General features: G+C 42.7%; 1 protein-coding gene across 2 annotated transcripts; it reads right to left on the reverse strand.

Annotated features, from left to right (window-relative positions):
* Positions 1–13,238: 13,238 nt before the first annotated feature.
* MLF1 (myeloid leukemia factor 1) lies at positions 13,239–48,205 on the reverse strand. 2 transcript variants are annotated; one of them, XM_072142924.1, is made up of 8 exons: positions 48,034–48,205; positions 29,539–29,695; positions 28,156–28,200; positions 24,178–24,264; positions 20,019–20,147; positions 15,984–16,143; positions 15,033–15,174; positions 13,239–14,372 (listed from the first exon to the last, which is right to left on the reverse strand). In XM_072142924.1, the coding sequence occupies exons 1-8, from the start codon at positions 48,078–48,080 to the stop codon at positions 14,342–14,344; spliced, it is 798 nt and encodes a 265-aa protein (XP_071999025.1). In that variant the 5' UTR covers positions 48,081–48,205; the 3' UTR covers positions 13,239–14,341. The 2 variants fall into 2 exon arrangements, with proteins under 2 accessions (XP_071999025.1, XP_071999027.1); XM_072142926.1 differs by lacking the exon at positions 28,156–28,200 and having other exon boundaries at positions 48,034–48,201.
* Positions 48,206–72,089: the final 23,884 nt, after the last annotated feature.

Consider the following 72,089-nt stretch of genomic DNA (forward strand, 5'->3'; position numbering starts at 1 on the left):
GGGAAAATTTAGTAGGGGTTGGATTTCAATTAGGCACTAACTCAGTGTCATCTCATCTGGCATAGTAGTGTGCTTTGATACTTGGCTAGAAAATAGCCATAGGAGAATACAAAGAGCTTACTTACGCATACAGTAGCGTTCTATATATTTGATTTCTGGTTGATCTGCTGGTGGCTGTACTTTCTGCAGTGCATGTACTAGCCAATTCTGAGCAATTTGTAGTGAGACTTGCGACCGCTGTGTTCTGCGCTTAGTGACGCACATATCCATAGCAAAGACCGAAGTGGGAAAATTTAGTAGGGGTTGGATTTCAATTAGGCACTAACTCAGTGTCATCTCATCTGGCATAGTAGTGTGCTTTGATACTTGGCTAGAAAATAGCCATAGGAGAATACAAAGAGCTTACTTACGCATACAGTAGCGTTCTATATATTTGATTTCTGGTTGATCTGCTGGTGGCTGTACTTTCTGCAGTGCATGTACTAGCCAATTCTGAGCAATTTGTAGTGAGACTTGCGACCGCTGTGTTCTGCGCTTAGTGACGCACATATCCATAGCATAGACCGAAGTGGGAAAATTTAGTAGGGGTTGGATTTCAATTAGGCACTAACTCAGTGTCATCTCATCTGGCATAGTAGTGTGCTTTGATACTTGGCTAGAAAATAGCCATAGGAGAATACAAAGAGCTTACTTACGCCTACAGTAGCGTTCTATATATTTGATTTCTGGTTGATCTGCTGGTGGCTGTACTTTCTGCAGTGCATGTACTAGCCAATTCTGAGCAATTTGTAGTGAGACTTGCGACCGCTGTGTTCTGCGCTTAGTGACGCACATATCCATAGCAAAGACCGAAGTGGGAAAATTTAGTAGGGGTTGGATTTCAATTAGGCACTAACTCAGTGTCATCTCATCTGGCATAGTAGTGTGCTTTGATACTTGGCTAGAAAATAGCCATAGCAATAGGATAGCATTGTTTGGTTTTAAAAACTCAAAAAAAAACAAAAAACACAAAAAAAAACAAAAAACACAAAAAAAAACAAAAAAAAGTTAAAAAAAAAATAAAGTTATAACTCTCATTTTAAAAATGTTTAACCCGAGGGCTAGGGGTAGAGGACGAGGGCGGGGACGTGGGCGTCCAACTACTGCAGGGGTCAGAGGCCGTGGTCCTGGGCGGGGTGAGACACCACCTGCTGATGAGGGAGCAGGGGAACGCCGCAGAGCTACACTCCCTAGGTTCATGTCTGAAGTTACTGGGACTCGTGGTAGAGCACTGTTGAGGCCAGAACAGTGCGAACAGGTGATGTCGTGGATTGCTGACAATGCTTCGAGCAATTTGTCCACCACCAGTCAGTCTTCCACGCAGTCCACCCATGTCACCGAAATCGCCACTCCTCCAGCTCCTGCACCTCAGCCTCCTCCCCCCCAGTCTGCCCCCTCCCAGGAAAATTTGGCATTTGAACCGGCATACTCTGAGGAACTGTTTTCTGGACCCTTCCCACAGTCACAAACCACTTGTCCGGTTGCTGCTGAGCAATTTTCCGATGCCCAGGTTTTCCACCAGTCACAGTCTGTGGGTGATGATGACCTTCTTGACGTAGTGGAAGTGTGTAAAGAGGTGTCCGACGATGAGGAGACACGGTTGTCAGACAGTGGGGAAGTTGTTGTCAGGGCAGGAAGTCCGAGGGGGGAGCAGACTGAGGGATCGGAGGATGATGAGGTGACAGACCCAAGCTGGGTTGAGAGGCCGGGTGAACACAGTGCTTCTGAGACGGAGGAGAGTCCTCGACCTGAACAGGTTGGAAGAGGCAGTGGTGGGGCCAGACGGAGAGGCAGGGCCAGAGCTGGTGCATCAGCGCCAAATGTGTCAACTAGTGAAGCTCCCGTGGCGAGGGCTCTTGCGGCGAGGGCTAGATCTTCAGAAGTCTGGAGGTTCTTTAAGGAAACACCGGATGACCGACGGACTGTGGTGTGCAACATTTGCCAAACCAGGCTCAGCAGGGGTTCCACCACTACTAGCTTAACTACCACCAGTATGCGCAGGCATATGAATGCTAAACACCCCACTCAGTGGCAACAAGCCCGTTCACCTCCGGCCGTGCACACCACTGCTCCTTCCCCTGTGTCAGCTGCTAGTCAGCCCCCTGCCCAGGACCCTGCCACAAAAACCCCATCGTCGCCTCCACGATCCTCCACAGCATCCACCAGCGTTCAGCTCTCCATACCCCAGACGCTGGAGCGGAAACGCAAATATAGTGCAACCCACCCGCACGCCCAAGCCCTTAATGTGCACATCTCCAGATTGCTTAGCCTGGAGATGCTGCCCTATAGGCTAGTAGAGACCGAGGCCTTTCGCAACCTCATGGCGGCGGCCGCCCCTCGGTATTCGGTCCCCAGCCGCCACTACTTTTCCCGATGTGCCGTCCCAGCCCTGCACCAGCACGTGTCAGACAACATCATCCGTGCCCTGACCAACGCCGTTTCTGACAAGGTCCACCTGACCACGGACACGTGGACGAGTGCTGCCGGGCAGGGCCACTATATATCGCTGACGGCACATTGGGTTAACTTGGTGGAGGCTGGGACCGAGTCTGACCCTGGGGCTGCTCATATACTGCCGACGCCGAGGATTGCGGGGCCTACCTCGGTCCAGGTGTTTCAGGCCTACTATGCCTCCTCCTCCTCCCACCCCTCCTCCACCTCCTCCTCCGAACTACCATCCGTGGGCACGGCGCCATCAGTCGGTAGCTCTAGGCACAGCAGCAGTGCCGTCGCTAAGCGACAGCAGGCGGTGCTCAAACTGCTGAGCCTAGGCGACAAAAGGCACACCGCCCAAGAGCTATTACAGGGCATCACGGCGCAGACTGATCTGTGGCTGGCACCGCTGAACCTCAAGCCGGGAATGGTTGTGTGTGACAACGGCCGTAACATGGTGGCGGCTCTGCAACTCGGCAGACTGACACATGTGCCATGCCTGGCCCATGTGTTAAATCTGATAGTGCAGCGTTTCCTCAAGACATACCCCAATCTGTCTGATTTGCTCACGAAGGTGCGCCGCATCTCAGGAAGTCCAGCCCAGATGCTGCCACTCTCAGGGCAGCGCAGCGCCGCCTCCAACTGCCCGCTCACCGACTGTTGTGCGACGTGCCCACGAGGTGGAATTCAACACTGACCATGTTATCCAGAGTTTACCAGCAGCGCAGAGCGATTGTAGACTGCCAGATGTCAACTTCCACCAGAACTGGTAGTCAGGTCAGTCAGCTTCCTCAAGTCTACAATGAGGAGTGGACGTGGATGTCTGATATCTGTCAGGTGCTGAGTAACTTTGAGGAGTCAACACAGATGGTCAGTGGCGATGCCGCCATCATCAGCCTCACCATCCCGCTGCTTGGCCTGTTGAAAAACTCTCTGGTCAGCATGAAGTCGGAAGCTTTGCGCTCGTCACAAGAGACAGGGGAAGAATATTCCCTTGTTGATAGCCAAAGCACCCTCAGGTCTGTTTCTCAGCGCATATCGGAGGAGGTGGAGGTGGAGGAGGATGAGGAGGAAGAGGAGGAGAATGTTGGCGAGACACAAGAGGGGACCATTGTTGAGTCCTTTACTGTTCAGCGTGTATGGGCAGAAGAAGAGGAGTTGGAGGAGTTGGAGGAGGAGGAAATGGACAGTCAGGCCAGTGAGGGGAGTGAATTCTTACGCGTTGGTACTCTGGCGCATATGGCAGATTTCATGCTAGGCTGCCTATCCCGTGACCCTCGCGTTCAAAGAATTTATTCCAGCACCGATTACTGGGTGTTCACTCTCCTGGACCCACGGTACAAGCAAAATCTTTCCACTCTCATCCCTGCAGAGGAAAGGAGTGTGAGAATGCATGAATACCAGCAGGCCCTGTTGCACAAGCTGAAACAGTATTTCCCTTCTGACAGCGCTAGCGGCAGAGTGCGTAGTTCTGCGGGACAAGTAGCGAGGGAGAGTAGGCGAGCAGGCAGCTTGTCCAGCACTGGCAAGGGTACGCTTTACAAGGCTTTTGCCAGCTTTATGTCACCCCAGCAAGACACTGTCACCTGTCCCCAGTCTCGGCAGAGTAGGGCTGATCTTTACAGAAAGATGGTGAGGGAGTACGTAGCTGACCATACCATCGTCCTAAATGATCACACAGCTCCCTACAACTACTGGGTTTCAAAGCTGGACATGTGGCACGAACTGGCGCTGTACGCCTTGGAGGTTCTTGCCTGCCCTGCCGCTAGCGTCTTGTCCGAGCGGGTTTTCAGTGCAGCTGGTGGCATCATCACCGATAAGCGTACACGCCTGTCGACTGACAGCGCTGACAGGCTGACGCTTATTAAAATGAATAAAGGCTGGATTTCTCAGAATTTCCAATCTCCACCAGGTGAAGGAAGCTCAACCTGAATAATTGATCCACTCCTCCTCCTCCTCATTTTCCTCCTTCTCCTCCTCTTTGTACAGTAAAGCAGAGGAAAATGGCTATTTTTTGACAGGGCCCACTGGCTCTTGCTATAGTACTTCATGCATTTAATTTTTCTGGAGGGCCACCTACCCGGTCCTCTGTTTGAAACAATTTTTGTGAGTGCCACATACAGGCACTCAATCTATTCCATTTTACTGCAGGGCCACCTACCTGCTCCTCTGGTTTGAAACATTTTTGGGACTGCCACATACAGGCACTCAATCTATTCCATTTTACTGGAGGGCCACCTACCTGCTCCTCTGGTTTGAAAAATTTTTGGGACTGCCACATACAGGCACTCAATCTATTCCATTTTACTGCAGGGCCACCTACCTGCTCCTCTGGTTTGAAACATTTTTGGGACTGCCACATACAGGCACTCAATCTATTCCATTTTACTGGAGGGCCACCTACCTGCTCCTCTGGTTTGAAAAATTTTTGGGACTGCCACATACAGGCACTCAATCTATTCCATTTTACTGCAGGGCCACCTACCTGCTCCTCTGGTTTGAAACATTTTTGGGACTGCCACATACAGGCACTCAATCTATTCCATTTTACTGGAGGGCCACCTACCTGCTCCTCTGGTTTGAAAAATTTTTGGGACTGCCACATACAGGCACTCAATCTATTCCATTTTACTGCAGGGCCACCTACCTGCTCCTCTGGTTTGAAACATTTTTGGGACTGCCACATACAGGCACTCAATCTATTCCATTTTACTGGAGGGCCACCTACCTGCTCCTCTGGTTTGAAAATTTTTTGGGACTGCCACATACAGGCACTCAATCTATTCCATTTTACTGCAGGGCCACCTACCTGCTCCTCTGGTTTGAAACATTTTTGGGACTGCCACATACAGGCACTCAATCTATTCCATTTTACTGGAGGGCCACCTACCTGCTCCTCTGGTTTGAAAAATTTTTGGGACTGCCACATACAGGCACTCAATCTATTCCATTTTACTGCAGGGCCACCTACCTGCTCCTCTGGTTTGAAACATTTTTGGGACTGCCACATACAGGCACTCAATCTATTCCATTTTACTGGAGGGCCACCTACCTGCTCCTCTGGTTTGAAAAATTTTTGGGACTGCCACATACAGGCACTCAATCTATTCCATTTTACTGCAGGGCCACCTACCTGCTCCTCTGGTTTGAAACATTTTTGGGACTGCCACATACAGGCACTCAATCTATTCCATTTTACTGCAGGGCCACCTACCTGCTCCTCTGGTTTGAAAAATGTTTGGGACTGCCACATACAGGCACTATCCAAATTAAATTGTCTCCATAGCAGCCTCCACACGTTGTCTCCATTGCTACCTCCAAAAGTCGTCCATATAGCTGCCTCCATACATCGTCCCTTTATCAAACGAGGTGTGTCAGGCAGAAATTTGGGTTGTTTTCATGGATTCCACATCAAAGTTGTTAACTTTGTCGCCACCCTGCTGTGTTATCCACAAAATATACTGGCAAACTTTTACCATTTAGGGATATTATTTCAGCGCTTCTTGCGCATCTGTTTACATTCCCCTCACCCGGCATATCCTAAACTTATAAGAACGCTACTACACTTGATCTTATACAAAAGGTTCTTAGAAGTGCTGTTTGGGGAGTAGCCTAGAGACAGGGGCTTGAATTGGCGAAAGCTCGCCTGGCAGCGGAGCGCCAGCTCCATGCGCATCATGCGCTTCTTGCGCATCTGTTTACATTCCCCTCACCCGCCATATCCCAAACTTATAAGAACGCTACTACACTTAACTTGGTGCAGGCTGGGACCGAGTCTGACCCTGGGGCTGGTCATATACTGCCGACGCAGAGAATTGCGGGGCCTACCTCGGTCCAGGTCTCAAAGGCCTAGTATACCTCCTCCCACCCCTCCTCCACCTCCTCCTCCTCCGAATTACCATCCGTGGCCATGGCGCCATCAGTCGGTAGCTCTAGGCACAGCAGCAGTGCCGTCGCTAAGCGACAGCAGGCGGTGCTGAAACTGCTGAGCCTAGGCGATAAAAGGCACACCGCCCAAGAGCTATTACAGGGCATTCCACATCAAAGTTGTTAACTTTGTCGCCACCCTGCTGTGTAATCCACAAAATATACTTGCAAACTTTTACCATTTAGGGATATTATTTCAGCGCTTCTTGCGCATCTGTTTACATTCCCCTCACCCGCCATATCCTAAACTTATAAGAACGCTACTACACTTGATCTTATACAAAAGGTTCTTAGAAGTGCTGTTTGGGGAGTAGCCTAGAGACAGGGGCTTGGATTGGCAAAAGCTCGCCTGGCTGCAGAGCGCCAGCTCCATCCCAAGATCCAACTAACATAGTTGCAGCACCTTTAATCTACTACTAGTTCACTGCCTCCATAATAATAATAATAATAATCTTTATTTATATAGCGTCATCATATTCTGTAGCGCTTTACAAATCATAGGAAACAAATACAAATGTAATGTAACAGAGCACAACATTTGTATGGAACAACAGGAGTGAGGTCCCTGCTCGCCAGAGCTTACGGTTTATGAAGATGATGGGGTAACACGAGGTAAAAGAATATTTAATGGTCAAGCCATTCTTCTTAGGGAATAGAAAAAAATATAATAAATGGAATTGCTGTCGCTTGAACCACTCAGCCGTCATCTTATATACCAGGTCCAGGGTGAATGGGACTGCAGAGAAGTCTGGTGCCTGTTGGTTGCTGGATAACAGATGGGAGGACGACACAGGACGGGTTAGTAGAAGAGTTAAAACTTCATGCAGTTAATGAGTGTTATAGGCTTGCCTAAAGAAATGGGTTTTAAGAGCACGTTTGAAACTTTGGAGGTTAGGTATTAGTCTGATAGTCCGGGGCAGAGCATTCCATAGAATTGGTGCAGCTCTAGAGAAGTCTTGGAGACGCGAGTGGGAGGTCCGCACTAGGGTAGAGGTTAATCTAAGATCACTGGCGGATCTAAGAGCACGGGTTGGGCGATAGACTGAGATAAGAGAGGAGAGGTAGGGGGGTGCAGCATTATACAGAGCTTTATGGATGAGGGTTATTATTATTTTAAACTGTATTCGAAAGGAGACTGGCAGCCAGTGCAGCGACTGGCATGAACTGTAAGCATACATGGTCCCCTTATCAAACGAGCTGTGTCAGGCAGAATTTTGGGTTGTTTTCATGGCTTCCATGTTAACTTTGTCGCCACCCTGCTGTGTAATCCACAAAATATACTGGCAAACTTTTATCATGTACCGATATTATTTGAGCGCTTCTTGCTCACCTCCTTTGGTTCCTCTCTGACACCCATTGGTTTGAAGCCTGAGTCCAATTAGGGTATGTCGCCATGCCACTCTCTAGCCTGCTGCCGCTGCCTCTGCCTCTGCATGCCGTCCCCTATAGTGTCAGGGTCAATTATTGGATGTTTTAGATGCTATCTAGCTTCATTCTGTCACTCTGTCATGGCCATGCTGTTGCCCATAATTTTGGCATAATGGTGCGATTAAGCAGCCTCAGAGGCATCCATGCATGCTGCCCCTGCTGTTTCCTGTCCATTTCCGTGGTGTTTCCATCCTTTTCTGAGGTTCCCAGGTGTTTGGCCAAGCTTCCCTGTGCAGAGCCTTGGTCCCCTTGAAAAATGCTCGAGTCTCCCATTGACTTCAATGGGGTTCGTTATTCGAGACGAGCACTCGAGCATCGGGAAAAGTTCGTCTCGAATAACGAGTACCCGAGCATTTTAGTGTTCGCTCATCTCTAATTTTAAACCAACTTACATGCTGGTGTGTGCCCCCTCTTGCAGGACCCACTCTTCTTTTAGCTGCTTATGCCCTGGTTTAAAAAAAAAAAAAGCTTTTAAATTATGAAAATGAGCCTGAGGGGCTCTGGACTCCGTAGGTGTTAATGGAGCCTGGAGTCCCTCAGGCTTATTTGCATAATTTTTAAGACCTTTTCTCTTAAAACCAAGGGCATAGGAAGCCTTAAGAAGAGCAGATCCTGCCAGAGAGGGCGCACACCAGTATGTCAGTGTGCTTGGTTTACAATCCTTCGTCCTAGTGGTAGATTTCCTTTAAGTCCTATTGTACAGCTGAATTCTTACTTAACATATATGATCAACTTAAATATATCTTCAGAGGTACAGAGGATTGCTGTTCCATAGTGGAAAAAAACGTGTATAAAAATAAATTCGGAGGTAGATAAAAACTTAAAAACATAAAATTATGGACAAATCTTGCAACAAAAATATTTGTGTACAATCACTTTCATTACTTTTAAATAGATCAAGATGAATCCATGTTTCTAAAATACACCTTTGTAATGTCATTCTTAGTGCTTTTGCATGGTCTTGTAATTCTGTTCCCTGACATGTTTTAGTAAAATTTGTATTCTCATTAAAAAAAACTATTTTGACGCACTGGTTATTAGAAGGCTTTCTTGTGTCTTTCCTGTTTTGCTGCTAAAAATGTATTAAGAAATTCAGTGTTAAATGTCTTATGTTTTTATATTTTCCAATAAGCGACACCTAGTTGTCAAATTTTTCATATAATATGATAGGAATAACAGAGGAACTGCATATTGATATTTCATTGGGAATACCAGCAATTAGTAAGTATGCGTTTTGTCCAGTCAGCAGTTTTATGTAAAAAGCTGGGCAAAGCTGCATAGACCACCTATGCAAAGCCCATAGATGGCATATACCCTGATAAAAAAAATGTATACGTGTAGCGTTTTACAATCTGGAATCAGCATAGGTCTGGGGGCGTACGGAAGCCTTTGATATACAGACGGTCCCCTACTTACAGACGACCCCTAGTTACAAACTGACCTAATATAACTGTGTTATGTCTTAAAACCCTTAAAAAATGTTGCATGTCCAAGAGCACTCAAACTTACTCACTAGTCAAGTCCCAAGAAATAAATTGCAAGATGATTTCTAGGCTGTAATAAACTACATAAGATTTATTACTTGTGTACGGATGAATGCTGGCGGTGTAAGTAATTCACATAGCAATGACACATATCTGGTGGGAATGTCCCATCATCCAAGCATTCTGGAACTGTTTCGGCAGTTTAGCCTCAGACTTAAAGGGGTTTTCCCACGAACTAAAGTTAGACCCTATCCATGGCACGGCCGTTTACTCCATTAGTCTGACGGAGCGGCGAGGGGTCTGATGGACCTCTAGTTTTCGCAATCTGTTGGGGTATCAGCACTGAGACCTGCACTGAACAGCAAGTTAGGCCCTATCCCATGGGAAAACCCCTTGTGGAGGGCCATTTAATCGACAAGACCCAGCCATACTTCTTCTTTCCATGCTATCAACATCCATCCCGAATGCCAGGCGCTATTGGGATATATGCTGTCATACCTTAAGCTTTATTTTTTAATAAACCTGAAAAAAATTATTAATGGATGCCCGAATAGTGCACCAAAATGTACCATATTACTTTTTAGTTCTGATCCATTAATAATTGTCAAAATAAAATTAAAAAAAAAATCAATAAATCAGTAAAAGTATACAAGGAGGTTTATTGTGCTTTACAGTTATAAAGCCACATCATAGAAATAGGATTTACATATTGTCAGTTCAAGGTACTGCGAATGTCTACCGCAACGGAAATTACTTACAGCCTTGGTAATGCAAAAGCAGATTCTTTACTTGCCCACTGCCTTTATATATTACAATAAGACAAATATATTTAGAAAAAAGGCGAGGAAACATAACTTTGTAGTTATACAGATGATCACAAAGCATCGGCTTGGTGAAGCTGCTCTGTAGGATTCATCTAAGGGTGCGTTCACACGTAGCAGTTAAAACTGCATCGCAATCAGCTTTGAGGTGATTTTAGGTGCAGTTTTGTCAATTGAAAAGGTGAAAGACATGAACTGAATGGGTGAATTTGATTTTGAAGGAGAAACCTGCTCCACAGATGTCATTCACCCGTTCAGTTCAAGTCTTTTACCTGTTCAATTGACAAAACTGCACCTAAAACCACCTCAAAGCTGATTGCGATGCAGTTTTAACTGCAACGTGTGAACGCACCCTAAGGGTAGATATACAGGGATGATTTTACATAATTAAATCTCTATAGATGATGTTCACTTTTCGGTTACATTTCTGGAACCCTGTTGCGCTGAAACTTTGTAATTTACAGTATTTCTTATTTCAAGAATATATTTTCCAATTTTCACACAGGAGAAAACATTACATCCTTTACATTTACACAAGACATTGAAATGAGATTTCTTGATTCATGCGATTCTTCATTGTCTGTCCTGACATGTAGAGCACTAGAGAAGAAGCTACTGGAATATGAACATATGTAAAAATACAATTACAGGTTCCAAAATATTGTATATAACATTCACACTGTATTTCCTATGTCTGTTTGCAGGGTCGGCTCCAGGTTTCAGTAGGCCTCTGGGCGACAGAGCCTCAGTAGGCCCTTTGCAATGAATTCATTTGGTGGCATTAAAAAATCAGAAACTGAAACAGTCATCTGTTCTCTAAAATATTTCCTATTTTATACACAGCGCCCCTCATGAATTCCTTATTTACAGCCTTATGTGGGCCCCCCTAGCAGCTCTGGGCCCCGGCACTTGCCCAGGTATGCCCAGTGCTGACGCCGGCCCTGTCTATTTGCTCCATGTGTCATTCAAGGGGTATATCTCAAACACAAATATCTCTTTGTTCTCTCTTCACGGTCACAATACATATGAACACCTCTGTTGCAGGGCTTTAAAAGTTACAGTTTTATGAACAGAGAAGGTAGGTTACATTTGAGAGGCAATGTTCACATATTCAGTAATATCACCAATTTCGTTTAAAGGGATTTTCCAGGACTTTAACATTCTTTACTTATCCTTAATATACATAAATTGCAAATCACAGATGATCTGACTACTGGCCTTCCTATGGATCACCTGACTGCAGAGCCTGCCGCCCAACAATACCAGTTAGAGGTAAGATACCGTGTACTGTGTAGTGGATGTGCCTTGTTACTAAAACACTTTTACTTATGGTATCTACAGTAGAAAACTCTAGAAAACGCCTTCAAAATAAAGCTTAATTGTTTACCATGTATCCTATGGTTTATACATCTGCGTCTATATTTAAACACAGTACAAAATGTATTAATATTTAAAGGGGTATCCAAGAACATAAATATAGAGATGACTGAAAAAACATTAAATGCCATAAAATATAATATAAAGTAAAAATACTCAGTACTGAAAAATCTGTTGCTTCCTGACGGTCTTTATTCAATTCCCTGCATGATGTGAATGTGACTCCTGCTTCCAGTCATCCAGTGATTGGGGTAAATGTAGGTGATGTCTTTGCTGCAGGAAAAGTGAACACAGAAAACTAGAACCATGAAGCTGTAGCTCTGGAGCAGGTTGGATCCTAGTCACTCAGGTGATTACTGTTTTTTTATAAGATGGTTTTGGACAATTTTATTTAAAGGTACACTATTACCATTACACTACCTCAAAATAAAAATTGGGAACCGGGTACCTTTAAACATTAGATCACCCCTTTAATCGGTGTCTCCTTCTTACCTTACAGCACTTGGTCATTCTGCTGGGGTTTTATATGTTTCCATGGATTTCCTCCAACATTTCACTGTATACATAGATATAAATTAGCCTCTGACAAACTGGACTTTGCACTTATGCATTTGCGATACAGGGAATTAGAGATCCCCTTGGAAAACACAGACTGATCTGCCTGAATGCATTATGTGTACAGTGCTAAACCACATAACCAAATGGTAGCTATATTCTCTTTCATAAAAGGCAATAATGTAGCACACAATCAGGAACCAAATATATAATAATTAAGCAGTTTGATCAAATCCTAAATACATACAATTTATTTATCACTTCCTACAGCACAAAGACCCCATAGAAACCTCATTACCATCTATTAGCGCCAATCTATGCAATCATTAGTCTATGGAGTCCAACCATTCTGACAGTATACATCCCATAGGTAGGTCACATACACTGCTGTAACTAGGCATTCCTACATGTACATTGCTTTTCATCTTTTAGGTCTCTGCCTCTTTGAAGATCTCCAAATCCCAATTATTGGCTTGAAAGAAGCAGGTAAAACTAGTGAGCAGATATCTAGTGATATCTAGTGATGCTGAGAACATTATGAACCAATGGGGCAAACATGACTGGCTACTGCTCCATTCAAACATGGGGAATTAGAACAACAAATTATAGGATCCCAGTGATCTGTCCCTCATTGGTCTTAGACTTACTGCTTAGATTGTGTATAGGAGATTAATGTTGTTCATGGAAACCTCACTTAATTATATAAAGTAATAGTTGGAATATATTGAATTTTAAACTTAAAGAGGTATTCTGTCTGATAAAAAAAAACCCTTAATGCCATAAATAATTGAATACAACAAAACTCAATTTCATTAATCACAAAATGGAGCTTAAAACATTTTGCTTTTATGATTCACAAAATCGGCTTTCTAAAGTATGCAGAGTTATCTCAAAGATGGCCACCATCTACAACTATAATTCCCATGATCACTCAGTTCTCAGTGATGATGTAACAGACTGTCCTGCTCTCTTGCCATAGTAATAATGTGTGTAACTGCCATCACTGCACACTGCCTCAATGAGATGGTGTCTCACCACAACACTGGTCATCCCATGTAACCAACTGACTACAGCCAAACAGTGATGATCACATGAGGTGCAGGACATGCAATGTGGACCAGCGGCCATCTTATGTCCGGCGTCTCATCCACAGGGAAGAAAATCACAGAACTGATTAAAGAGCAAGTAGCATTTTAATTCTCCATTACAGTGTATGACCACAACATATTGCTGCTTAGATTTCAATGAACAAATCTGAATATGAATTATGCCTATTCCTGGAATACCCCTTTAACCTACAACATGATGCGAGAACAGACAACAAATTTCATGTCAAGACAAAGTTGTGATTCCACGGTTTCATGGTCACCCACCAAATTACTTTCTTACTTAGATGGGTTTTCTCCTTAGAACAGGTCATAGATTTCAGATTAGGCGAGGACTGACACCAGCACCACAAATGGTTAGGATCCAAAACATAAACAGTAGCTGGGTAATTGCTGCTTAGCTCTTGCTCTTATGGGAGCTGATGTACAGTAACGCGACTCAGCCACTACAAGGAGGACAGAGCTGTACTTGTAGCTCTGGTATCTCTGATAGTTCCCCGGCCTACTGGAAACAGCTGATCCATGAGGGTGTCAGGAGTCGGACCCCCTCCCACCTGATATTAATGACCGATACAAATGATAGCTCATCTATAACCATGCATCGGTAAAGGTTAGATAATCTCCACTGTGATATGCAATCCTATGATCACAATAGTCACTACAGGTACAGCCAGTCCTGTAAGAAGATTTGGAAATAAATCAATTTAATTTATATAATAACAATAGACATCATACAATATAAGGAGAGTAAGTGAACAATAGAAACATGGACCTTAGACAGTTCTGATGTGCAGTAACAATTACAGAATATATAACGCTACAATCTTAATAAAATAGAAAATATGATTTAGGAGAACAACAAAATATAGCTTGAGCTTTCTACATCTTTTACTGAACCTGGTAAAGTGCAATCTCAGTAAAAAGTATTAGAGTTGCCAAACACGAGCAGTGCTGAAACTGTCCTACGCGGAGAGGATTTCATGGGCACAACACTAAGCTGGCGCAGGAGGGCAGGCTCCATCTCTGCTCAATGACCTTGCAAAGAAGATGCAGAACCAATCAATGCGCACGTCTTATTTATTTAAGAGACCCTGTTACATCTTGCAAGAATTTCCTTGTTGACCTTGAAATGTTCTTGTAGTTTGTGAATTCACCTGCTTAGAAGTATCTTCTAGATGACCATTTTTGAGATGCATCGTTCCCTGATATAAAAGAGAAATATAACAGTGGTGTTATAACAGCAGACACAGCTACCAGCTACAACTGCACACAAGTCTCTTTCCGGACTTCATCATCGCAAAAGTTAGATATCCTTTAGGCAAACTGCAAATGAACACGTTAGGCCCTTGGAAATAGACTCTTGAGCTGGTCCGAATCCACAGTCTAAACACAATGCAGTGGATGGGAGTCCTTGCATCATAATGCTATATGATGCAAGGACTCCCTTTCTGCTGGCAGAACAGCAGCGCCAAGACTGAAACAACTGTAACTGCCAGGACTACTGCACTTCTGGCAGATAGAGAGTCCTTGCATCATATTTCTCTATGAGGCAAGGACTCCTGTCCACTGCACTTTGTTCGGTCTGTAGAATCGAACCAGCTCACGGGTCTGTTCCTATGGGCCAAACATATTTGTGTGCAGCTGCACTGTTTGATCTGTGGGATCGGACCAGCACACATTCATGTTTGCAGGTGGCCATACAGTATATGTGTATTCAGACCATATATCAAGTGATTGTCCAAATTTTATAAAAATATTAACTAAGTTTCCCAAAAAACGATCAGCTAATGTGTCCAGCACCGAAATCCTAACACAGTATTCTGATTTCTACCGACTAATTTTTTCTTATTCCTCAGACTCACCTTCTGGGCACATCTGGGGGTCCTATTTTGGTAGAATACTGAACTCTTTGATGTTTGGGAGCTTCTATGGCAAACTTTTTTTCAAATGGTTTAAATTTCGAAATCTCATGATCCCATTCAGTGTCAAATGATGGGGCGTCAGCTGCCATCCAAGAAGAAACACAACGTTGTTAATTGGTACAATATTCACTTTGTTCATGAATTTTTCACACAAATGACCCATTCTTACCACTAGGGCCTATGCAGTAGATGAATCCTGAAGCAGAAGGCCCTGTCCTGTGTATAGTATTGGTGCTGAGGGTACAGCTGTGCAGCTCCTATACACTTTAATGAAGCTGAGATACAGGAGGCAGCTGGAGCAGCTAGTCACTGTGAGGTCTGTGAGTTAGACCCCAGATGATAAAATACCGATAAACCATCATTAGCATGATAAACCCAGGGCCGGCGTTAGGGGGCAGTAAACTGGACATTTGCCCAGGGCCCCTTACATGTGGAATTTCGTGACCAGGGGATTATATTGCTCTTTTAATACCCATTGATTGAATGCCTGGGTGGAGATGCTTATTATCTATCTCCTGTCTATAGATCTATCATCTATCTATTTATCTATCTCCTATAATTTGTCTATTTCCCATCTACATATATGTCTATCTAGCTTTTTGTCTTTTTATCTATAAATCTTCTATCTATATAGTATCTATCCACCTATCAATCGATCTTCTATCTCTAGCTATCTACATATAATCTTCTTAATATTTCTGCATCTATAAATCAATCGTCTTTTATATTTAGCTTCTATCATCAATCTACTTATCATCTGTCTCCTGTACAATTCTCCTACAGTCCCATATTACAGATTGCCTTATCATACTACCATTTAAAACCTGGCTTAACCCCTCTGATTTAGAAATGTGAAAAGACGTGTACAATGCCCAGAAGAGACAGACTCACCTTCGTCCATATTTAAAAATTCCTGGTTGAGTTCTTGATCTCCAGTCTTGTTGTTCTTCATTTGCTTCACGATATGGGCACGATCCTTGATGTGATGTCCAACTGAGACTTTTTCGACTCCACTTTCTGAGTCCCGGATGGCTTTCTTTGTTTCTTTGATCTGTATGTAAAGAGATGTGGTTGCGGTTAAGTCAGATAAGTTTTAGGTACATCAAATCTATACTTAGTATTCACTTCATCTGTCACAGACAGCAAGAAGCCATGAGTGTAACCAGTAGGTTACAGAATTTACTAGAGATCCACTAATAAGTGATGTGTGATCAGAGATCACTGTACACATGGAAAGAAATAACAAATATATATATCACAGGAACACGCAGACCAGGATGAAGACTAAGGCTATATTCACACGAACGTATGGGGGACGTATATACGGCCGACGTATATACGGCCGATATACGTCCCCCATACACTCCTATGGGCGCACGGCACCCTACGGGAGCGGTACGGTGCAGCACACGTGCGGCACCGTACCGTTCCGTACCCGGGAAAAAGATAGGACTTGTCCTATCTTTTCCCGTAATACGGGGCCGTGCGCCATAGGTTGCTATGGAGAGGGGCGGGGGTGAGCTGCGCTCACCTCCTCCTCCTCTCCCCGTACACTGCCGTTGCCCGCTACGGTACGGTACGGGCGGGCAACGGCAGTGTGAATATAGCCTAAGGCTAAGTTCACACTATCGTTCAAACCTCTGTTCTTTATCTCTGTTTAAAAAAAAAAAAGGAAAGAATGGAGGTTTAAAAATCCCAGTTTGGCAGTTATTCGTTATCCATGCGGTTTTTTTTTCAAATGGAGAAAAAGTCCTGCAGCCATCATCATTTTTTTTCTATCCAAAAAACACATGGATAACAGATACCAACATAAAGGAAATGTGAACGGTAATGTGAACTTAGCCTAATACAATCATTGGTTGTATTGTACAAAAGACACTTTGTAAAGTAACCACTAGGTGGCATCACAGCACAGGGCCAAAGGCTCTGCACTTTCAAGTACAGGCAGTCCCTGGGTTACGTACAAGATAGGGTCCGGAGGTTTGTTCTTAAGTTGAATTTGTATGTAAGTCGAAACTGTATATTTTATAATTGTAGATCCAGACCAAAAAAAATTTGTCTCAAGTGACAATTGGAGTTTTTGCTGTAATGGGACCAAGGATCATTAATAAAGCTTCATTATAGACACTTTACAGCTGATTATTGCAATCTGGGACTATAGTAAAGCATCCAGAGAGCTTCACCAGAGGTCAGAGGGGTCTGTCTGTCACTATGGATTGTCTGTAAGTCGGGTGTCCTTAAGTAGGGGACCGCCTGTACTTGTACTATTGGTGGCCATACACTTAAAACATATTTTAGATTGATCAACAGCTGTTCCCGCTGACCCGCAATATACATTCATGTTTGATCCGGCCAAAACCTCATCCTTCTTTTCCCTACACAATATATTTCATGGAGGGGTCAGGAGTCCTATGAACATATATAAAAGAAGAAAATTAATTTAACATGGCAGGCCGTCATCTGCATCAAAATGCAAACTTTATCCCAAAGTAGTCATCCATTTCATAAAACCGCGGTGAACGTTTTATGAGCGGTTTTATGAAACGGATGACTTCTTTGGAATAAAGTTTGCATTTTGATGCAGACGACGGCCTGCCATGCTGGACTCATTTTCTTCTTCTATATTGGTATAATGCATTGGTCCGTGCGAGATCTGTGACCAGGAAAAGCCGTGCATCTAATCTCGGGAGTTGAATGTTCCTTTCTGCTATTGGGGTCCTATAAACATACCTGGTCAGACAGATCATAGGAAATCAGCAGGTACAACTGGAAATAAAAGTAGTTGCCCACAAAATGTATATTGATAGCTTCTACTATAATATAAATCCCAGGACAAAGTACTACGGTATATTTCCAGCCTTACCTGCTGAATTTTTACTGAAGAAAATGGGAGCCGCAACTGTAGTTACATTTTACAGCCACTATTCAGAGAATGGAGCAAACTGATTCTGGCCCCATGTATTTGTGCTGGCCTGAAGAGCTCACATCCGACCTAGCACTAATCAAATACACATGCCTGGACAATCCCTTTAAGGAAACATGCATGAAGAGACTGAGTGTGTGTGTGCATTTACAAATGTTGAAAAATGGCTTGAAGTAATAAGTACCATATATACTCGAGTATAAGTCAAGGTACCTAATTTTAACACCAAAAACTGAGAAAACCTATTGACTTGAGTATAAACCTAGGGCAGTGGTGTAACTAGGAGAGACAGGGCCCCCTAGCAGGCTACTGCATGGGGCCCCCCTTCCCACTTAAAAAATATACTTATTAGTATACTCACACATATAAATACAATCACGTGCGTATACACACACATTCAGTGCCATATGCAACATACTCACATACAGTGTATACAGACACCATATATACATCACAGTATATGTTATATACACATTATGCTGGACATGTGCAGTACAATAAAGATATAATGATGCACAGCCTCCATTCTTTGAGTCAGGTCGGATGACAGGGCCCCCTGACACTGCAGGCCCCATAGCGGCTGCTACCGCTGTAGTTATGCCCCTGGCCTAGGGTGGGAAATGCATTGGTCGCAGCCTCCCCAGTTATATAGCTAGCCATCCAGCCCATGTCCTCTAGTATATAGCCAGCATCCCTTGCCCACGATATATAGCCAGCCAGCCCATGCCTCATACTATATAGCCTGCCAGCCAATTTCCTCTATATAGACAGCAAGTTCCGTTGCCCCAGTATTTGTCCAGAACCCCCCTCTCCCCAGTATACATCCAGCCAGCTAGCCCCTGCCACCCGGTATTTATAGCCAGCTAGCCCCTGCCCCCCAGTATTTATAGCCAGCTAGCCCTGCCCCCCGGTATTTATAGCCAGTTTGCCCTTGCCCCACAGTATTTATAGCCTGCAGCCCCTGCCCCACAGTATTTATAGCCTGCCGCCCCTGCCCCCCGGGTATTTATAGCCTGCAGCCCCTGCCCCCCGGGTATTTATAGCCTGCAGCCCCTGCCCCTCATCTTTCTTGCGATGCTACGGCTCTAGCTCCATGTCCCTCTGCGGTACCGTCACACATGGCATGACGTCGGCCGCTTGCTGACATCATAGAGTGTGCTGATGGCGGAGCACCTACTATAATGTCAGCAAGCAGCAGACTTTTTTTTTACAGACTTGAGTATAAGCCAATTTTTTGTGCTGAAAAACTCAGCTTATACTTAGGTATATACAGTATTCTATTCTTATATTATCAATTGCATTTCCTGACCACAGATTTGCAAAACAATAGAGGGGAATTTGACTTCCATCATTCTGTAATAGAAACATATTGAAGGCGGCGACGGTAACACTTTTATACTGTCTTCTCTAGTGTCCTTTTCTTGTGTGCGCCATTGTCATGCTCTTATCTGAAGACGTTAGCGTTACAATGCATTTCGGGCCATATGATTTTTTGCGGTTGTTATTTTTAGTCAGTGATCTGCTGCTCTTGGCCTCACCTAAATATAACCCATGCGGCCTTCAGCACTCTCCTTGACACACAGACTAATAACCGAGTATTTTCTTCACAAACAACAACTAATTACTGCCCCATGCTGCTGACTGGCAGGAAGCGCCCGGGTAATATTATTAGAGACCTTTGTTGAAGCAAATACTTGTTTGACAGATTGCTATTTTTTACTTCCGTCTAGAAGAGGACATGTGCTCGGGTTTAGGGTTCAAATTCATTTTTCTTAGTGGCATTAGGTAGAGCAGCTGCTCAGGAGATACTGAAAGGCCAGGGTTAAATTAGTCACCAAAGCAGAAAATGACTCAGTGCTCTCCTGAGTGCCATATACTACACCATGCTATATCTCCTCAGCTTCAGTGTCCGCAGTCATCCTGCTGTGCGGATTCATAAACCCGAGAGTTTCTAGGAAGTAGTTAGTGTGACGTAAACAAGCATAAAGTAGTATAATACTCACCCCACCAGGAGCTTTACGGGTTTGACTTGTTGCATGGAAAATCTTAGGAGGTTCATCTCCAGTCTTGGAATATGTCATTACCGAGGATGACTTAAACGAGTGAATGTCTGGTCTGTCTGACAATCCTTCCTGCAGAAAGCGAGATAAGACATGTATATAATGAACAATGGCTGGTGGACACACCAAGAAGTGACAGATATAGGGGGATTAGGAGGTTTAGCATTGGACAATCTCATCTGTGCTTTACAGAGCAATGTAAAGGAGTCTATGGACAGCAAGACATTGACAATGAATGACTGTGAATTTTCATGTATCAATTATGTTCATGTGCCGTGGTATGTGTGACTGAATCCCCCCCCCAATTCATTTTGTATTGTCGTCAGCACTGTGTGTTATAATATTCCTTTTCTATAGAGATGATGTTGCTTTTCATTATGTACAGTTGCCTTTGTATTTATTTGCCTTCAACTATGATTCAAATTTCAAGTTTCTGTATGGACTTTATTTTGTCCATCTAATAAACCAAATTCCAGGAAAGTAGGCATTCCAGGAAGGAGTGGGGGGCATAATTTATCTAGTCAAAAAAGAATTAAGGACCAAGTTCCCCAAGTGATGTGCATGCACGTGTGTAGTCATGTGGCAATGTGCATGCATGTGAAAAGTGGTGCTGTCCATGCATGTGTGTTGTAAGGTGATAATGTGCATGCATTAGTGTAGGTGAGGTGGCAATGTGCATGCATGTGTCCAGTGATGTGGTAATGTGCATACATGTTTTTAGTGAGGTGGCAATGTGCATACATGTGTGTAGTGAGGTGGCAATGTGCATACATGTGTGTAGTGAGGTGGCAATTTGCATACATGTGTATGCATTTATGTAGTGACCATCACTCTCCACTATTCATTTCTATGGGGCTCACTTATTTCACAAAATGGGGTCCTTGAGATAAGATCTGCCCTTTGGATAGTTAGAATAAGTGTAATTTAAATGAGCAATAGTATAAGAGGGGGCTTGAATAGGGCCTTCCACTCTTTGCCTATAGTACCTATATGCTATGCCTCTCAGGTCATATTATAAGGAGGTCTCCCAATAGGATAACCACTTTAAAGATCCATGCACAGTGTCAGTAGAATAAGAACATTTTCTTATGCAAAGAGATAATGTTAATGATATGAAACACAAAATATGCTATGCTGAGCTTTGCATTATATGTCCACCAAGCTTCATTCACAAAAACCTTTTATTGAGAAAAACATAATACTACCAATTCTAATTATTAATATTAAAACATAAGCAAATCTGAGTGTACATAATGTTGTGACGTGCAATGCTTGTAGGAGGACACACAAGGATTGCAGCTAGAAGATGACTTTCACTGTCTTTTGGAGAAGGTACGGGCTGATATACAGAGCTCTGCTGTGACTGGGGTGCTACGTTTTTGGAAGAGCAAATGTGAGATTGAGAGCCGCTAGCATGATTATAGCACCATGATCCCAGGGCTAGAGTGTCTCGTGTGCGAGTGAAGATTAGAATATTTTTTTTTAACACTGGAGATGCAGCATTAGAGGGGAGATAATATTACTACATTAAAGTATGAATCACGCATATATAGACTTGGCTGATACACTGTACACATAAGCAAGTCTGTGCAGCCGTCCACTGTGACCAAACATGGTAGACATGGTTACAATAGACTCTATGCGAGGGAAAAGGTTATATATAGCCAGAACGATGATATATAAAATGCTGCATTAAATCAAGTGTAGGTATAAAGAAGCCATTTTCTTGGAAAGACTAAAGAGATCCGATGTGCCTGGCATACACATAGAATTCCTGAAGGCTTGAAAAGCTTCTATTAATCGCCAGCAGGAACAGTGAATGAAGATTTTGTCAGGGCACTGAGAACATCTTCTTGGCAGCCATTGTGCAGGGGTGGAAAGCGTATCATAACAGGATCACATATACCCCATATGACCTGGACTCACCATCATGTTGTAATAGAAACCCCAGACACCAATATGATACAAAGGTTGTTTCCTGTAGAACTGCCTCTGCTTTCTTTATTTTAAGTTCACCTCACAGCACCCCAACTGAGACCATACAGTAAATTCTGGTTTTACAGCCTACACATGTACACCCCCCCCATGACCTCCAATTACCATAATATGGGTTATCATGGAAAAAAATATGGCCAACACATTTCACTAATCTGCAGACTTTTATCAAGCTTCTGAAACGTGCACATATCTAGAACAGGGATCGGAAACCTTTTTGGCCGAGAGAGCCGTGAATGCCACATATTTCAAACTGTAAATTCGTGGGAGGCAAACAATTTACCCCCCAGCAGATAGGTAGCCACAGCACATGCCCCCAGTAGATAGGTAGCCACAGCACATGCCCCCAGTAGATAGGTAGTCACAGCAAAAAAAAAAAAAAAAAATGTAATACTAACCTACCTATGCTCCCTGAAAAGGCAAGGCATCTGGGTCATAGAGAGGAATGAACGCTGGCATTGGGTCTTCACTCCTGTCTATGACCCAGGCACTGTCGCCTAAGCAATGGTGCTGGCAGCAATGGCACCTGGATCACACGTCTAGTGATCATAGCTGTGTGTATCTTAGATGAACACCGCGCCGATCACAATTTATTAGATTTGTCTGTGAGCCACATGCAGCCATCTAAAGAGTCACATCTGGCTCCCAAGCCATAGGTAAAAACAAAAGAACTGGAAAGATAAAGGGGTAGAGCTTAACTTTACCCAACAGTATTGTAAAAATTACAGCCCAAGGAGTGGCATCACATGTTCAAACACCAAAAGGAGTGAGTTTGAAAGTTGGGGGAAAACAAGCAGAGATGTCTCCTGGGAGAGCCAGGGATGACTTATTATGGCTTTATTCATAGAATTACAATATGTTGCTATGCATCAAATATTTCATTATGATATAATCATAGATTGTAAGCTCTTGCTAGCAGGACCCTCACTCCTGTTGTTCCATATAACCATGTTATTGTTCTGTCATGTCTTATTTTATATGTATATGTACCTCATGATCTGTAAAACAGTGCAGAATATAAAGGAGCTATAGAAACTACGATTATTATTATATGATGTTATAATGGTATATGAGAGCTAATTTATAAATTTACTGATTCCTTTACATTTTGCAAACTGGATGTACATGACTGGATGATGACTGACAGCACCTAATATTTTGTTATGGATGGGAGGCTCCTCAAGGCGGATTAGCCTAGATATTAGCTCATAGAGTCATTCTCTTAGCAACAGACTAAACATTAGGACAACATACACATTCAGAACTGGGTACACTGCAATTGTCTGTTACCACGTCCCAAAACTTATGCTGGAATAGTAACCTCATTTTATGAATGACTATAGGGATAATGTATTTATAAGGTCAGTCAATGCCAGCCACTGGATCAGGCATTTTGAAGTAGATCACCAAGAAAATGTAATATAGTGTTCATTCTACCAGGCAACTCTCACCCAGGAAATGAGCTGCCCCTTATTCTTCCAAAGTACAGAAAATCATAAGCCTCTGGCTGAATCTCACATTGAGTTTGCTATGGACAAGGGGAGACTTGTGTACATATAATAGTGGACTAGTACCATAACCAGAGAATCATTCATATTCCTCAGAGATGGTAACACACAAGTGGAGGATCTCGGTGCTGCATCCGATGAGATGATGAATAGTTATTTATTAAATACACCACACATTTCAATCCTGATGAAAGCTCCAGTTGAGAGCCGAAACGCGTTGTGTATTTAATAAAAGACTTTTTAATACAAGAAAAAATTGTCACCTTGTCAGACAAGTACAAACAAACATCTTGTGTGTGTTACCAGATTCCTGCACGTCCGCCATTCTGGGATAGCGGACTTACACCTCATGGCTAGCAGCGTCGTCACCCACTACTACCAATAGCTATGTTTTAATATTACACTGGTCACAGCAGGGACAGCAGAGAGCTTCAAGAAGGGTCTAGATGCCTTTTTACACCTAAATAACAACCGTATAAACTATGAAACTTGAGTCCCTGCGCTTTGTTGTTCTCTCTTGCCTGTCTGCTTATATGGTTGCTAGATTATTTCCCAGTTTCCATACTCTTATACAAAGAGCATACTTGGAATAAACTTACAAACTGCTTGTGTATGTCGCTCATTCTGTTCCTCATGTTTGCCATCATATTATCGAAGGAGTGAAATCCATCCTTGAAATCAGGGACCTGTAAAAGTACATAACATACATGAATACAAAAATAACATGATGACAGAATAGATTCAAAGCTATCATGCATATCAGAAAGTCAAGTGCGGTGAGTAAAAATCTCATACAAGCACTGCAATATTAATGTTTGACTATCATGCATACATATTAATAAAAAGTACATGACCTTGCCAATACATAGGCTTATGCTAAGTATAAGAATCTTATAAGGAGTCTTATCCATCTAACAAATAGTTTCTCAATGCAACCAAAAATGTGTCAATAAAGATTTTATTGTGGTTGCTATACCAAAACTATATAAGTTAATATGTACAAAATGAACTCCAACCCCAACAATAACATTGACTATACACATTGCTGACTGTCTGTAAAGACTGAATTCAATTCAAACTAAGATTTTCATATACTATATTATTAAAGAATCTCTCCTTAAGACATGGTTTACAATAGTTGTGTATTTTTGGTATACATTTAGTAAGCATTCACACAACCTAGATCTTACACACACACACACACACACACACACATACATACATACATACATACATATATATATATATATATACACACACACACACTCAAAATATGTTTACATGCATTGACACAGCAAACAGAAGTGATTCTGTACATGGATAATCATAGATTTCTTCTAAATATATAGGTCTGGTATGTTACTTACAGAATGTTATGTTAATTACATGAATATACAGATTGGAGAATAATGGCTGGGTGCAAATATAACCAGAACAGACAGGTCTTAATGCTATTATATATATATATGGAGAGCTAAAGAGAGAAGATATGGCTGCTGGGATGTAAAATATATGAGCTATAACATTTTAATATGTTACATCCCTACCTTGATACATGCTGTCCCACAGATATTACACTGCCAGTGATAGGTCACTAATAAGTATGTTAAGTACTTTAATCTGAATTAAAGTCATATGTACAGTTGTGCTCAAACGTTTACATACCCCTGCAGAATTTTTACTTTCTTGGCCTATTTTCAGAGAATACGAATGATGACACAAAAACAGTTTTTCTTTAAATGAGAAAACACGGTAGTTTGACAATAAATGGCTTCACCCAACCACTAACTATGAGTGGGAAATCATTCATATTCTCAAAAAAAAGCCCATGAAAGGCAAAATTCTGCAGGGGATATGTAAACTTTTGAGCACAACTGTATATGCTTGTATATAATAAACCAGTGACCCTTGTGGGTCATATATTAAAAAAGGAATACCGTGTATTAAATATATCCTTGATGTCTGCCGGATCAGACATCTACTACTAAAGTATGGCCAGCAGTATTGGAGGGACACCTGATACCAACCAGAAAATAGGTTGGGGGAATTTTCCTGAATAATCACTGGGGGGAGGCTTCTAGGGTTGCATTACATATTTGCAGGTTTTAAATATCTAATTGGTTTAAAGATGGTCATTTATAGGCAAAAAGGTGATCATTAGGAGAACAAATTCTGCCATGTGCCACTATGAAGAGACGTGAAGAGTAAGACAACGGAGGGGCTACCGGCAATCTACAGAAATGGAGGACAATTTCTTTATACGGTCATTGATGCATCAATTCCTGTGTACAAGTACAGGCGGTCCCCTACTTAAGAACACTCGACTTACGTACGACCCCTAGTTACAAACGGACCACTGGATATTCGTAATTTATTGTACTTTAGTCCTAGGCGACAATGATCAGCTGTAACAGTTATCACAGGTGTCTGTAATGAAGCTTTAGTGTTAATCCTGGTTGTAATGACAACCCAACATTTTTACACCTTTTAAAGAGTGTAATCATCATGTCAGATGATTTTTGATAGTATATGGGAGGGGAGTGTTGTGAACATTTTTCTTATATACTTCATTAAGAAATTCTGCACAGTTTATAAAGAAATAGACTGCAAAGTGCCCCTAAGTTACACTGTTACTTCTAAATTGCTGTGGCAAAATTGTCTACAGGACTGAAGACTTGTCTCTCTCCTATCTTCTCCTGCTATGAGTATTAACCCTTCCTGTTCTCTCCCTGGCTATAGTATGCTATAAGCATTACTTTCATCTTGATGTTTGAAAATTAAGTAAGGGCCAGAGCTGTTTAAACACACACAGGGAGATCAGATGCGAGCTCATACAGCCTCCATAGAAACACACTGTATAGGCTGGAATATGCATCTCTATAGGAGGCAGTAGCTAGATTTTTTGCAGACTAAGCAGGATTTGTGAATGAAGTATATTAGAAAAATGTTCACCATATTCACCCCACCACTCTATAAAATTAGCTCATGTGACCTCTCTTATGCAGATGACATACAGATCTATAAATCTGGAATTCTGGCTAAAAGAGAGGAGATATCTGGACCTGAGTGTCTATCAGGCATATCCTCATTTTTCTATTCTCATTTTCTAATACTCAACACGGACAAAACAGAACTAATAATTTTTCCTCCAGCTAACACATCCCTCCCACCAGACCGAACCTTAATAATACACTTCGCTCCAGGGTCAATCTCCCACTTGCTCCGGATCTCTGTATTTTTTGTATTTGCATTTGTACTTGTCTTAATGTTATATATGTGACTCTTTTATCGATTGTACAGCACCATGGCATTATTGGTGCTCTATAAATAAATAATAACAATACAGGCGGTCCCCTACTTAAGAACTCTTGACTTACATACAACCCCTAGTTACAAACGGACCTCTGGATATTGGTAATTTATTGTACTTAAAGGACACCTGTCATCAGGTCTGTGTCACTAGTCTTGTCACTACTACCTGTTGGAGCAGATCACAAGGATCCCATCCCAGCCTTTATCTAGTTATTTCATACATTAATCATTGTAAAATCATCTATTCTTTATTATGTAAATGAGGCTGGTCACATGGTCAGAGGCAGTGATGTCACCCCTGTTACCCCTCCCCTCTCCTCCCCCTGCTCATGTCTGTGTGTAATGTATAGTAAAGCATGGCTAGTGTGTGCTGCATCCTCTAATATACAGGTGAGAGACACAGACATCAGCTACACATGAATCTGACATGTTCTGCTGTAACAGGGCTGCCTGGAGCTGCTGTATCTCTCCTATACACACACACATGCACACACAGGCTGCAGGGGGTGTGGCCACCAGCACCAGGAAGCACATCATTATACAGCCTCACATCATTATACAGGCTGTCAGTCATGCACTGGGGGTGTGGCTGTACCTCCCACTCATGAATAGAGTGGACAGCTTGAATATGCTAATGCTTCATTGGACATTTCACAGGTCATTTGCATACAGCTTTAGGACCTCATTGCTTAGGTTTACAGGCATGTAGAGGGACAATGAAGGGATAGAGGCAATGCTCTCTAATGGCAGTTTATGAAAATATATTTAGTTTAGGGGGGTTATTTTGCATGACGGGTTCTCTTTAAGTCCTAGGCTACAATGATCAGCTGTAACAGTTATCACAGGTGTCTATAATGAAGCTTTAGTGATAATCCTGGTTCTAATGACAACCCAACATTTTTAAAATCCAATTGTCTCAGAGACCAAAAAAGTGCTGGCTGGGGGTTACAATGATAAAATATACAGTTCCGACTTACATACAAATTCAACTTAAGAACAAACCTACAGACCCCATCTTGTATGTAACCCGGGGACTGCCTGTAATCTCAAATGATGGTTACACTTTTAATACTGTTTTACAATTCTTCAAAGTGATAAATCTTTATATTCATGTTGGCTGCAAAACGTGCACTATACAATTAATTGCAGAATTTATGGTGAGCTTACAACTACTACTAATAGTCAAATTAGTTCATATAGTACAAATCTAAGTAAAAAATTGCATGCCTCCAAACAAGACCACACATGAGAAGCAGACTACTAACCATACTAGAAAAGGGAGCACTAGGCATATGGCACAGACTTGAGGCCTAGAAGAAAAGTAGCAGTTGTGATGAGAACTTTACCTTTAACATAGATTTAAAGACTATTGATATGGTGTGGTTCTTGTTTGTGCCCCCTCATGCAGGATCTGCTCTTGTATTAGCTTCATAACCTTGCGTTTTAAAAATTAGGCAAATTGACCTGAGGGGCTGTATGCTCTATTCACATTTGCGTATTTTTTTAAAATTCTTTTCTTTGTTAAGGTAAGGGGTTAAGAAGATAAAGGAAGAACAGATGCTGACAGATGGGGGACACTCCTGAAATTCCGCCAACCCCCACCACCACCACCTCTGGCAGGCTGCGCTGGTGGTGCAGTTCTATAGCAGGTCCGTCCTGGTGTAGACTTGCCCCAAAGATTGTGATTAAATGGGTACAGGCTATACTGTAGCTTGTGGCACCGGCTGTGCCCCCTTCATGCTCCTCCATGCCTTCTTGGCATGGAGAAGGCGTAAGGGCAGAAATAGGCTAAATTCCTGAACTGCACCTATTTCAGGGCTTGTACACCAGTTTTCAGTCGTACAAGCCCTGAAATGTGCACCTTTGAGTTATTACATTTTTCCTTCTGACCTGCGAACGACAGCTTTCAAGTCCATCCATTTAGCTGCTGATGTACAACTTCAAATTACATTGTGTGACCCTGGCAGAAGTCCAGCAAGCCTGCGCTGTCTTTACACTTTGTGTTATAAAGTATGACCTTTGTGATGAACCTTTTAAGTTGCAGTACTTTTTCTCTGTTTGCCATATGACATATGTCCAGATGAAATAAATATACATTGATGTCATTTGGGTTTTTAATTGATACGTTAAACCTTTTTTTTAAAGGAGATAAGGAATTGAGGTTTTAAGGGTAGTGTGGTCTGTAAGGTCTTGTACACAGGACTTTGTATGACAGACATCCACGCAAGACGGAGGCTGATTTTAGAGAGCGGAGTTGCCATTCTATATATAGCTGATGGAAGAATGCCAAGCTTGCTTTTATCAGTCACACAGGGAGCGGTATAGGAACCGACATCTGTTGTAGGGGCTCAACAGAACTAAACTAGTACATCAGTGCCAGTAAGTGTAGTTATGGGCCTCTCTAGGTAGCCGAACCCGTTAATAGAACAGTATTAATGAGTGTTACACTATAATAGGAATAGTACTGCAGCAGAACAGCTGTAACAGATTATATCAGAGGGAAAGAGAAGTTCAAACCTGGGCAGTAAAGGGCTGGCATTACAGCGCCCGCACCCAGGCTAACAATCACTTCTTTGAAATTAATCTGACTATAAAATCTCAGCTGATGACAGCAGTGTGAACGGAGGAATAGCTTGGAAAGCGCTTACCCTGTGATCTTCTCTCAGAGCCACCTGGGAACCTTGCTGCCCTCTGCGGCCATGTGATCTGCCATCTGTGATACTGAAGAAGGGATCCCGGCCAAAGGGATCAGAGAAACTTCTCATCATCTGCCTCACATGTTCTTGATGTGCAGTGAATGGATCCCTATAAAACAGCATTGTTATTAACCTACATATAAACGTGTGTAGTCCATGTCTGTCATATTGGATAATAAATTAGTTTTATTTAGAAATCATTTCTACAGATAGATAGATAGATAGATAGATAGATAGATAGATAGATAGATAGATAGATAGCACAGGGAACTAAAACAATGGTAATATTGAGGAAAATAGTAATGATTCAAAAAGTTCAATCACTGTGTGAAAGCTAATGCAAGTGACTATGCTGTTCAGCAAACACATGGATCATTACCATCTACGTAGATTCATTTGGTTACATGATTTTCTGTTACCATAAACCAGTAGGACAGGGTTTGTAGATGAGATGACACTATTACTGGACATATATACAGGCGGTCCCCGACTTACAGATGACCCAACTTACAGACGACCCCTAGATGTTGGTAATTTACCTGGGCTATTTAGCCTTATTAGTAGAGAAAGAGTGACATACCCTGATAACGAGTGCAACTGACAAAAGATAGTTTTTTTGGAAATTTTACTGACCTTTTAAAAGACATCTACCGCCAAGATGAAGGATTGTAAACCAAGCACACTGACATACTGGTGAGTGCCCCCCTCTGGCAGGATCTGCTCTTACTTTAGCTTTTTATGCTCTTGATTTTAAAAAATAAAGGTTTTAAAAATGTAGCAAATGAGCTTGAAGGTCTCCAGACTCCATTGTCATCTATAGAACCTGGAGCCCCTCAGGTTTATTTGCATAATTTTTTAAAGCTTTTTTTGGGGTAAAAACAAGGTCATAAAAAGCTACAAGAAGAGCGGATCCTGTCAGAGGGTGCACACACCAGTATGTCAGTGTGCTTGGTTTACAATAATTCATCCTGGTGGTAGATGTCCTTCAAGGGCCAATTGGATAATAAACCAGTTAAAATGCATGTATCATTTTCAAAAGGAAACACATGCGAGCACAGGGAGAAAACAAACTCCATGTAGATGTTACTTTAAGTAGAATTCAGACCACTAAGCTGCCAAAAACTTGGAAATAGAGCATTGAAGCAGAAAAACCCAAAGACCAAATGGCTAAACTTGAATGCAATTGTTCCCTTTTTGCAGTGCTAGTGTGAAAGCTAGGCACTGGTTAAGAACCTGAGTGGCTCTCAGCTGGTTTATTTGCCTGCTATAAAACTTTTCTTGGTGCTCAGCTTCTCTGCCTGTGATAGGTAGGCAAGGACATGAGGGGACATTATTTCAGGGTTTGTTCTTACTTTCTCTCCACCTGACCTGATAGCAATTTAATGCTCCAAAAATAACTTTTTTTTTAGCATCAGTTGACAGGAAACCCTTTGCCAAGTAGCTTATTCATAATCTCAGACATCATACTAAATACCTATTTATATATTAAGACTCAAAATGTAGAGTCAGCCAGTTTAGAATTTATTCTCTGAGTTCTATTAAACCAAATCTATCTAGAGACACTGGACACATTACAACTATAATTAATATATACACACACACACCCCCTAGTGTATAAGCCAAATTTTAACCCCCACTTTGGCTTTCAAAAAAAATAAACTTACATACTCACCTTCTGGTGCTCCTGATTCTGGGTGCAGCTCTCCTCTTCTTCCTTCTCTCTGCTGTATTAGTCGGCAGTGGCGCGTCCATGAGCGCACGGACGTGCCTCTGCCGGCTGTTACAGCAGCGAGCATCAAGGACCACCGGAAGGTGAGTATCTCAATTTACTTTTTTATGTTCTGGGCAAACTGGGGCTGGCTATATACTACTGGGGGCTGGCTGGCTATATACTACTGGGGGCTGGCTGGCTATATACTACTGGGGGCTGGCTGGCTATATACTACTGGGGGCTGGCTGGCTATATACTACTGGGGGCTGACTGGCTATATACATACTACTGGGGGCTGACTGGCTATATACATACTACTGGGGGCTGACTGGCTATATACATACTACTGGGGACTGACTTCCTATATACTAATGGGGGCTGACTGGCTATATACTAATGGGGGCTGACTGGACCAAGTTCATGAAATATGACTTTCTGTTTAAGCCCAGTCTGGTGACAGCATAACTCCAAAGACAGAAACAGAACTTTTGCAAGGAGCCACCTAATGATAAATCACCCCATTGTGTTTATGTTCACAGCAGTACTTTCTAAGTATCCGTTCTAAACAGGGATGTTTTCGTAACATTTGTATGTGATTTCTAGTCACCCTATTTAGAACTGGGGGACAGCTTGTACTTCGGTTCTGCCACGTGTGAGCATATCCTATAACCCTTCTGTTCCTAATTTGTCAATGTGTTTCATTAAAACATGGAAAGCTTGAAGTGAAAAAAAAAGTCACAGATGAAAATACTGAATAAACATGCCACGGCTATAAATTAGATTACAGTGTTGCTTTTCTCAGACATGCGATAATTAAAGAATTGTAACAAATATATTTTTAGTAGGTGCAGACTCATAGTTCCAAGAACATGTGACAAACATGTCCAGACATCTGGTTTATTTTAAGGAGACTCTATTATAAATGCTGGCTCTTTAAACAACTTCATTTTATCATGAAATGTAACCTTGCTCATAGCTTATTACAAAAGTCCAAGAGGCATATTTCCCAAAGCAGTCTCATTACCTTTCGCAGTGCATTTAGCAATTTTTAAACTCCTTTGGAGAAATGGAAGCTGCTCTGTGATTGATAGATATGGGCATCATGGATGGTCCATGGTAGGACAGTTGTAGACGGGCATCATGAAAGTGGTGGCATCTACCATGAATATGTAGAGGAATGTACAATCACAAAATAACACAATCAACTAAACTATACCGAAAATATTCAGGAAGCTACCTGAATGTAAGAAAAATCTCCTAGACTACCAGAACAGTCAACTTCAGTGGCCCCTTTAAGTTTTACACCACGGTTTTTGAGTTTCATGTATGCGGTGGGAAGACTACCGATTCATAACGTAAATACATTAATAGACTTACAATCATCTAAAAGAGGCCAAAAGAGCAAAATGTATCCATTTCATTTACAGTGGTTGAATCGGCAGTCTTTTCTACCGCCATCGGCACATGCGCGGACCTCACGTATCAATGACACATGGACAAAATCGTTCGCAGGTAGGGTAAGAGTAAGTGTAGGGTAAATGTTCTTTTATTCACTCAAACTCATGTCTGCATTTAGCCACATTACTGCACTGTGAGAAGTGACTTCCCACAAACTGCAGTACTATTACATCCAGCATCTGTCAGCGGCTCAAAAGCGGAGCCGGTGTCAGCTGTATATTACAGCTAATGCCCTATAACACCCATGATTGGGGATAACTACGATTGTGGGTGTTAACCTTGTACACGCTAGAGCATCACTTGTTCAATTCCAAGTTTAAAAAATTAGAGAACATGAAAAATAAAGGTGAAAAATGTTTTTAAGAGAAATAAAAGTGCTTAAAACACCTCCCATTCATATACATACCTTTTAAAAGTATAAAAACATTAAAAAAAAAACACATATCACATATTTGGTATTGTTACATCCATAACAAACTCTACAATAAATGTAAAACAATATTAGAGCTGTATGGTGAACAACAAAAATGTTCTAAAAAAATGATCAGAAAACATTACATGCACCAAAATGAGACATTGAAGAGAACAACTTTTCTGACAGATATAAGCCCGCAACCAATTGTGTTAATCGAAAAATAAACAAGGTACAGTATGTCTCTGAAAAAATGGCGATCTTAAAATAGAGGCAATTTTCTCAATAATAATTTCTTAATGTCAAATTGTAAAAATAAAAACAAACTGGAACAGGAGTCTGGTCTTGAGAGCAAGCCTTACTCCACAAATGAGAAGAGCACAAAATATAGGAGTAGACCCTCGTGTGACACTGTAAAATAGGGGTATATATCAGGGAAGAGATGAAGTGGACTCTCACCTTGGAACAGAAGTGGAAGAGCATACAGGCAGTCCCCGGGTTATGTACAAGATAGGGTCCGGAGGTTTGTTCTTAAGTTGAATTTGTATGTAAGTCGAAACTGTATATTTTATAATTGTAGATCCAGACAAAAAATTTTTTGGCCCCAGTGACAATTGGAGTTTAAACATTTTTGCTGTAATGGGACCAAGGATTATCAATAAAGCTTCATTACAGACACCTTACAGCTGATTATTGCAATCTGGGACTATAGTAAAGCATTCAGAAAGCTTCACTAGAGGTCAGAGGAGTCTGTCTGTAACTATGGGTTGTCTGTAAGTCGGGTGTCCTTAAGTAGGGGACCGCCTGTATAGATGTCAGTGGCCCGGCTCCATAAAACAATTGGCTATACTTGTCCCGGACCTCAGGATAAGCCAAATAGAATAGTAGCGATCCTTTGACACGACAAGTAGGGCAAATCCAATACGGATCTGTTTATCAACAAACACATAAAAATGTTTTTATTAATAAACAGATGTGTTCTTTATTGGACATAAGTGCGGTTTCAGCACTCCGTTTTCCACATGGGATCATCACTATAATGTAAAATTGGGCACAAATAAAATGGGGTGTAGTTTCTATACTTAATTGTAATTTATGGCGTTTTCTGTTAATTAGGCCTCTCAAAGTCACTTGAAAGCTGAGCAGGCCCCTCAAAAGGTACAAATTGGGTGATTTTCCTGAAAATGTGAAAAAATTGCACCCAAAATTCTAAGCCTCATAACAAAATAGCAGTAATCAAAACAAAAGGCGGCTACTTTGAAGACCCTAGAATATAAAACATATTTCCAGTTGTTTCACACGTGTTTGTTAAGTATATAATTCCACATGTGTTAATTCATAGTTTTGATGCCTTCAGTGTGAATCTACTATTTTTATAGTCATGAAAATACAGAAATCTCCATGAATGAGAAGCTGTGTTCAAATTGGTCTGTACTTTATGTATGTATCAGCAAGGATAAGTATGTAACTGAGAATATAATATACCGAACAGTGTGTTGTTTGCCGGGTGCTCGGGTTCGGCATGTTGCGGATCGGGTTGACGGATTACTGGCAGGGGCTGGTGAGGAACCAGCGGTCATGGTCCACATTGGCACTAATGACAAAGTAAGAGGTAGGTGGAAGGTCCTTAAAAATGATTTCAGGGATTTAGGCCATAAGCTCAGGGCAAGGACCTCTGAAATAGTTTTCTCTGAAATACTGCCTGTACCATGTGCCACACCAGAAAGGCAGCGGGAGATCAAGGAGGTAAATAAGTGGCTCAAAAGTTGGTGTAGGAAGGAGGGTTTTGGGTTCATGGAGAACTGGCTGACTTTTCTGTCGGCTACAGGCTCTACAGTAGGGATGGGCTGCACCTCAATGGGGAGGGTGCAGCTGTTTTGGGGGAAAAAATGGCTAGAAGGTTGGAGGAGTGTTTAAACTAGAGACCTGGGGGAGGGCAACTACACTTGTGCAGGGCAAATAGACAGTGTACATAGAGAGCTGGGAAGAGTCATAGTCCATGGGGGAGGAAGGGGGGCTGGAATGAGATTGGGGAATAAGAACAAAAGGAATACGGACAGGGAAAACCATATAAAGTGTATGTACACAAATGCCAGAAGCCTCACAAACAAAATGGAGGAACTGGAACTCTTGAGCAGAAATATGATATAGTGGGTATCAGCGAGACATGGCTGGACAGTAGCTATGACTGGGCTGTTACTTTAGATGGTTATAGTCTTTTTAGAAAGGATCGTATAAATAAAAAAGGGTGAGGGGTTTGTTTATATGTGAATTCTTGCCTCAAGCCCGTCCTGCGAGATGACATCAGTAACGCAAATGTGGAGTCCCTATGGGTGGAGATAAGAGGAGGGAAAAAGAATAATAAAATATTACTAGGGGTTTGTTATAAGGCTCCAAATATAAGGGAGGCAGCAGAGGAAATGCTGATAAGTGAAATGGATGCGGCTTCAAAGCATGGTGAAGTACTTATCATGGGGGACTTCAATTACCCATATATTGACTGGGGGCAGAAACCTGCAGAACCTTCAAAGGTAGCAGGTTCTTGTCAACAACAAAAGACAATTACCTGTCACAACTAGTCCTGGAGCCAACAAGAGGGGGGGGGGGGGCACTGCTGGACCTTATCCTTACCAAAAGACCTGATAGGGTATCAAAACTACAGGTTGGGGGGAACCTGCGGAATAGTGATCATAATATCATTGGTTTTTTATTACGCTTTACTAAGAGCGTTAGTGAAGGGGCAACCAACACTCTAAACTTCAGGAGGGCAAATTTTCATCAACTAAGGGAAGACCTTAAAGGCATAGACTGGGATAATGTTCTCAAAGACAAAAGCCCCCCCCCCCAAAAAAAAATGGGACTTTTTCTCATATATTCTGAAAAAGGCCTGTGAGAAACACATACCTTATGGGAAAAAGCATAAAAGGAACAAGAAAAACCCTATGTGGCTAACTAGTCTTGTAAGGAAAGCAATAAGCGAGAAAGATAAGGCGTTTAAGGTGCTAAAACTTGAAGGTAGCGATGAGGCATTACAGGATTATAGACAGAAAAATAAATCCTGTAAAAAGCAGATAAAGGCCGCAAAAATAGAAACTGAGAGAAATATAGCCAGAGAGAGCACAAATAATCCCAAATAATTTTCAAGTATATAAATGATAAGAAACTAAAAACAGAGAGTGTGGGTCCCCTTAGAAATAACATGGGGGTCATGGTGGAAGGAGATGAGGAAAGGGCCATCTACTGAATGTCGCCTTCTCAACTGTCTTTACCCAGGAAAATCCCCTGGTGGAAGACACAATGAGGAATGATGTAAATTCTTTTTGGAATGTCAACAGTTTAACCCAGGAAGAGGTACGGCGCCACCTCTCAACCACTAAGATAGATAAATCACCTGGGCCAGATGGCATACACCCCCGGGTTCTGCATGAATTATGTACGGTGATAGACAGACCGTTATTTTTAATATTTGAAGATTCACTGAGGACTGGTTATGTTCCACAGGACTGGCGCATAGCAAATGTGGTACCAATATACAAAAAAGGATCAAATAGCGATCCTGGAAACTACAGACCCGTGAGTCTAACTGCTGTGGTGGGGAAAATATTTGAGGGGTTTGTTAGAGATGCTATCCTGGAGTATCTCACTGTGCACATCCTTATAACCCAGCGTCAGCATGGGTTTATGAGAGATCGGTCCTGTCAGACTGGATCTGGGGGACGCTGTGGATGTTTTATATCTGGACTTTTCAAAGGCATTTGACACCGTGCCACATAAAAGGTTGGTATATAAAATTAGACTGCTGGGAATAGAAGAAAATCTGTGTATTTGGGTAAGTATTTGGCTTAGTGATAGAAAACAGAGGGTGGTCATTAATGGCACATTCTCAGATTGGGTTGACGTTACCAGTGGAGTGCCACAGGGGTCAGTATTGGGGCCACTTCTTTTTAATATTTTTATTAATGACCTTGTAGTGGGTTTACACAGTCAAGTTTCAATATTTGCAGATGATACTAAGCTGTGTAAAGTAATAAATACTGAGGTTGATAGTTTAGCATTACAGAGGGATTTGTGGAAGCTTGAGGAGTGGGCAGAGAAATGGTTGATGAGGTTTAATGTAGATAAATGTAAAGTTATGCACTTGGGCCATGGAAACAAAAAGTATAATTATGTTCTATATGGTCAATTACTTAGTAAAACTGGAGCTGAAAAGGACTTGGGGGTATTGGTGGATGGTAAACTTAATTTTAGTGACCAGAGCCAGGCGGCTGCTGCTAAAGCAGATAAAATTATGGGATGTATCAAGAGAGGAATAGATTCTCATGATAAAGACATAGTTTTGCCCTTATACAAATCCCTGGTCAGACCACACATGGAATATTGTGTACAGTTTTGGGTTGGAACGGGTGCAGAGAAGAGCAACCAGGATTATTAGGGGTATGGGGGGATTAGAATACAATGACAGATTACAAAATTTGGGATTATTCAGTTTAGAAAAAAGACGACTGAGGGGAGACCTCATTACAATGTACAAATACCTGAACGGACAGTACAAGGATCTCTCCAAAGATCTTTCTATACCTAGGCCTGTGACCAGGATAAAGGACATCCTCTACGCCTAGAGGAGAGGCGATTTTACCATCACCATAGACAAAGGTTGTTTACTGTAAGAGCAGTGAGACTGTGGAACTCTCTGCCGCAGGAGGTTGTTATGGCGGACTCTATGTACGTGTTCAAGAGAGGCCTGGATACCTTTCTGGTGAGAAAAAATATCATGGGTTATGGGGATAAAACATTTATTTAATTCTTAAAGGTTGGACTTGATGGACTTGCGTCTTTTTCCAGCCTTATATACTATGATACTATGATAATGAAAGATTCTCTCTAAAGTTCTGCTGAACACAGAAACTTCTGAGGACTGATGAAAATGGTTTGAATAGAAGGAAAGATTTAAAAAAATGCTTAACCCTCTTTTTATGAATTATGCAAGCAGCAGTATCAGACGCACCAAGGGAATTCCAAGAAAAGAAGAACGGGGCAGGGGTTTTACTATAAGAAACCGCACTGATCCCTCTAATGTTTGTCCAAAGTTGAAAGGCTACAAAGTTGTTCAACAAAGTGTTGGTTTAAATAAAAACAAACAGATAAAAAATTACATAAATGTTACATCAAAGCCTGAAAGAAAATGTTACATAAGAGGAAGACAGTGTAGCAAAATGATTAACTACAAACACACAATATATCAAAGAGTCATTTCATATGACCGGTCACATACTGTATCATTCTCTCATAAAAAGAAGCCTGGCAGAAGCTGCTACACATTGTACATTAAAGCTGTCCAAGAGATTTCACACAGCGCAGGCCAATTTTCCAACATACCACTGAAAGAATAATGAGATTCCGACACAGACATGAAAGGAAATCAATTTTAAGGAACACTCATCCAGCTGATGATGTCATGAAACCATCAGTGCAGAATGAGAATATGTTCCAGGACGCAATCCCCTCTTATTCTCCCAGGAAATGCAGCTACCAGAAAGCTGGACGGATGACCCAGGCCACTAGATAAAAACGGGCGGACATAAACTTATAGGGTTCAGTGGCCTGTAAATGTGTATCCAGCAAAATAATAATGGATGCAAATGTACCGTACATATAAAGTGTGCATGCATAAAGATCATTTGTCAGCACTTTTATTTCTATTGAGCTCAAACTCCAAAGGCTCTGGCATAAAAGACCGTATTCTGCAAAAGTCTTATCCGGGAAACTCCACTCAACTATTCATATTGAAGGATAAAGGTAAGTCTGTGCTCATACCAAACATCAAGATCTCTTTGCGCAATCTCGGACTCACGTCAAGTAAAGAGCCAAGGTGGATTCATCAGATCTCTAGATGGAATTATGGTGCAAACGTAGTGCCAATTTTCCAAGTATATATCCCAAAAGCCTTTCCCTCCGGCCCAGGGTTTCGCCTTTTTCATCTTTTTTTATGCATATGAAGTTTGGAAGGACTTTCTTTGTGGGATCGCGGCTCCTCCACTAAGTTTTCAAAGATAGTCAAAATAATTATGTATGTAAATTTTATTTCTTCGTCCATTCCCGGTCCGGGACGTGATTGGAGCCGTCAGAGTTAGCACTCAGTGTGGTAAGGAATAGCGGACAGTTGGTGGGCTCTATGGGTAGGGTATATGTCTGAGTGTCTCAGAATAGCTCAAGAACATAGGGGGGGATTATCGCGCACTATCGTTATCGTTACTTGTGTAAGATAGAAGCCACGACCCTTCCACCCCGCCAGATACATCAAGAGGCTTAGGCAAAACTACTCAGCTCTTTTAAAAAGTATACACGGTCTTCTTTTTGTGAACAATTAAAAACCAAATAAAAATTTTATTAAAAAAAAAAAAAAAAGTATGCAGGTTTTTAAAAAGTATGCAGGCACACGCCTGTGACGTGGTCACATAATAATCGCTTATTCTTGCAGTGCGAAAAAATGTGTGATTGTTTAAAGGACATCTACAACCAGGATAAAAGACTGTATGCAAATGAAACTGAAGGGCTCCAGGCTCCATTAACACCTATGGAGCCTGGAGCCCCTCGGGCTCATTTGCATACAATCCTTCATCCTGGTGGTAGATGCCCTATAACTGCATCTCCACCAGAAAAGTGGCGTAGAAGCAGTGATAAATTCCCCGCATAATCTTCTTAGACCTGTGCTGGCTATACACACTAGATTGGCGTCTGCCCACAGCTAATCGTCCTGATCCCCCTATAAACTTGTATGCAAGACTTCGTGAATGTGCATTTAATGTCAATGTAGAGAAGAGATTCAGCTACCTTATACTTATCTTCCCCAACATTTGCCTCAGGGAATTAAGCGATTACACTACATAATCCTGAAAATAGAATGGAAAATTAAGAGAATGAGAACATAAGATGCTCTGACATGACATAGTCAATGTGAACAGTGTCATAAAATCTTTATCTTTATTTCCTAAATAAGAATAAGTTATCTGTACATGATTATGAAAGGACCATCTTGTCTGAGCAGCTCTAAAAAGCCTCTTGATATATTTCGTGCAGGATTAGGGTTAGGGCCAATCTTAATCGCTGCCACAGAAAGGTTTTTTTTATTTTTGTTTTACTTTTTACCTGCTTAAAGTTACACAAACCTATGGCCAAAGTCACACTGCCACCAGTGTGTCTGACTACTTGTGCTGCCCACATTTTTAAATGTATACAAGTGTATACACTCTCTTCTGGATTTCACATTAATACCACAGATTATTTTAAAGCACATAAGATGTTTCCATGTTTTATGGAAATTAGCTAATTCGACTATCATAAATAGGCACAAGATGGATATATATCTGCCCTGTGGAGAATCAGGGGAAATTTTATGTTAAAGCACAACTATAAAAGTAAAAAAACTTTTGCTCTGCACTAACCCAAAATAAGAAAGTCTCTCATTTACACACATTAGCTATCTGCAGCTGTTGGTCAGCTAGCAGGCCAGAAGCTAGCAGTACCCTTGCCCTTTGATTATCTTTGTTTGGTTTGTTGCCATGGGAATCCGTAGCTAGAAGGAGCAGAGGAGGGTGGGTGGATGTTGTTCGGAGGGGTTTCTAGCACATGCACGCTCATGATCAGTATCTGCTGGGTGCAGGATAATATCAGTAGGGACAGCATGTAAAAGCTCTAGGACCTGCAGTTCTGTCATAAGGATGTGACTAATAGCATGCATTTGGTCATCCAATTATATCCCAGGAATGGTATGTAGCAGAGCTGTTTGTGTTTGAAAATAGTAAAAACAACAATAAAAAAGTGTACTTTAAAAGTTGTGAATCTTTTTTAAGTACATTAAAGTATATGCATACTTACAGAATATGCATATAAGAAATGGCCTGAAAAAGTCTGTAAAAATGTTATAAAATAGTAAATATAACATTTATAAAGAATAATTTTCTACCATTGCCAATTTGAGTATCACTAGTAGTACTACTAATTCAACCTAAACCACTAACTACTAGCTCATAAATAATACACGGCACTAAAAAAAGGACAGGCATGGCCGAACGCCATGGCACTCAACTAGATTTCTAGGTACTGTACTGAGTTCTCCTTACAAATGTTATCAGATTAGAAGGAGGCTTTACATGGATTTATGGAGCAGAGGATCTTGCATGTGAGTCCAGAAGGCATACAGTACCCTCACTAAACTCGTCTATCAACACGCTGAATCCACTTTATACTTAGAACACATCTCCCTTCACTTACTTCTAAGGTTACTGTGAGGCCAGTGTGACCTCTCGCCAGGCTTTGGTATATTTACTCCTTTCTGCACCGGTGTCATCCTCCGTTGCAATTAAAATGTCTGTATTTCAGCACCGGGTATAAGTAACCAGATCTACTTTCCTTCATTTCCACCAGATGAAATAAAAACATAATGTTCCTGGACAGCGAACATTGACAGCAGAGGCCCTGTCCTGATCCATTAGCACACAGTAGTAATATATTTACAAAAGATACTTTTCCTTTAAGGGACATCTGCGCCCTCGATGAGTCAATGACTCTTTTTCAATCTCTTGCCTTGTTGTTGTAATATGAAGACCATGCACCCTCCCACGCATAATAGAAGGTTAAAGGAGACCTGTCCACTGCGAGTGCGGCTCGATCTGCTACCAGCCTGTTATAGAGCAGTAGGAACTGAGCACATTAACGTAACAGGGCAGATATAGGCCACAATCTAATAGAGAAAATTCTTCTTTACAGTTCCCCGTCGCTTTTCCTGCTCCTCCTCCTTTTATTCTAATCAGACAGAGCGTACATACTTGTATACCGTATACAATGGATCCGCAGCAACTCAATGATATGTTGCAATGCAAAGGTTTAAACTCCACCCCTCTGCTACGGCTAAATTGCGCTATACAAAAAAAAGCAGAAACCATATGATTTCAGCAGCTTACTGATGCATGTACAATAGATGTGGAACTGACGGGGTAAATACATCCATTACGCTACATTTGAAGGAACCTTTACTGTTCCAAAAGGAGTCCACCACAATTATGGCAATGAGGTCCAGCAGGGAAACCATTTTATGCTCTTCAGGGCTTATGAGCTTTAGACAGTAAGGTCAGCCTTTAAAAATTTGACCTTCTAACCATACAAATGTAAGTGTTCAACTGAACTGAACACTGTAGGCATAACAAGAGCCAAATAGTATACAGTATTGTGAACCCAACTACAGTACAGCCTGTGATTTATGGTCAGCACCCAAATCCAGACATACACTCCCCGGCCACTTTATTAGGCACACCTGTCCAACTGCTCGTTAACACTTAATTTCTAATCAGCCAATCACATAGCGGCAACTCAGTGCATTTAGGCATGTAGACATGGTCAAGACAATCTCCTGCAGTTCAAACCGAGCATCAGTATGGGGAAGAAAGGTGATTTGAGTGTCTTTGAACGTGGCATGGTTGTTGGTGCCAGAAGGGCTGGTCTGAGTATTTCAGAAACTGCTGATCTACTGGGATTTTCACGCACAACCATCTCAAGGGTTTACAGAGAATGGTCCGAAAAAGAAAAAACATCCAGTGAGCGGCAGTTCTGTGGGCGGAAATGCCTTGTTGATGCCAGAGGTCAGAGGAGAATGGGCAGACTGGTTCGAGCTGATAGAAAGGCAACAGTAACTCAAATCGCCACCTGTTACAACCAAGGTAGGCAGAAGAGCATCTCTGAACGCACAGTACGTCAAACTTTGAAGCAGATGGGCTACAGAAGCAGAAGACCACACTGGGTGCCACTCCTTTCACCTAAGAACAGGAAACTGAGGCTACAATTTGCACAAGCTCATCGAAATTGGACAGTAGAAGATTGGAAAAACGTTGCCTGGTCTGATGAGTCTCGATTTCTGCTGCAACATTCGGATGGTAGGGTCAGAATTTGGCGTCAACAACATGAAAGCATGGATCCATCCTGCCTTGTATCAACGGTTCAGGCTGGTGGTGGTGGTGTCATGGTGTGGGGAATATTTTCTTGGCACTCTTTGGGCCCCTTGGTACCAATTGAGCATCGTTGCAACGCCACAGCCTACCTGAGTATTGTTGCTGACCATGTCCATCCCTTTATGACCACAATGTACCCAACATCTGATGGCTACTTTCAGCAGGATAATGCGACATGTCATAAAGCTGGAATCATCTCAGACTGGTTTCTTGAACATGACAATGAGTTCACTGTACTCAAATGGCCTCCACAGTCACCAGATCTCAATCCAATAGAGCATCTTTGGGATGTGGTGGAACGGGAGATTCGCATCATGGATGTGCAGCCGAAAAATCTGCGGCAACTTTGTGATGCCATCATGTCAATATGGACCAAAATCTCTTAGGAATGCTTCCAGCACTTTGTTGAATCTATGCCACGAAGAATTGAGGCAGCTCTGAAGGCAAAAGGGGGTCCAACCCGTTACTAGCATGGTGTACCTAATAAAGTGGCCGGTGAGTGTATATTTACAAACGGACCTCTGGATATTGGTAATTTATTGTACTTTAGTCCTAGGTTACAATAGCTATAACAGTTATCAAATGTGTCTGTAATGAAGCTTTATTATTAATCCTGATTCTTATGACAATCCAACATTTTTTAAATCCAATTGTCACAGAGACCAAAAAAGTTCTGGCTGGGATTACAATTATAAAATATACAGTTCCGACTTACATACAAATTCAACTTAAGAACAAACCTACAGACCCTATCTTGTATGTAGGGCGGGGACTGCCTGTATACTATTTTATAACTTTTTACCATTTCCCGACTACTAACCTTGTTTTAGGCCAGTGATGGCGAACCTTTTGGAGACAGAGTGCCCAAGCTACAACCAAAATCAACTTGTATGTCGCAAAGTGCCAACATGACAATTTAAGCAGTAACTTACTGATCCCTGCTGTATCATAGGTTTTAATCGTATTGGCATACTGAGTTTACCAATAAAATAGAAAGATGGAGAAATTTGGATTTTAGCTTCCTTCCAGGGTCCCCTGAAGAGGAAGAATCAGAGAAATGACAATCCATCTCTATCCAACCCTTCCTGCGCCTCCTGTAGTCCTGGCAGTCAAGGATGTTGCTTTAAAATAGTGCTGAGCATGGTGCGTCCATCCTGGGCTGTATTGGATCACAGGAGAAAGCCTTGAGTCCTAGCTGGCAAACTCTGTTGGGGTGAAGGCCTGGGTGCCCACAGAAAGGGCTCAGAGTGCCACCTCTGGCACCCGTGCCATAGGTTCGCCACCACTGTTTTAGGCTGTCTGAAGTAAAATATGCTGAATATGACCTGCAATGCATGTCATTATAGTTACCTAGTTGTAATGGTACTCAACTTTTAAAGGGGTTGTCCATTTTCAGCAAATAATTGATATTGTTTGTGTAATTAAAAGTTCTACAATTTTCCAATATACTTTCTGTATCAATTCCTCATGATCACTTCCAGTGGTGAGAAATCTGTTCATGGTCAGGCGCAGTTATAATCACAGAGAGTAATCAGAGCCGTGTGATACTAATGGCGCCTGCATCTGCATGTCCATCACAAGACCACGGACAGATTAATATCCACTAAGTTTAGAGGGGCATGGCTCAGATGGACCGCTGCATGGGACAGCGGAAGTACTGGAGCAGGCGCGTACAGCCCCCCTCAGCCCAGCTAATAACACCCAACTTACAGACAACCCCTAGTTGCAAACTGACCTCTCTGCCCACTGTGACCTCTGATGAAGCTCTCTGGATGTTGGTAATTTTCTGAAGTTTAGTCTCAGGATGCATGATCAACTACAGGCGGTCCCCTACTTAAGAACACCCGACTTACAGACGACCCCTAGTTACAAACGGATCTCTGGATGTTGGTAATTTACTGTACTTTAGCCGTAGACTACAAAGATCAGCTGTAACAAGTATCACAGGTCTCTGCAATGAAGCTTTATTGTTAATCCTGGTTCTTATAACAATCCAACATTTTTAAATTCCAATTGTCACAGAGACCAAAAAATATTTGTCTGGAGTTACAATTATAAAATATACAGTTCCTACTTACATAGAAATTCAACTTAAGAACAACCCTACAGAGCCTATCCTATATGTAACCCAGGAAATGCCTAAATAAGGCATCTGCAATGTTTTATTGTTCATCCACTTTCTCTGTCAGAGTAAAATTACTCCTCTTTGCATTTTTGTGAAGTTTTTATGGCCAAGAAGGAATACAACATAGATTCTACCCTAATAAGTTTAGTCATTTGATGTACCCATCATATCAAATTTTATCTGCTTCTGTTATGGAGCAGAAAACTGAATGGAGGAGATTTTGATCAGGATAATATGCACCAAAATCCCCATGTGAACAATCCCTAAGACAGCTGCAATAAAACCAAAACAATTGTGATCAGAAATCATTATATAATTTCTTTCCATGCAGCCTCCCGACTAAAACTAAACGCTCCACATTCACTCTCCATTAGCTGTGGGTGAAGAGCTATAGTATTAGATGGATCAGGCATCAGCACAAGTTCTCTGCTGCCTGGAGAGCAGGAAAAAGGGTGGTGCAGATTTATCCACATCAAACTTGTTTCAATGCATTAAGCTGCCTGTAGAAGTATCTAAGAACCTTCTATAGGCGTTATCGCGACCTCTGTGTCAACCCCAAATTTTTCAAATACAATTGTCACAGGGAACAAAAGATAATTTGGCTGGAGTTACAAAATATACCTGTTCTGACTTATACAAATTCAACTTAAAGATGACCTTAAGGTCGTTTTGGTAACCTAAACCAATCACAAGTCTATATGGACCTGTATGAAAGCTGTATGTGCAGAACATTTTAAAACGAAGGTGAGCTAAATGTAAGTCCAGTGAGGCACATTGAATTTACACCTGAAGATCCTGCGCCGGTACCTCCTCTCATGATGGGGCAACTGAAACCGGGATAGTTCCCTTGGTTTCAGCTTATACTTGGGTGCGCTTCTATAAAGACTACACCAATAGCTTATACTTGGGTGCTCCTGTAAAGACTACACCGATAGCTTAAACTTGGGTGATCCTGTAAATAGCTTATACTTGGGTGCTCCTGTAAAGACTACACTTGAATGACACAAACTAAAACACACTAGATTTCAGCCCCGCATTCGGTAGAATTGTGAATGCAGCTTTGTAGCAGTAGAATATAGTAGATGCAATGTATTGGTTAATCTCTGTAAGATAAGTCCTGTATGTAAAGTTCAGCTAAAGTTTAGCAGTGCCCAACTTATGTCCACTGCACGCTGAGCCCTGTAGTCCCCCATCATATGTCCAGTACATGATGAGCCTTGTAGTCCCCCATCATATGCCCAGTACATAATGAGCCTTGTATCCCCCCATCATATGTCCAGTACATGAGGAGCCTTGTAGTGTCCCAGCCTATTCCAGTACATGTTAAACCTTGTAGTGCCCCAGCCTATGCCCAGTACATGCTGAGCCTTGTAGTGCCCCAGCCTATGCCCAGTACATGCTGAGCCTTGTAGTGCCCCAGCCTATGCCCAGTACATGCTGAGCCTTGTAGTGCCCCAGCCTATGCACAGTACATGCTGAGCCTTGTAGTGCCCCAGCCTATGCACAGTACATGCTGAGCCTTGTAGTGCCCCAGCCTATGCACAGTACATGCTGAGCCTTGTAGTGTCCCAGCCTATGCCCAGTACATACTGAGCCTTGTAGTCCCCAGCCTATGCACAGTACATGCTGAGCCTTGTAGTGTCCCAGCCTATGCACAGTACATGCTGAGCCTTGTAGTGTCCCAGCCTATGCACAGTACATGCTGAGCCTTGTAGTGTCCCAGCCTATGCACAGTACATGCTGAGCCTTGTAGTGTCCCAGCCTATGCACAGTACATGCTGAGCCTTGTAGTGTCCCAGCCTATGCCCAGTACATGCTGAACCTTGTAGTCCCCAGCCTATGCACAGTACATGCTGAACCTTGTAGTCCCCAGCCTATGCACAGTACATGCTGAGCCTTGTAGTCCCCAGCCTATGCACAGTACATGCTGAGCCTTGTAGTCCCCAGCCTATGCACAGTACATGCTGAGCCTTGTAGTCCCCAGCCTATGCACAGTACATGCTGAGCCTTGTAGTCCCCAGCCTATGCACAGTACATGCTAAGCCTTGTAGTCCCCAGCCTATGCACAGTACATGCTGAGCCTTGTAGTCCCCAGCCTATGCACAGTACATGCTGAGCCTTGTAGTCCCCAGCCTATGCACAGTACATGCTGAGCCTTGTAGTCCCCAGCCTATGCACAGTACATGCTGAGCCTTGTAGTCCCCAGCCTATGCACAGTACATGCTGAGCCTTGTAGTCCCCAGCCTATGCACAGTACATGCTGAGCCTTGTAGTCCCCAGCCTATGCACAGTACATGCTGAGCCTTGTAGTCCCCAGCCTATGCACAGTACATGCTGAGGCTTGTAGTCCCCAGCCTATGCACAGTACATGCTGAGCCTTGTAGTCCCCAGCCTATGCACAGTACATGCTGAGCCTTGTAGTCCCCAGCCTATGCACAGTACATGCTGAGCCTTGTAGTGTCCCAGCCTATGCCCAGTACATGCTGAGCCTTGTAGTCCCCAGCATATTCCAGTAAATGCTGAGCCTTGTAGTCCCCAGCCTATGCACAGTACATGCTGAGTCTTGTAGTGCCCCAGCCTATGCCTAGTACATGCTGAGCCTTGTAGTGCCCCAGCCTTTGCTCTGCATTACACTAGACAGTTACAGTCTGACATGATGTCTGTTACAAGCACCGGCACGCAGGCTGCAGAATGTGAATAGTTACTGTAAAGACGGTGATAAATGTCCTAAGGAACTCACGAGAAGAACGGATCTTCCTCGAAGTCTCTGAGAAGGCTCCCAAACATTGTGCCCGCACGAGTCCAGCTGAGCTCCGCTCTGAACTGAGTGCTCCAGCTGCCGACACGAGGGTAATAAGTCTGCGGCTCATGTGACACACAGCGGTGGCTCTGATTGGTCCAGAGCCCACAGAATTCTCTGGAGCTCTCCTGTCCCTATGGTAACCACTGACAACATTGTCACTGCCAGAGGCCGGGGATGGAAATAACTAGAAGAGGAGGATTCCTGCAGGAGAGTGCACACTCACTGACACACAGCGCACACTCACTGACACACAGCGCACTCACTCACACACGGCGCACACTCACTGACACACAGTGCACACTCACAGACACACAGCGCACACTCACTCATTGACACACAGCGCACACTCACTCATTGACACACAGCGCACACTCACTCATTGACACACAGCGCACACTCACTCATTGACACACAGCGCACTCACTCACACACGGCGCACAATCACTGACACACAAGCGCACACTCACCGACACACAGCGCCCACTCACTCACTGATACACAGTGCACACTCACCGACATGGTGCACACTCACTGACACACAGTGCACAGTCACCGACAAACAGCGCACACTCACCGACACACAGCGCACACTCACTCACTGACACACAGTGCACACCCACTGACACACAGTGCACACTCACTGACAAACAGCGCACACCCACCGACACACAGCGCACACTCACTCATTGACACACAGTGCACACTCACTGACACACAGTGCACACCCACTGACAAACAGCCAGGGACTAGGGAATGTAGGCTAAGTGAGGTGTAGGGAACATGGGGTTACAGGCTAAGGCAGGGAGTAACTAGGAAAGGTTGGGTCCATAGCAGATTTCTGCAGATTTTTGCACCCACGCTTCAGAATGTGAACAGTGTCTGTAGAGACGGTGATAAATGTCCTAAGGAACTCACGAGAAGAACGGATCTTTGTGACGGAGACTGCTGGCCATATGCTGGGTGCAGGGGCTGCTGGCTATATACTGTTGGCGTGGTCTTGCAGGCTATATACTGGGGGCAGGGGCTAGCTGGCTATATACTGGGGGCTGGGACTGCTGGCTATATACTGGGGGCAGGGACTACAGGGAAAGGGGCTGCTCTATATATACAGGGAGCAGGAGCTGCTGACTATATTCTGGTGGAATGGTCTGGCAAACTATATACTGGGAGAAGTCGCAGCTGGCTATATACTGGTGGCAGGAGCTGCTGGCTATATACTGGGAGAAGGCGCAGCTGGCTATATACTGGTGGCAGGGGCTGTTGGGTATATACTGGAGGCAGGGGCCTCTCACATGACCTACTCCCACCTCCAAGCATTATCTACATGTACTGGTAGGTGTAGGCTGTGAGGATGAGGGAATGTAGGGGTTAAAGGCTAACAGAGGAGAAGCTGAGTAAGGAGGAGGGGCTGTGAGGGTATAGGGTAAAGAAGGCAGGGAGTCGGGGAGTTCAGGCTTATTGAGGAAGAAGGAATGTGAGTGTAGAGGAGAAGTGTTTGGAACTCACAAGACTAAGCACGTAAGGCATAGGGATTTCCAATTTGCTTTAGATGCCTCACCACACAACATATTTATTTGCGGTTTCTTTCGATACTCCCCTGATCCGCCATGGCTGGATAAAGGATCTGACAATTTGATTCTGGTTTCTTTTAAAACATTTTTTATTGAATACAATCAAGACGGCTATTATGTTACATCGGGCACAGGAATTGTACAATATAATTGTACCACTTTTTCTATCTTGTGGGGGAGAGGATATGGCCCCTCATGTGCAAGAGTTATAATCCAGACCATTAGTGGGAACGGGGGACTGATGAGCTAAGAGAAGAGTTTTCCTATTGTGTTGTTGTTATTTGTTCAGCCACGGTGACCATACGTGCGAGAATAGCTTCCGGGTACCATCTGCCCAATGGGCGAGTTCTTTGAATCTACATAGTTCTCTGTCCATTGAGTTATTGATGGAGGGGTAGGTGATTTCCAATGCATGGGGTAGTTTACCCACTGACAACAAATGGCTATGGAGGGGTATTGCGATTTAGTACAAAATCTAGCAATCGAATGATCTTTGGCGACTTAGGGATGACTCTAGAGCAAATTTTCCTGGTTGCGTTTAGCACCGTATCCCAGAAGTCGGCTATGATAGGGCGAGACAACCATATATGTGTCATCTCTCCCGTGTCTAGTCCACATCTCCAGCAAGTGTAAGGAATGTCCTGGTTAATTTTACGTAGCCAAGAGGGTGTTCTGTACCATCTCGTTCTTATTTTATAATAGTTCTCTTTAACCCTGATACATCTAGAGAAACCATTAGAATTCCCCAGAAGGGCTACTACCCAGTGGCATAACAAGACCCCCTGGGCAGTTTCTGTGAATGTAGAAACGGGGCCCCTCATATACCTAAACCCTCACTGCTGGACCCATACCGTATGTTATTCTTCAGAATACACATATATCATATGTACATTGCAGAGACATAAGCCACATACACTACATATGCATAACACACATATATAAACACTGCACCATATAAACTCTACACACTATATACATTCTACACATACAAATATACACACACCTAGGGGCGAGCTGGGAATTTAAAGTGGCCGTGGGAAAAAAAATGTAAAAGTGGCCCCATTCTGTGGGCGGTGTCAAAAAAGTAGGCGTGGCCATGTGATGTGGGTGCAGTTACTTAACTGCACATGAACTGTTTATAGATGGTCTAAATCAACATGTACAGTGCAGTGAAAGAGACTCATACTGCCTCCCTTATACAGGAGTGACACTTCTTTTCTAAAAACTACTATACAAAAAACTACTACAACTACTACAAACCTTCTTCGATAAACAAGAATGTAACTACTATAATACTGCCCGCTATGTACAAGAATAAAACTACTATAATACTGCCCCCTATGTACAAGAATATAACTACTTTAATACTGCCCCCTATGTACAGGAATGTAACTAGTATAATACTGCCCCCTAGGTACAGGAATATAGTTACTATAATACTGCCCCCTATGTACAGGAATATAACTACTATAATACTGCCCCCTATGTACAAGAATATAACTACTATAATACTGCCCCTAAGTAAAATATATTATAATACTGCATTTAATGTATAAGAATATAACTACTATAATACAGCCCCCTATGTACAGGAATATAGCTGCTATAATACTGCCCCTATGTACAAGAATATAACTACTACAAAACTGCCCCCTATGTACAAGAATATAACTGCCATAATACTGCCTTCTGGGTACAGGAATATAACTACTATGCCATATAACACCATATATAGCCAGCAAGCCCCCATGTATACAGCCAGACAGCCTCCCCCCAGTATACAGCCAGACCCCCCTGTATATAGCCAGCCAGCCCCCCTTCCAGTATATTACCAGCCAGGCCCCCAGTATACATCCACCCCCTCTGTATATAGCAAAGCAGCCCACCCAGTATACAGCCAGCCCCCCTGTATATAGCCAGCCAGTCCCCCAGTGTACAGACAACCCCCCCCCTGTATATAGCCAGCCAACCCCTTCCCAGTATATAGCCAGCCAGCCTCTGCCCAGTTTATAGCCAGCCAGCCCCTCCCCAGTTTATAACCAGCCTGACCCCCCCAGTATATAGCCAGCTCCTCCCCAGTATACAGCCAGTCTGCCCCCTTCAGTATAAACCCAGCTGTCCTCCCCAGTATACAGCCAGCACTCCCCCTTCCCAGCACATTAAAATAATAAACAATGTACTCACCTTTCTGATGCCCCCTCCCCCTGAAGCTCCACTACTGGATGCAGTGAGTCTGGCCAGCAGTGACAGCTCCATGTGGGCTGCTGGATCACAAACTATGACCACCGGCGCTTACGGAGCTGTCACTGCTGGCTCGACTACATCAGTGGAGCTGCAGGGGAGCATCGGAAAGGTGAGTACATGCTTTTTTATTTTTCGACCGCCCCCAGTCCGCCTCTGCACCCCACCAACCAGCTATGGCCGGTGCTCACCCCATCCACCTGCTATCACCGGCGCCTGCTCCACCCACCAGCTATCTCCCATTGTGACTGCCCCGGCCCTTCTCTTCCAGGGGGTGCGACGCTATTGTTACACCCCTGCCACTACTTACCCTCTGTTAAACTAGTCTGCATCTCCCCATCTTGCAACCTGTGTGGCCAGATAATAACTATACACACCAGGGTAACTGATTCCGCCTTGTCTTGGGCACCGTGCTAGTAGTTTTTGTGTGCAAGCGGACTCTCTTCCCCTGCAAAAGGAAGCTTGAGAACACCTTTGAGACCTTCTTAAAAAAGGATTTCAGGAGCCATGTGGGTACCATTTGGTAAAGGTATAGTAGCTGAGGCAGGATGTATGTCTTCAATAGGGACTAAAGGGGTCTTTTGGCTAACTGCCAATTCTATTTTTTTTTCGAAAGGGGGTGTTCAACCCGCAGGGCTTCTAGTAACGGCTGCAGTGCTAGCCTTTTGGCCAGAGTTTAGGGGGCAATGTCCTGGTAGAAGGTTATGCCGGCATCTTGATACTTAAAGGACACGTGTCATCAGGTCTCTGCCACTAGTCCTGTCACCTCTACCTGTTGGAGCAGCTCACAAGGATCCCATCCCAGCCTTTATCTAGTTATTTCATACATTATTCATTGTAAAATCATCTATTCTTTATCATGTAAATGAGGCTGGTCACATGGTCAGAGGCAGTGATGTCACCCCTGTTACCCCTCCCCTCTCCTCCCCCTGCTCATGTCTGTGTGTAATGTATAGTAAAGCATGGCTAGTGTCTGTGCTGCATCTGCTGACATGCTGCATCCTCCTAATACACATGTGAGAGACACATACATCAGCTACACATGAATCTGACATGTTCTGCTGTAACAGGCTGCCTGGAGCTGCTGTATCTCTCCTAAACACACACACATGCACACACAGGCTGCAGGGGGCGTGGCCACCAGCACCAGGAAGCACATCATTATACAGCCTCACATCATTATACAGGCTGTCAGTCATGCACTGGGGGTGTGGCTGTGCCTCCCACTCATGAATAGAGTGGACAGCTTGAATATGCTAATGCTTCATTGGACATTTCACAGGTCATTTGCATACAGCTTTAGGACCTGAATGCTTATGTTTACAGGCATGTAGAGGGACAATGAAGGGATAGAGGCAATGCTCTCTAATGGCAGTTTATGAAAATATATTTAGTTTAGGGGGGTTATTTTGCATGACGGGTTCTCTTTAATCTAACAATGCTCCCTGTTGGAGCGCAAAATGGTAACTCAGAAAGCTGCATCAGAAAGCTTCCGTTTTCTGATTACTCTACTCTCAACAACGCCTCGCTAATCAGGCTATAGTGTATGTGGAGTGAGTCTTTTACCTTTGCATCAAAGGTTAGCATATCAGGCTGAGTTATTTCTACCTGTACCAGACGGTTACCCAGGTGTTTTATATGAGTCTTATTTTTTTTTTTATTTGGTTTTGCATTTTTCACACAAAAAGACTTGACCAAAAGTGAGGGTATTTCGCCCTCTTCAATAATAAAACAAAATAAAACATATTGACATTACAACATGGTGCTGAGTTTTACATGCTAGGGGTACCCGATATATGAGTCTTAATGTCCGCCAGGTCTTTGGGCAGCGGGCTCAGGGCCTGGAGCAGAGAAATCTCCCATGCTCTCTACCTCCGAGTCGTCCCCTGTGCCTGGTCCCTTAACATCTCTGGGCGCCATCTTTGGCGGTACCGGGGGTCTCTCTGAGCTTATCTTTGTTGGATTTGCCCATTTCAGGATTTCTATTGCGAAGGCTAACTGAGGTCCCAAACGAGGTATGGTGAGGAGCACTCAACTATATGTCCTTCACTCTCATCGGTCAAGCTCCACCTCGACAATTTGATTCTCAACTAGTTCACACTTATACTCCCTGGGAAATATTACAGATGTGTAAGGCATCTACTTATCCTTCCTTGTTGCTAAAACAAACATGTAGGTCTGGCTGATCCCAGCTCGTATGTTTATGTTCAGGAGACATGTGGAACGTTCTAGTTTCAGTGGGTATTTACAGTGCAGATGTCTGTGTGCAGGGATCTGTCAGCCCAACATCAAGGCCTATAGGATCTGTCCAGGTGCTGTCATAAATCTGAGCCTTCTATTTACCAAATAACATCATTTTGGATATATTCTCACATGGGAAGTATATTCGCAGCTACAGTGGCGTAACAAGACACCAGTGGGCCCAGATGCGAACTTTGGATTGGGACTTCCATATACCCAAATGCCCATGTGCTGTGATAATCAATTGTATGCGTACTATATTGATCAACAATTGATAGATTTTTTTGTAATGGCACTGACACTAGAACAGTAGATCAAAATAAAACCTTTATTTTGCAAAAAAAAAGGTGATGATTACTATTGCCGCAATGACTGTGGCACAGAGAAAGATTGTAATTGCATTTTCTGAAGCTTATACCAGTCACCAATCAGTACGCACAGGCCTTTGCTTTGAATGACATCAGCACATCTGCAACCACAGGACATCACTCGTCTCTCACACGGCTCTGGTGGGATTTTGGTTTACTCTTATTCTAGTCACTTCAACAGTTCTGTGACTGTTGTGGGTTTCTTGGCCACAACTTTGTCACCAAGGATTTTCCAGAGGTTTTCTATTGGGTTTAGATCAGGACTCTGGGCTGGCCATGTTGTTTCAATGTTTTCTGTTTCAAGGAACTGCTTTATCCATTTCACTGTGAGACAGGGGACATTGTCCTGCATGAAAATTGCTGGCTGATTGAGTGAAGAAGACAAGGAAGGAACCATGTGTGGCTGAAGAAGGTTCTGATACACTCTGCATTCACTCTGCTATGTAGCTGAATGAGAGGTCCAAATCCTGCTACAGAAACATTGCCTAAACCATGACACTTCCCTCACCACCTTTTACAGACTTCTTTACACACTTTGGGTTCAGTCTTTCCCCAGTTTGTTGGCGAACATAATGTTTTCCATCAGATCCAAATAAATTAAACTTGCTTTCATCACTAAAATTAACTGAGGACCTCTTCGCCTCAACAAAGATATGTCTAGCCTTTTGATCTTTCTGCTAATGAGAGGTTTGGTCACTGCAGAGAGGGCTTTCAGTCCAAATGCTCTCAAACGTTGATACACTGTATGACGAGACAGATCCTTACCCTGTTCAATGCTAAACTAGTAAGAAATTCCTGCTAATGTGTTGAAACTATTGCCACATTATGCTGGCAAGTTAAATATGGTTTGTCAGATATTTAAAGCAATTAGTACCAGGTGCAAGATTACAACCAATAACTTGCAGAGATATCTGTTCTTTTACAATTATCTAATTTATCTTTTTATTGTGTGCTTTTGTATACCATTTATGAAATAAGCTTAAAATATTGCTATTTTACATATTAGGATATGCCTGTGTAGCATATGGGTGTATTCTTATGTATAATGTGCAGCATGGGAACAGCAAGGATTTAGATATATGGGTCTCCAGGGCCAATTCTAGCCTATTTTCTGCCTCCCCCCCGCCCCCCATCATCTGGCTAAACACTGAACCACCCCTGCTTCCAGGATATGTTCAGCCCAGTGAATTTACTGACAAATTTTTAATAAGCATCTATGACCTGATTAAAAAAAAGTAGTAACATTTTCTCGTGCTCAGGACTGTTCAATGTGCTTCCAGATATCTCCAGCTATAAGCACCACATCTCCACACTATACCCATAAAATACCACAGTCACTTACAGTATAGTGTCAACTAAATAACAGTGTTCCTAAATCATATACACCTCTCATGACACAACAGACTACTCTGCCCGCCCCCCCCAAATTAGCAAAAAAGAAAGCAGCACATGTGAAAACTGATACTCAGATGCAAGGCCCATGATGAAGACAAATAACAAAGAGAAAAATGTCAGCACTCCAAGATTCCATCCAAAATTATTTACTTTTATTCAAGTGACCACTGCAACATCTCGACTCCCGCAAATAGTTTAATTAAAATCCAACCCATATATACAGATTCTCCCACATGTTTAACTATATATACAGCCCCCAAAATTTTATTTAAATTGTGCCCCTATATACAGCCCCGCTCACTTATATATAGTACCCATAGAATCCCTCCTCCTATTAAAATACAGACTTCTATATTTATATTATATACAGCCCCCTTCCATATTGCTATAATGACTCACCCCTAAGGCCGTTTTATTATATTATATGCAGGCCCCTTGTATACCAAAATGTACTCCTCTACAGAGTAGAGAAAAGAGGCCAGACCAACAATTTGTACAATGAAAATATAAAATTCTTTATTAATTTAGTTACCTTCAATAAAACATGCATCATTTAGTCGTGAAGTCCAATGGAAATACAGTAGCAGTGGAGACACAGACTGAAACGAGTCAACCTGGACTGTGTTTGGAGATATGTAAATGGTGGGCAGGGAAGTTCACTTATTAAATATGCAGTAGCTCCCTCAAATGAGGCTGAAACAGTACATTACAACCTAATAGTCTATGCCCTGTGGTGAGTGTAGGTTAATGTAGGCCAACAGCACAAAGGTCAAGTCCACGCTTGTATGCTCCGACATCAGGGATGACTCCGTCCCCGACGCGTATTTCGGCTCATCGAGAGCCTTCGTCTGGGGGTGGCGTCATCCCGGTCAGGGGACAGCCAATAATGAGACATTGGGCCAATGAGCTTGTGCCACAATGTACACGTGACTGCGTTTATGTGATGTATGTGAGCCTCCCAAAGTGGCGCACATGCACAGAAAGCCATGCTGCCAGAAGCAACACATTAGTATTAAATCAAGGCTAGGCACATGCGTATTAGGATCTCAGAAGTTTGACGCGCCGTGAAAACCGATGCATGCGCAAAGTCCGTGATCAGTTTCCACATGCTGGATCTTTGTGCCTCTTAGAGAAAGCTTGTCTGATGCCCTGTGCAATTATCCTGATTTCCTGCTGTGACCTCGATTTCGTTCCTGACCTTGCTCCTGTGCTGCCCGTCCTGACCTTCCGCTACGTCCCCAAATCTGGATCCAACACAGGAAGGGGTTACAATTTAGCAGGCCAGCGCCAATTATCGGCACACTGACCCTTTAAATTTTACAGAGCTGGAGTGTGCGTCCCCATCTCCCCGGAGCGTGGGCACCACGGAGACTGCTGCTGGAGTCAAGGGTAACTTTACATGCAGGCTGGCTCTGGGGACACATGGAGGTACAAGGGTATGGTGAAGGTATCGGTGAAATCCTGGAGGTGGTACTTGCACGGAGAAGCGGTTCCGGATGACAGGTTTCAGAAGGGAGAGCGTATAGGCCATGGGATTGATGTGCTTCAGAACCTCAAATGGACCCAGATAGCGAGGGCCAAGCTTCTAGCTGGGAACCTTCAGCCGGACGTATCTAGAAGACAGCCACACCTTATCACCTGGCGAGAAGACTGGAGGAGGTCGGCATCTTTTGTCAGCCTGGGTTTTGGTGCGGGCAGACATTTGAAGTAGAAACTGCTCCCAGATGGATTTGAGATCTTGAACCAAATCCTCCACAGCTGGAACATCAGAAGGCTCAGACAGAGAAAGAGGTGGGCATGGATGTCATCCAAAGACAACAAAGAAGGGAGCAGATTCAGAGTCCAGAGAATTATATGAGAATTCTGCCCAAGGTAGGAGAAAAGACCAACGTCCTGATGAGCAGAGACAAAGTACCGTAGATAGCAGCCCAGAGTCTGGTTGACCCTCTACACTTGACCATTAGTCTGCGGATGATAGGCAGAAGAGAAGTCCAGAAGTCCTTCTTAGTTGACTGCAAAGAGCCAGAAATGGGAAACAAACTGGAACCCATGGTCCGAGGCAATGTGCAGGGAAAGTCCATGGAGCCAGAAGATGCGTAGGAAGAACAGGCTGGCAAGGCGTGGAGCTGAAGGCAGACCTGGCAGGGGAACAAAGTGGGACATCTTAGAGAAGCGATCCGTTACCACCCAGATGACTGTAGAAGATGGGAGATCCGTAATAAAGTCCATGACTATGCGAGTCCACGGGCAACTGGGTATCGGCAATGGCAGCAGCAGACCTACTGCCTTGAGACGTGACGACTTGTTACGGGCACATGAAGCGCAGGAACTCACAAAATCTTAAACGTTCTTGACCAGTTCTGGCCACCAGTAGTATTCAGATATGAGAGCAATAGATCTCTGCACCATGGGGTTCCCAGCCACACTGTAGCAATGTCTCCAAGTAAGTATCCTCTTCAGAAGAGCAGGTCAGACATAGGTCTTGTCAGGAGAAAGCTGACGTAGGTCCATAGGAGCAGCAAAAATCAGTCGTTCTGGAGGAGCGATATGACGAGCAGAAGATTCCCAACAATAGCAGGGGCATGAGAGACGGCATCAGCTTTGATGTTCTTCTCGGCTAAAGTGAATCAGGAAGTTGAATCGAGAAAAGAAGAGGGACCAGCGACCTTGATGAGGATTGAAACGCTGAGCAGTCTGGTGATAAAGGAGATTCTTGTGTCAGTGTAGATATAGACCGGATGATGAGCTCCTTCCAAAAGATAATGCCATTCCTCCAAAGCTAGCTTTATGGCCAAAAGTCCTGGACCACCAATGGAATAATTCCTCTCTGCGGCTAAGAAGGGTGCAACTTGTATTTTAATTTATGCACTATGTCACTTTTTGGTCGTTTTGGATATCCATAATAAGGCTACATTCACACGATGTATGCCTAGGGAGAGAAGCAGAAGCTCACCCCCCACCACTCTCCATAGGAATACACAGCGCATGGTGCCATATTCCGTAGAAAGATAGGACATGTCCTATCTTTGTACGGGCTATGGAAAAGTGCGCTGCCGCACGTGTGCAGCATCATATCGCTCCCATACGGCGGCATGAGGCCACAGAAGTGTATGGGGGGCGTATATACGTCCCCCATACGTTTGTGTGAATGTAGCCTAAGTTGAATTTGAATCATGCACTTTGTTTATGTATCAGGTCTATTTTCACATATGAATTTTAATATTTTGTATAATAATTCACTTATTTATACACAAGTGTCTGACTGATCAGGTGTATTGTTGGTCCTTAATTAGTTGGTTTATTGTCGCTCACACTATGCTTTAAAAAGGTGTATTTCAACACTGAAACGTTGCTATGAAATAAAAGATTCACCCTTTTTTTCTACCAACTGCCTCTTCATTGGACTAATTATGTAACCCGTGCCAAGGGATCTACGGCTCTGCACTCACTGGGGGCTATGGTGCTCTGGACTTTTCAGTTTCTTTTTCTCGCTCTCTAATATATATATATGTGTATAGGGAACACTTAAACAACACAATATTACTCTATTATGAATTATAAATGACCATCTAGGATGGCACATCAATGCGATCTGTTGCAAGAAAGTTTGCTGTGTCTGTCAGCGTAGTGTCCAGAGGCTGGAGGTACTACGAGGAGACATGGAGGGGGCCATAGCAGCAGGACCGCTACCTCTGCCTTTGTGCAAGGAGCAACAGGAGGTGCCCTGCCAGAGCCCTGAAAAATGAAGAAACTCCATGTGGATGGTATGAGGACCCAACTTACACAGATAGGTGTTGTGCTCACAGCCTAACACTGTTCAAGACGCTTGGCATTTGGCAGAGAACCCCAGGATCTGCAAATTCGCTGATGGTACCCTGTGCTCTTCACAAATGAAAGCAGGTTCACACTGAGCAAATGTGACAGAGTCTGGAGACACCATGGAAAGCGATCTGCTGCCTGGAATATCCTTCACCATCACTGTTTTCGCAGTGGGTCAGTAATGGTGTGAGGTAGAACTTCTTTGGAGGGCCAGTAATACTCAGGATAAGATAGTAAAGGGAGTGGTGAATAAGACAATGCCAAGACCGGCTAGAAGAGATGTGTCATAAGGTTTTCTCTCGACTTCCAGGACTCTCCTGAGGCCAGAATCATTGAACTATATTACCCAGCGACTAAGGTCGGATAAGATGGATCCTTCATGGAAAAATTGAGAAAATTCTAGATAAAAAGGTTTTAGTTATTCATCATGACTACTGGTAGATATAGCCTAAAGTGAAGCTGTCCCTATGGAAATGTAGTATGGTCTCCGGGAATGTCACTCCTGGGTCCAGGGACATCTTGGTCATGTACAGAAGCCGATGTGGTCGCACAGACTATGTTGATGCCCGCTGTGCTATGTAATCCCCTGCACATAATGGATATATCATATGACCCAGATGTGACGTATCAGGTAGGGAATGAGCGAAGGTGCTTGGCAGAGAGACAATGAACCACTTCAGCTTCATTTGAATATTTTGAATGTCTAAATTTTCCATGGATGGAGCAGCCTGTCCATATAAACAAAGGTATGGCGGGAATGTGTGTACATGGCCCTAACCTGACCGGTCATTTAGTATGGTGAGGGGAATCCTGGTAACAGAATTTCTTTAAATAACATAGTAGAGTTTAGGCAGCTGAAATAACTTGTGTGGCTGTGGACAGCACAAAGCCCTGAGCTCTTAATTGAGTATCGAAAACTTATTGTATGTGTGTGTATGTATGTACGTATGTCCACTAAAGGAATCTGCACCGTTGCGTTTACAATCATCAATCACAGCTGCTCTCTGTGACTCAGGGAACGTCATAGACTCGGTTTTGAGGTGAAATTTTCACCCCGCGCTTTCCAAAGTACACTTATTACCCACCATATACAGGAGCCATTGTCCGCTGCTGCTGCGGCAGTTAGAAGCTGAGCTGTGATTGGTTACTGTTTTGCCACAGGTCATTAATATGAGCATTAATATGACAGTGAGTGAAAGAGACTGTCAGAGACAGTGAGTGAAAGAGACTGTCAGAGACAGTGAGTGAAAGAGACGATCAGAGACCGTGAGTGAAAGAGACGATCAGAGACCGTGAGTGAAAGAGACGATCAGAGACAGTGAGTGAAAGAGACAGTCAGAGACAGTGACTGAAAGAGACGGTCAGAGAGAGTGACTGAAAGAGAAGGTCAGAGACAGAGACGGTCAGTGACAGGGACGGTCAGTGACAGGGACGGTCAGTGACAGGGACGGTCAGTGACAGGGACGGTCAGTGACAGGGACGGTCAGTGACAGGGACAGTCAGTGACAGGGACAGTCAGTGACAGGGACAGTCAGTGACAGGGACAGTCAGTGACAGGGACAGTCAGTGACAGGGATGGTCAGTGACAGGAAGAGAAAGTTAGTCAGAGACAGAGAGAGACAATCAGAGAGAGAGATGCATAAAATATTTTTTGTTAACCCATTCTACTTTGTAATAGTCAAGAACAATTATTTTCTATCCCATATAGCACTGGGATCTACAGCTAGTTTTTTATATTAGGAGGTTATATTGTGGCCTTATGTATACAAGACAAAACAAACAATCGAGCGAAAACTTACATTTTTGGCCTCCTACACATTCAAGTGTGCATTCACGGGCAGTAATCAATGAGCTTGAGGAGAAAAGACTCCCCTAGTTGAAAAGATGCGCTGGAATAGTATCTGCTCTGAGTTCTTTGCCTCCAACAATCGGCTCCCACAAGGGGTCAAGGGAACCCGGTCGTGTGAGCACATAGAAAGACATGAATCAGTTGTAAATGGTGCGTGTAAAAGGAGCATTTACTTTCCTGGTTTGATGGGTGTCCCCTCCATGCGCCCTTTTCTTCCTAGCAATTACTGACTGTAACTATGGAATTCAGGAGACAAGACGAGGTGACATTTGATTGACAAAGCAGAGGACATTATTTAAAGGCAAGTAAGAGCAAGTGACAGCAGAAAGAATAGTAACATCCTATATTTCTGGACTATACTGGAGGCAAATACTACTCAGAGGTGGACCCTCACTGTAATAACATATAACACTGTATTGTGTCCTAGTAGCAAATATCCTATGGCAAAGCTATGTCTTACTTTCCTTCAAGCTACAATGAGAGAGCACACAGTGCAAGCATCTGGCACCAGGAAGCACCAGTAAAAATAGAAGCAATCCTGCCAGTTCGTGGATAGGGCAAGCGGTTTAAAATAGAAAGAGCTGATGCTACAAATGGAGAATGACAAAAATAGCAGTAGGAAGTTAATATGTCCTGGAAGAAATCTAATTCCTTATACACAACTGCACCTAACAAAGTACAGAAGTTAAAAACAAACCCGCACCTGTATTCTGAAATGACAGCAAGTAAATCAAGTGGTAAACCCTATCCGTGCTAGTAGGGCATGTATAGAGCCATCTGTGCACTAGGCGTCCTATCCTGGGCCTTGGGTTTAATAGATAAAGAATTATTATTGCTGAATAAAGCAAATCTACTAAATATCACAATGTAATAATAAATGTAATACTAGGGGTAATGGGTTATTTAAAAAAAACCCACAGAGATCCAAATACTGGTGTAGCTATAGTGGGGTGTAGGTCCCCTCTATTACCTAAGCTGTAGCCTGGAACAATACAAACATGATAAAAAAAGCGCAGAGAGCGCCATCATCCAGGCGTCAGCACCCTTCCATTATTCTACAAGAGGCCAAAAATCAGAAAACGGTAATACAGGTAGGGAAGTGATTATTTTAAATATTCCACTTTTTTAAACTAATGTTCTGTAATTAGGAGGTCACGTATTATAAAGGTCATTTATAATTCATAATAGAGCAAACAATATAACTTTATAGGCTCACTATATTAAAGTTAATAATGGGGGTCACTAGTGTAAGGGATTAGCTCCGGGGATCGTCGTCTCCTAAGCAGACGACCAGCACACACAGGGAATACACACAATGTGAGTAAGGTTAAGACTGGCCTCAGCCAGCTTTATTTGGCAGTACACAAACTCAAAACATAAAAATAATACCTAAGCCTCTCCGGCACTAACTACACATCGAGGTTCCCTACCTCACCAGGTGCTGGCCTACTGCCAGCCACCCCAAAAACACAGCAACAGTTCACTGCCACCGCTCCACAGGCCTTTGCCGTAGCCTGTCTCTTCCCCAGGGTGGAGCCCAGTGTGAAGTCTGCCCCATGTATTAGTGCAGCCCCTCCAGCTGAAAACTAATCAACTTAATTAGACAGCTTTTCCAGGTCTGTCTTCTACTCAGCTTTTCATAAGGCAAAATGCACATTTTATGCCCAAAAGCTTCTCTAGTGGCAGCCACCCTGCCACACTAGTTATATTATAAGGTAGTATTTATCTTTAAGGGGGGTCATTATTTATAAATTTGAGTTCATAATGGGGTCAGTAGATATTTTTTTTATACAGGCAATATTTTTTAGATTTTTATGGTGTCACTAAAGAAAGATTTTTAGGAGGTCACACCATATATAATTCATTATGGAAAAATTGGGTATGACATATACTTAAACACAAATGTATACTGTAGCATTACAGGCAGTCCCCGGGTTACGTACAAGATAGGGTCTGGAGGTTTGTTCTTAAGTTGAATTTGTATGTAAGTCGAAACTGTATACTTTATAATTGTAGAGCCAGACAAAAAAAAAATTGGCCCTAGTGAAAATTGGAGTTTAAACATTTTTTGCTGTAATGGAACAAGGATTATCAATAAATCTTCATTACAGAAACTCTACAGCTGATCATTGCAGTCTGGGTCAGAGGGGTCTGTCTGTAACTATGGGTTGTCTGTAAGTCGGGCGTCCTTAAGTAGGGGACCGCCTGTATATGGTGAATTTACTGGTTATCTGTTACAGTCTGCTTCCAGTAGATTGTATCAGATGCATCTGACTTTTTAAGTTTATTTTTTTTAATTTTAGGAAATAATAGAAATGCTTGAATATTTTATTTATATCACTATTTGCCACTAGAGGGAGCATTATTTATATACTGGACTATACCAATGCAAGGTTCAGAATACTGTATGTCAAAAATATAATAATTCATAATTTCTCTATTTATATAGCGCACACATATTCAGCAGTGCTGAACAGAGCTTTCCAAATCGGTCCCTATCTCCATGGGGCTTAAAATGTAATCAACCTACCAGTATGTTTTGGAGTGTGGGAAGAAAACCGGAGGACCTGGAGGTAACCCACACAAACGAAAGATTGGAAAGGAGTAAGTGTGCAACCATTGTGTCATGAATTGCGGTTTGACAAGTGTTATACATGTTGCCGTATTGTCCAAAATTGTTTTGATAAGAATATGGAGACCACATTCAACAAGTTAAACAACTCTCCCCCCTTCTAAATATCCTGTGAACATCCTTTGGATTAATCTACAGGTATCTGCCATAAAGCCCTGATATTCTGCGGCACTTCAATAAATACAAGATAGGGCTGAGTTGTTGGTCATCACCGCAAAATAAATTTTTAAAAAAATGATAATTGCTTTAACATACTTAAATCTATTTAATAATCTAAGTAATAATGATTAAAACTAATATGAACTATCGGCAGCGTTCGATACTGTGGACCACCAGCTCCTCCTTAGGATGCTTCACTCTATTGGCCTAAAGGACACTGCACTCTCTTGGTTTTCTTCCTATCTCTCTGACCGCACTTTCAGTGTCTCCTTTTCTGGATCTTTCTCTTCTCATCTTCCTCTCAGTGTCGGGGTTCCTCAGGGATCAGTCGTAGGTCCTCTTCTCTTCTCTCTCTATACTGCCCCCATTGGACAAACCATCAGCAGATTTGGTTTCCAGTATCATCTTTATGCTGATGACACCCAGCTGTATACTTCTGCACGTAACATCACCCCTGCCTTAATCCAGAACACTAGTGACTGTCTCTCTGCTGTCTCTAACATCATGTCTTCTCTCTTCTTGAAACTTAATCTTTCTAAGACTGAACTTCTTGTCTTTCCACCATCTACTAACCTAACCACCCCTGATCTCTCCATCTCGGTCTGTGGGATCACTATAGCACCGAGGCAGCAGGCCCACTGTCTTGGGGTTGTGCTGGACTCTGACCTCTCTTTTTCACCATATATTCAATCTATTGCTCGCTCTTGCCGGATGCATCTCAGAAACATCTCCAGAATCCGGCCGTTTCTGACATTTGAAACTTCTAAAATGCTAATTGTTGCACTTATTCACTCTCGACTAGACTACTGTAACTCCCTACTAATTGGTCTTCCACTCTCTAAACTCTCTCCTCTTCAATCTATTCTTAATGCAGCAGCCAGGCTCGTCTTTCAGGCCAAACGCTACACAGATGCCTCCAGTTTGTGCCAATCACTGCACTGGCTACCTGTCTCCTTCCGTATTCACTTTAAAATAATAACCCTCATCCACAAATCTCTGAATAATGCTGTACCTCCCTATCTCTCTTCTCTCATCTCAGTCTATCGCCCTTCCCGTGCTCTTCGATCTGCCAGTGACATTAGATTAATCTCTACCTTAATTCGAACCTCCCATGCACGTCTCCAGGACTTCTCCCGAGTTGCACCAATTCTCTGGAATGCCCTTCCCCAGACTCTGAGACTAATACCCACCCTCCAAAGCTTCAAACGTGCTCTTAAAACCCATCTCTTTAGGCAAGCCTATCACACTCGCTAACTGCATGAAATGTCAACTCTCCCTTTACTAATCCATCCTATGTACTATCCTATCTGTTATCGGGCAAACAGCAGATATATACCAAGCTCCAGGCTTCTCTGCAGTCTTTTTCACCTAGGACCCTGTAAATAAGATGGCGGCTGATGGCTGGTTCAAGCAACATCGTTGTTTAGTAAATTATTTATTAAATTATTTTATATTGTTCCCTTATAAAGAATGGCTGGACCATTATACAACCTCTTGTGTCACCCCTTCATCCTCATAGTCTGTAAGCTCTTGTGAGCAGGGCCCTCACTCCTATTGTTCCATATGACTGTTTGTTCTTTGTAGTGTAATATAGTTGTATATGTCCCCTATGATTTGTAAAGCGCTACGTAATTTGATGGCGCTATATAAATAAAGATTATTATTATTATTATTATTATGTTACATTCCCTGTAAATTGTGTTCCTTTCCAGTAATTGGAAACATTTGCCCCCTCAGAGTTGCGATTTCCTGGATTGACTTTAGAAGGGAACATCCGTATAACCTTTCACTCTGCATTTTCAGGTGTATCCAAAGATAACTTGAGGTTATTTATCTTGAAGTAGCTCCAAGTACTGAGAAGCAGCCCTGCACTCTAGTACACTGGAAAGAGAAATGTGTCCCCTCGTACATGGAAAGTAGAAGGGCTGAATTTAGACTCTACTGTACTTTATACTGAAGAGTCACTCTGACCTTCACAAAAGAGCCATATTGGAGCGGGGTGTACAGGGGTGCTCTGTGGCACATCAGGCTAGTCTGTGAAATATGTGCCGTGCCCCTCATTAGCATAGGTTATGTATGCATGGATTAATGTAGAGAGAAAAAACTGGCAAAGAGAATAACATGATGAAATTGCCTTATTAGATGAAAGGAATATTACTCAAAGTGTTTATGCATTTTTATAGGTGTTACGTTAGTATTTTTTCTTTTGAATCGATTAGTTACATCTAGACTACGCGGTCGACATTATCACAATGGCCTTTGTGGTTTACAATGCACTTTGGTTTAACTTTATGTTTTTCTAGGTTTCCTTATTGAGGGGTAAAGTAAAGAGCTGGCTGAGGGGCAGGGGCGTGAGGATAGGCATGGCCATAAAATATATCAGTGTGTGTTTCACAACGTATGGCAAACTTTGTGTCAAGGCAGAAGAGCAAGTCACCTCCCGATCTCGAATAGGCATGGCCCCATAGCAGACTTACACTGACATATACATACATACAATTCTTCACTGATACACACACATTTATACACACACATATTCAGGATGGCGCCGTGTACGGTGGCTGCCCGTGCACCTCTCCCTGTTTTTACTAACATTCTTTCGACAGATTGCTGCCCCATGCTCCACTCGCCTCTCCCGATAGAAAGCAATTCCAGGAGCCTAAACAACCTGCGAGCAGTGCACACTGAACCTGAGACCAAGAGCCAGCAGCCACATGGCAGAACACAAACAGGATTGTAGCAACAGACCCGTAGTGCCAAATCCTATCACGCCATAACCAGTGCTCACTTATGCTCCAAGGAAGTTCACAAAGCCGGCAGATTTTACACTGCTCACAGCTCCCGAGGCTGCCCCCAAACGGCTGCTGTAAGCTGACCAACCCATATGTGGCTCAACACCTCCTAGTCTTTAGCACTAGAAGTAGCAGACTGGTATGAGGACCAGAAGAGGCCCAGCACACCATACGCGGAAAGCGATGAAGACCTTACCGTCCCATGTGGCGTGAGACCTCCGTCAGAACTAACACCGGAGGAGACGATCGCAACCACCAGTCCACAGTGTTTTGCCAAAACAACGCTGCCCCTCCTCCAAAAGGGGTATCCATGAGGAGACCAGCACCCAAAGCACAGGATCAGAGCACTAGTGCGCCGGTACCGAGCCGCACACTGCTCCTGAACCAGCCGCGGAGATGTTGATTCGAGTACCAACAATAAATTACCCAAATGAAATCCCTTCTCCTAAATATCCCAAATTCTAGGACCTTGTCCCCAAACTATTAATGTCATGTCTCTAATGTATTAGTGGTGGAATTGGGCTAAACACTGTGCGCTATACCTAAGTGGTGGTCACACATGACAGCTTAAAGCACCTCCACCACTGGAACAGCAGGCGGTGACCCTGAACAGTATATATACAATATAATATTTGTAACCATATTGTCTGCAACCGTACCCTAACTGTAGTTACTGCTAGGCCTGAGCACTGTGTACAAAGTAATTTCCCCCCAGGGTGATCAATAAAGTTGGACTGTATTGTGTAAAGCATATATACATCACATATGTTATATACATGTTAGGTTGTAGAATGTGCAGCATAATATGTATATAATGGTGCACATCATCCATTCTTTAATGTCAGGTTGGATGCCGGGGCCCTCTGCTACTGAAGGCCCCATAGTGGCTGCTATGGCTGCTACCATTGTAGTTACACCCCTGGTTGAGGGCTATGTCTGAGTGACTCATGTAACTGGTTTACTGTGGGCCAATTTGCTTGTGAATCAGAAGTGATTTTTGAGTGGAAGGGGTTAGTCCCTAAATTTTGGCAACACAATATCATTTATTATATATGACGACAGAATGAGTATGATCTCAATATATAAGAAGCTTACATATAAAGGTCCCATATGTTCAAACTGGTCACTTTTTCAAAAAGAAAAAAACCAATTGTAGCCCGGGGCGGGCCGCGGCTTGATCTCATCTGCGTTTCTGTGGAAACGCCTGCGATCGGGAATAAGCGGCTGGTGTTTTGCGTTAATTTAATGCAAAACACCTCGTTCCCGATCGCCGATGCGATCGGGGTTTGCGTTTTTAAATGCGGACAAAGCGGTGCGTGTGGCACCAGCCTTACTGTGGAGATTTACTAAGCTAAATGTACTTGTTTATTTGTACTTCTAGTTTATTTGGTACCCAAAATCCATTCTATATACCGAGCTGCACATTTGTAATGAACTGTAGACCCCTTTTTCACCATGCTTGAAGGAAAGGATCTTGGGTCATAGCTACCAAAAAATACTGCAAATTCTTCCACATATCACCACCATCCATTAGGTGATGGGAAGTCCTACAGTGTCTTAATATAGAAAATTCACCAAATTTATTATGTATTATGAGCGGCTGTGTTAATGGCAATAAATGACCCCTGAAACACTGAAGGTGGTCAAAATAATTTGTCAGTCTAAGAAAGCCAGACTGTAACTATATCTTCATCTTATCTACCAGGACTGTAGTCTAGCAGATGTTACTCAGTAACTAAGGACGAGGAGATAGGATGAAGACGCTGGCTGCATCTGGCCTGTAATTACAGGATGGCTGCACAATTCTCTTATCGTCTATTGCATGTGATAAAGGGGCTCTCTTCTGATATTGGCTTTTAACGTCCATTGAAGGGTGTTTAAGAGACTAATAATTACCAAGAAATAAGCTCCACTGTGCAGCAATCCCACTAAAGAGCCTGGAAACTCTAATTAGTTGAAAATAAATATTTGTCATTAAAAGTTTGAGAGTTCGTTACTCCAGAGCTAATTAGATACTGGGTAATTTCCCTCTGGTATTAATTTGCAGAGCTAGGTACAATTCATGTTATTTCTGATGTTGCAGCCTGTTAGGATATACTGTTTAATCTGCCAGTCACCGTGTGGCTTGTACTAATTGATGATTATTTAAAGGATTTGCTAAGTTTAACACATTCCACTCCGGTCGTTAGATACAAAAGTTTGTCTTTAGAGACTGAAATGTAGGAGAATCAATAGGCAGCTAACTAGTAGCCACTACCTGTTATGGTCTATTGTAATGAAAGCCAAATAAAAGGCTCTAGACTTGTACATGGGTTTTCTTCAGCAGCTCTATGCTTACTGTGATAAATACTAGAGCCCCCATAGATCCTCATTAAAGTTGACTGGGTCCATTAATGTCCATTTAGAGTCATGGGTGGGAAGACGTCTCCATCCTAGGAAAGAGTTTCATTCACTTCTCTTATCCTTACTCATATAAGTGTATGATAAACTGTCTAATACATTTCTATGAGGGTCATAACGGGAAAGCTCAGAATCCACCATCCACTGCCATGCGGGGACTTTTACAAATATTAAATGTTTTGGGATTAAAATTCTTTTGGGATGACCTGTCCATAGGGGAAGTCCGACAATCAGTTGCTTGAAGCAGCAGCAGCAGATCTGTATGTGCCAATGCTACTTCCAAGTGACTTGGACTTGGGCTGAATAGCCGCTGTCTATGTGGTAAGCAGCGACAAATATATTCAATCGGAAAACATTTCCAAATGTGATGCTTCATTTTTTACGGCTTTAACTATGCACTCCAGATGACACCTTTACTATATTCTTGAGTCACTAAAATCATGAGGAGTCAAATCTATAAGGTTTGAATAGAATCGTTTTTCTTTCTTTTTCATACTTTGGTGTACTCGCCTGTGTAAGGTGTAATTTTTGCAGGTTGAGCGTTTCATTTCTACCATTTGTAGGATTAAATGATCTTTTGATGACTTTTTAATTCAAATTTATATTTTTTGCAAAATGGGGAAAAAGTGGAAATAAGTGCACTTGGGAGATATTTTCCGTTACAGGGTTAAACTGGCAGTAAAAAATATTTTTATATTTTGATGGTGCAGTTTTTTTGGGAAGCAGCAATACCTTGTTTATTTTAGGGAATGGGGGTGATTTGCACTTTTGTATTGCAGTATATAGTAAAATCACTGGATCTGTAAAAGAGCCTTCCAATGGCAGATATCTTTACAGATTCTATGACATCCATGGATCCCTTAGTAAGGCCGGCGGCACATGTGGCTTTTGAACCAGTTTTTTGGAAGTTTTTAAGCAGTCCGTTAAAAAACACATCCGTTTTTGACCAATTTTAATTAAGATAATTGTTAAAACCAGTCAAAAACAGATGCAAAAACTTACCGCTTAAAGAGGGCCCAAAAACGGGTTGAAAATGCCACGCGTGCCGCCGGCCTTAGGGTCCTGGTTAGGGCAAGATGCAGCAAATGCAGCAGTTCTGAAGTAGAGGCCTCAGCCTGTGTGCCCGCTGCATACAGCCCGTGTTAAAGGGGTGTGTTTATATTATTGCTTGCATAATGAAAAGTTATACAATTTTCCAATATACATTCTGTATAAATCATAGTTTTATAAATCTCTGCTTGCTGTCATTCTATTGAAAGCTTTTGTGTTAACTACCTGTATATAAAAAACAGTTGTCATGTGATGTTACACAGGTGCATGACTCATATCACACGGCTCTGATTACTCTCTGAGATAATAACAGCTTGTGCACCTGTGTGACCATCACATGACCAGGGAATGATTTACCTCTATCCACTGAAAGTAAACATAAAAGCTTTCTATAGAATGACAGGAAGCAGAGATCGAGAAAACCAAGAGGAATTGATTCAGAAAGTATATCAGAAAATTGTAGAACATTTCATCGTATAAACAATAACTTATTTACTAAACAAGGACATCCCTTTTAACTCCTTAAGGACCTTGGACGAAAATTTACGTCCAGGTCGGTATCTTATTTGCTCTCCTGAGACATACATTTTCGTCCTCAAGAAAGAAGTGCAGGAGCCTTTTAAAATTCCCTATAGAATCTCCCTTTGTTGTGATTCATGTACAAAGTTTAAACGGTTAACAAGTTTAATAAGTTTTGAATAGTTTGAGGGTTGCAATTTAAAAATATGGTACTTTGTGGGTGTTTCTAATAAAAACTACTTTTTAAAAACTGTATAAATATGAATAGGCCTCAAAAATAATTGAATCTTAAATATTTTTGAAAATCTGGAAAATTGCTGACTGATTTATAAGCTTCGGAACATCCTAATAAAATAACTAAAACAAATTATGTGAACATAAAGCAAACTTATGGTAAATGTTGGTTAGTAACCTATTTGGGAGGTTATACTAACTGTATGATGAGCGTAACATTTAAAAATGAGAAAACCGCTAATTTTTCAAAATGTTCACTAAATTAACATTTCTTTTCATAACTACAAAATTTAAGTATAAGTCGAGCCCCTTATTTTTGCCACAAACAGCTGGAAAAACGTATTGAGTATAAGCCCAGGGTGGGAAATGCATTGGTCACAGCCTCCCTGAGTAATAAAATGCCCCGCAGCAGCCCCCCAAGGAGTGAAATGCCGATGCAGCCTCCCTAATGATGAAATAGCCTGCAGCCCCACCCCAGTCACAGTCAGTAAGAGGCTCCCTTTAGTCCTGAACAATAATACTACTTTGTAATTTACACACAGTAGCAAGGTAAGCCTCTGCAAAATAGGACTGTAGGAGAATTTTATAGAAAACATACAGTTGTTCGGTGGAAAGATGATATAGATTTATAGATAGATTTATGGATGCAGAAATATAAAGTAGATTATATAGAGACCAGGGACGTAATAGGAGAGGCTGGGCCCCATGGCAAATTTCTGCATG

Source organism: Engystomops pustulosus, chromosome 3, assembly GCF_040894005.1.
Source record: "Engystomops pustulosus chromosome 3, aEngPut4.maternal, whole genome shotgun sequence".
NCBI classification, from domain to species: Eukaryota; Metazoa; Chordata; class Amphibia; order Anura; family Leptodactylidae; genus Engystomops; species Engystomops pustulosus.

Coding starts and splice junctions, on each gene's coding strand:
- MLF1 (XM_072142924.1), bottom strand. CDS start 48,080: ATGTTTGGGAGCCTTCTCAGAGACTTCGAGGAAGATCCGTTCTTCTC. Junction 29,696..48,033: donor GAGGAAGATCCGTTCTTCTC/GTGAGTTCCTTA, acceptor GCTGTTTTATAG/GGATCCATTCACTGCACATC. Junction 15,175..15,983: donor ATTTTTAAATATGGACGAAG/GTGAGTCTGTCT, acceptor CTTGGATGGCAG/CTGACGCCCCATCATTTGAC.